We start from the raw sequence: 72,089 nt of genomic DNA, 5'->3' as shown, positions 1-72,089 counted from the left end.
TTAATAAAATATAGATATCTTGAAATAATTATGGGAAAAATATATACCTGCATATTTATTGTTTACTAATCTCAATAAGAACAGCAGTATCCAAGGCAATGCCAGGTAATTCAGCTAGTTAATGAATATATCAGATCTATGATGAATAATTCAAGCCATTTCTTTTTTTTTATAAGTCTAGTCATGTGGGAGAGATTTGTGCCTATAACTTTCTAGTGCCACCTTAAAATATTTGAACATCTGTAGGTGTGTAGGTATGAAAGAAATGTCAAAGAGTTAATGCTGAGAGGAACAGGAGTACAATTTTCATTTTTGTCTTTTTTAAGGTTTGGATTTAGGAAGGGAAGTTGGAGTAGTAATCTATGATTCATTAGTCATTCCTAAATGCTAGTTCAAGCCCTGTTAGCAATCCTGCAGTGACTGTAGGCTGACTTCTCAAAATCCTTTTCTTGCTGCAGCATCAGTCATGAACTGAGGAAGGAAAGAAGCCTGTCATATATATATATACATGACAGGATGACAGGTTTCTTTCAGTTTCTGTCTCCCAAATCCATTCCCAAGGCTTTGGTTAACCTGGGGCTGTAGTAGAGGACTCTTGCTCAAGGTTCCACTCAGTGGGACTAAACCTGAGACCATGTGGTTGGAAAGCAAACTTCTTACCACACAACCACCATGTCTGCATTTATAAAAATGGTAATTTAATATTTTGTAGCATGAGGAGGAAGAGGCTGCATTTTTGATATAAGGGTTGGTGACAGGGAGAGTATCCATCTGAACAGAATCTCTGAACCTTGCAAGTATGGAAAAGTGGATGTTTCATTTATTATGTGGTTGATAATATTTTCAACCAAAATGTTACAACTATATCTGATGGTCAAAGTGCTTCACTTCTGTGTATGTACATATATTTACTCAACAGCTGACAGGTATCAATGGTTTCTCACATAGTTTTAATGTGCCATTTCCTATCATTAGTAATACTAGCAGATATGCTAGTATACTAAAAATCAATTCAAATGACTATACACTTCCTGTTTCCATATAATTAGCAATTATGTTGACAAAACAGAAACTGGTCTTGAATATGACTAAGCATAGACCTTGTACTAAAACTAAATTTAAATTAATGATCTACCTGGATTACACATATAGGTATGTACATAATGAGACTTTGGAAGAATGATTCATTTTAAATCTCTTGATAAGATCTTAGGTAGAAGGCGTAAAATGTTTCTTCCAGGAATATAGTGCAACATCTATAATCTACTTCATTAAGTTGAGCCACTTGATCAGTGAGAGCAGTGTTTCTCAACTATTTTTTACCTATGGATCCCTTTGATTCTTATATTACTTTAAAAAATCATTTTATATTTTTATCATTAAATATTATTAGGAATTGTATCAAAAAATTGTTAGAATATTTTGTGTATTGTAGAAGTTTAAGCAATTTATTGCAGATAAATTTTTAAAATGACATCTTACAGAGATTGTGGTCATTGCCAGCCTCGCCTGGCACCTGTGCTGGTGGCACATAAAAAGCACTCACTACACTCACAGAGTGGTTGGCATTAGGAAGGGCATCCAGCTGTAGAAACACTGCCAGATCAGACTGGAGCCTGGTGCAGCCTCCTGGCTTCCCATACCCCGGTCGAACCGTCCAACCCATGCTAGCATGGAAAACGGACGTTAAACGACGATGATGATGATGATGCTAATTATATGGAAACAGGAAGTGTATAGTCATTTGAATGGATTTTTAGTATACTAGCATCATCATCATCATCATCATCATCTTCTTCTTCTTCTTCTTCTTTTTCTTCTTCTTCTTTTTCTTCTTCTTCTTTTTTTCTTCTTCTTTTTCTTCTTCTTCTTCTTCTTCTTCTTACAGAGACTCCGAAGGGCCATATGGATCCCAATTGAGAACCACTGAGCTAAATTAACAGCCAAAACTCATCCTCAAACCACACCATAGTGAATTTTTTTTTAAAGTAAGGAAGGGAGATCATGTCTAATATTGTAGTCTGAGATACTCTATGTTTAAAAAAAAAATTATCATGGCTAGGATTTCTTTGATCATAGGTCTGCTCATTTAGGGCCAATCTGAGTTGTCATTGAGTCTTTTACAGAAGCAAGTGTTGAACTTAAAAGCTTGAAGAACCATAAAAAGCTAACATAAAGCATCTTATTTGTCAACAACCTCTAGGGATTTTTGTAATGGCTTAGTCATTGGAAGATGGGCAGTACTTATGGTCACTTTCAGAGCACCACACTGGTGAATGGAGAAGACATTATTCTCAGACCAGAGACTGGCCTGAATGCTTGCAACAGAGTGTATACCTGCTAAAGACATACACAAATCAGGTGAAATATTAAACCAGGTGATGGATTATGTCTACCAACCAACCAAGTACAAGAATAGTTCTTCCAGCAAGCTTCTGCTAAGTTACACTCAACAAGCTATGCAGTGGGATTGAGCCTAAAAACCATATGTTTATAAAACTATGAAACAGACTTAGTTAAATAGACTTTCTAATCTACAACCAAACAGATTTTAAGTCATACTATCTCATCCTTGACATATATAAATTTTATTTTTCACTTTTTTTTTTATAAAGGCAGTGCATTTATTGTTGCTTACCCTTGAGTCAACATCGATCAAGCAAACCTATAAGCAAAATGTTCCAGCCATGACCATCTTGTTTTAAGGGTATATCTAGAACTCCATTGTATAATTTCTTTATTTAAAGATGGTAATAGGTAATTTTAGGGAGATTTAGCTGCTATTTTTAGCAGATCTAACGACCATGCTGAGGCTCATCAGTGGGTTTCTTGTTTCTTGATGGTGGTGCTTCAAGATATCACTGACTCAGCTGCTTGAAACAATAAAAGAGTATGTGAGACATAACGGATCAATGCATATATAGTGGAGAGTATAGTCAACTGAATTCACCCTAGTATCATCATCATCATCATCATTATCATCATCATTTAACGTCCGTTTTCCATGCTAGCACGGGTTGGACGGTTCAACTGGGGTCTGGGAAGCCAGGAGGCTGCACCAGGCTCCAGTCTGGTCTGGCAGTGTTTCTACAGCTGGATACCCTTCCTAATGCCAACCACTCTGTGAGTGTAGTGGGTGCTTTTTGTGTGCCACCGGCACAGGTGCCAGGCGAGGCTGGCAGCGGCCACGATTGGTTGGTGTTTTTTACGTGCCAGTGGCACAGAAGCCAGTCAAGGCGGCACTGGCATCAGCGACATTTGGATGGTGCTTTTTACGTGCCACCAGCACAGGTATCACAACTACAATTTCTATATATCTGGTATCTATTTTATCAACTTTGAGGATAAAAGTTGGACTCTAAGAAATTTGAATATGTTATGTAACAGAACAAAACTATATACTGCAAGATATTTAGACCGTTACTTTATTATTTCTGCCAGTTACTCACCCTAGTATATATTACAACTACTCCAGAAAACAAAGATTGTGAACTCAGTTGCCCAACATGTTAGAAATAGCATCCAAATTTCCTCAAATCTTGCTCAGTTCTCTTAAAATAAATGAAGGATGCATCTGCTAATACAGGAAGAAAATGGGATATTAAACAAATGCATGAAAGGCAACTTTAAAGGTATTAGAACTCAGAATAGGGATGTAACGAACAAGATATAGAAAAACTCTAGTACAGCAATCCTCTCTTTCTCTCTCTCTCTCTCTCTCTTTTTCTCATCTCTTCACATACTTTACTTATTGAGATATACTTTTGTTTGTATGCTGATAAACAGATGTGCTAATAGGTCACACATGAAGTGACCTATCATACTAGAATAATAGGTGAGTCATAATTCTACATTTGGCAGTACCTTTCACAATGAAAATAAAACCTATTTTTTTATATTCCAAATAAGATTCATAGCTGTTCTTTTAAACAACACATATAATATGAAAATGATATCTTTAGTATCCATTGCATAACATAACATTGATTTTTAAGAAATTATTTCTATTATATATATATATAAAATTATAAATTAGGGTATCTATGAGATACCACCATGCTGAAAATAGCAGCCATGATCTAACTCTAAAACCACCTTAATTGTCCATGGTGGTTTTAAAGTCAGATCATGGCTGCTATTTTCAGCATGGTGGTATCTCATAGATACCCTAATTTATAATTTTAATAATTATTACCTTCGAAGATTATTTTTTCCATGCTGACCACTTGATAAAATCGTTGTTTTATTTTTAAATTGACGATCTTATCCTTATTTATATATATATATATTGCATTAGTAATTTTATAACAAACTGCTTCATTGCTGTGGACGGTTTTGTTTTCCTCTGCAAGTGAGAGCTATCAACCACTTTCAGTATCAATTCACTTTAAGCAGGAAAAGGGAATTAAATTCAATGATTCAACCAATGATTGGGACCATTTTGGAAACATAGCTTTCCAAACCACCACCACCACTACCACTACTTCTTTTCTTCTTCTTCTTCTGACTACTACTACTACTACTTTTTCTTCTTCTGTAGAAAATTGAGGTTTAAATGAACAGATCTCTGATCAATGGTAATCCAACCAGGATCATCCCATCTTTATTTCAAACATTTTTATGTTATTCCTTCCTTTTTAAAGACAGTATATGTTTATGTGAAATTTAGCTGTTATTTCTAGCAGATCAAGCAACCACGAAGGGGTTTACTTCCATATCAGGCTTATTTTGATATATTGTTGTAATTTTCGTAGAAGAATGAGGAAACAGAAATTATCTGGTGTTCATGCCTGTCTGATACACATTAGCAACAAAGTTAATTGGTTTCTACTGTAAATGGCAAATGGCTTGCTTATTTCTAACCTCAACAACACCAGTCATATTACTCTCCGTAAATTTTTATTTGACTACACACAAAGGCTTCATATTTTATGGGAGGAAATAACCACTCGGTCACAAATTTTGTAGCAGCAGGTATAGCCATGTGAATCAATCAAATATCATCATCATCATCATCATCATTTAGCGTCCATTTTCCATGCTAGCATGGGTTGGACGGTTCAACTGGGGTCTGTGAAGCCGGAAGGCTTCATCAGGCCCAATCAGATCTGGCAGTGTTTCTACAGCTGGATGCCCTTCCTAACGCCAACCACTCCGTGAGTGTAGTGGGTGCTTTTTACGTGCCACCCGCACAGGTGCCAGACAGAGCTGGCAAACGGCCACAAACGGATGGTGCTGGGAGGAAATAATCACTTAGTCACAAATTTTGTAGCAGGAGGTATAGCCATGTGAATCAATCAAATATATATGAATATTTTTATAATTTGTATAATCTTATACGTATTGAATTATAAGGTATATATGTATGCTATTGAGGTTCTCATTTTGTTAAATGAATAAATAATTCAACATTCTAATATCCGAAAGTTGATGAACAAACTAAATTGTTTCTCCATTTTCTTATTTGTATTATAAATTAACTGTAAAATATTTCTTTACCTTCACCCATTTAATATAATAAATAAGTTAATTGCTTTGCAATTAAAAACATTTATGTATTAAGAATTTGGGTACTTTACCAACAGTATATTGGATAAATACTATCTCTTAGTGGGTTGCACCCATAACCCCTAACTTACTTTGTGTTATATATATATATATATATATATATTGGATGGATGGATTTTTGCTTGCTTGCTTACTTGGTGTTTACTTTTATTTATTTTATCAAGCCTGGAAGGATGAAAAACAAGGTTGGCATCTTCCATGCAAGAATAGAAAAGTAGATGTTAGGTGATGGTGATGTTGAAGGAGATTAAGTTATAATATATTTCTTTACTACCCACAAGGGGCTAAACACAGAGGGGACAAACAAGGACAGACAAATGGATTAAGTCGATTATATCGACCCCAGTATGTAACTGGTACTTAATTTATCGACCCCGAAAGGATGAAAGGCAAAGTCGACCTTGGCGGAATTTGAACTCAGAACTTAACGGCAGACGAAATACAGCTACGCATTTCTCCCGGCATGCTAACATTTCTGCCAGCTCGCCGCCTATATGGAGATTAAGTTATTATATCTGAGTTGAAAATGTATTTAAATTCTCTGTTCATAAAGGAACAGTACATCTGGTATAGGGTGTGTAGTATGACACCTTTAGATAGAAGAGGAAGGAAGTGTATAGTGTAGGTGTCATCTTCGCAGGAATGTTGATAATTACATGGGAGTGACAGCAAGAAGGTCATGTACTGTTCCGAAGGAAAAGCGTGGGTGATATAACCAAATCTTGAAGTGCACTAGAATTGGTAGAATGAGGGCCTGATTAGTGCCATAAGTGCCCGAAAGGAAACATCCAATGACAGTAGAATGAATGAAATGGTGGAACTGTGGAATAATATCACCACCACTTCTTTTACCTGAATAGTAGAAGTGAGGTGTTTAATCCTTGCCCACATGAAAGGAAGTACATTCTATCATAATAATAATAAAACATTGTGTACAGTGCTCAGGTGCACTACAACTCATCTAAAGTGTATGTATAGTGTCCCACCATGACTGCCACCACTGTAGTAATGAAATTTTAGTCCATGCCCAAATAAACAATAGTACCTTAATGTGTATATAATTTTATGTATGTATGTATGTATGTATGTATGTATGTATGTGTACATACATGCATACACACACACATGTCTGTAAACCAACATACAAGCTTCTATGAGGTCACTAGATTTGGAAGAAATAGCAACTAAATTTCTTTCAAATCACTTTTGACCTGTTTCACAAAATACACCTTAATTTCCCTTCAATTGTGTCACACGTTTCTGGTTATACTTATGAAATAGCTGTTTACTGTTCTTGGAGATTGGTACATGATAAAATCAGAACCTTTGAGATAGTGTTCATTTAAACAAGTTTAGTAAGATAAAAGTTAAGAACAAAGATTATATCATCTTACAAATATCACAACATTAATTGTTACAAGTAATCTTAAATATTTTGCTTTATTATTTTTCTCTTTTTTCAATTTCCTTTCTTTGTAAATTTTAATATTTTTCTGTTGCAAATCATATATCACTTGTACTTATTCAACAAATGTTTATTTTTAGGCTATTTTTATATAAATACTTTGACTTTGATGTGTGTGTGTGGGTGTGATTATCTTATTGTAGCTTAAGAATGAATAAATATCTATAAATAAAATATTTGAAGCTATATATATATATATGTACAGCCTCAGCCAAAAATATTAGGCCACCCCAATGTTTTGGGGTTCTGCTATTTCAATGTTAATGAAACTCATACACATGGTAGATTATGGTATATTTTGCAATATACATTAGGTTTAATATCTGGTTGACCCTCCTTTAGCATCAATTACAACAAAGAGAGAAGAGCAGAGACTGGTAACAGTTCAAAGAGCCATGGAAAGGTCAATGTTTGGTATCTCATTGAGAGAGCACATCAGTAGCAAGATCATCAGAAAGAAGTCCGGTGTTTGAGGGATGTCATCGCAGAGTATACACGCAGCAAGTTTAGATGGGCTGGACATGTCGCCCGGCTCACCGATAATCGGTGGACCCGCGCAGTTGTCGAGTGGTACCCGCATGAGTGGAAACGACCACCCGGAAGGCCTCCACGACGGTGGAGTTATGATTTCAGGAGGACGATTGGGATTACATGGATGAGAAAGGCGCAATCCAGAGAGGAGTAGACAGCGTGCTGTGACCAGCGGTGTCAAATGGACGCCTGACGGACTAGTTGGTCAAGGTGATCAAGGTGACATAGGCAACCAATTATGAGTAAGACCAAAATTAACTTGTTTCCTTGATTATTTCAGAGTTTTATGCTAAAATACGTTGTAGATACAGTTAATAAACAGTAAAATGCCTAAAACAAAGGAGTTGAGTGAGTGTGAATGAAGCCAAATTGTAGCTCATTATGAAGATGAAATGTCTCAAAGGCAAATTGCTCAGAAGATGAAATGTTTTCGATGTACAGTGCAAACGACTCTCAAGCACTTCAGAGTGACAAAAGATGTGAAGACAATACAAAGAACAGGTACGAAAAGGTTGCAGCACCTCGTGATGACAGATCCATTATCCATCAGTCACTTAGAGACAGGAGATAAACATCATCGGAGCTCTGTGCAGACTTCAATGATGCAAGTACTTCACAAATATCAACCAGAACTGTTAGAAGAAGGCTTGTAGAGTAGGGTCTGAAAGGTTGTAAAGCCAAGAAGAAGCCATGGGTTTCTGAAGCGAATATGGAAAAACATCTTCAGTGGGCCAAAAACAACTCAAATTGGACCCATGAGCAATGGTCGAAAGTCATATGGTCTGATGAAAGTAACTATGAGACAAGATAATACATGTATTCAATCAACATGTAAACTTAATGCAACTAGTTTGTTGCCCAAAACATATAAAAAGGTATCCAACATAAAGCTAATATTATTTTTCATGTTTTTACTCAGGTTTTTGGTACATCTGGTGCAACTTTCGTGCATCGCAGAGTTGGGGAAGCATTTAAGGCTGAATGTCTGGTACCAACCATAAAACATGGAGGTGGTTTTACCATGGCCTACATGGCCACAGAACCCGGAGAAATGTTTTTATGTCAGGGAAGGATGAATTCAGCTAGCTATGTTTTTACATTATCAAATATTTTGGAGCCATCAATTGGTAAATTGCCTCCAGGAGTGTAAAAAAGCAGTGTTATCTTTCAACAGGATAGCGCTCCATGTCATACATCAAAGAATACTCATCAGTGGTTTGAGACTCAGGGTATTGTTCCCAAGGACTGGCCAGCTCAAAGTCCCAATCTAAATCTGATCAAACACCTATGGGGAACTCTTGGTGAAGTTATCAGGAACAAAACAATTAAAAATAAAGAGCATTTGTACCGAAAGTTGAGAGAAGAATGGAGTAAAATTGCACCTATCACCTGCAAGAAACTAGTTGATTCAATGCCTAACCATATAAAAGTGGTAATTAATGCTAAAGGAGGGTCAACCAGATATTCCTAAAGCTCCACGAGGCTCCGGCAGGGATGGTGGTGATCCCTGCTGTACTCTTTCACCACAACTTTCTCTCACTCTTACTTCCTGTTTCTGTTGTACCTGTATTTCAAAGGGCCGGCCTTGTCACTCTCTGTGTCATGCTGAATATTGCCGAGAACTATGTTAAGGGTACACGTGTCTGTGGAGTGCTCAGCCACTTACATGTTAATTTCACGAGCAGGCTGTTCCGTTGATCGGATCAACTGGAACCCTCGTCGTCGTAACCGACGGAGTGCTTCCATCCAACCAGATATTAAAACTAATGTATATTGTGAAATATACCATAATCTACTATGTGCACGAGTTCCATTAACACTGAGATAGCAAAACCCCAAAACATTGGGGTGACCTAATACTTTTGGCCAAGGCTATATATATATGTGAGTGTGTACATACATAAGTACATATACTGACACACCCACCTGTGTATGTGTGTATAGGTGTGTTGTTTATTTAAGTTACTTTCTTTTGAATCATGTTTCATGCCACATTGATTGTCAGATATAAAACATGAGTCATAAGAAAAGAAATGTTTCAATAAGCCGTATATTCTATAACCTGTATTGAGTTCTCTCTTTATCATTCAGTCAACAAAATTCAACATTTGAATACACCATATAAGTAAATAAGCCATTCTGTCTGACTGTCTTTCTTTCTGTACATATGCATGTTTGTACATGCATGTGTATGTATGCATGTATGTATATATGTATGTGTGTATGTTTCTCTTCTCTTTTTAATCATTTATTTTCTATGAAGAAAGGGCTCGTTTCTAACAAAGATATAAATCTCCATCATTGGAATGTGGATAACGAAGACAATGTCACATTTTAAATCTGAGAAAAGTCTAGTATATTTATACTGTTCCGCTTCCTGATTGTATTTGTAATGTGTAAATCAATTGGTTGATTTCTTTTTCTGAAAATCCAGGCTTATCCAGACTGACAGTTAGGCATTTACTTAGAAAACTAAGTGCTCCAATTATTATTGGTATAAATGTGGATTTGTATAAATGTGAATTTGTTATGTATGTATGTGTGTATGTCAGGTCACTTTCGAGTGCTGCTGGTAACATGTAACCCAGTACAACCTGTTGCATGGTTGGGTCGTCGGCGACTAAACCGGCAACCCCACCAAGCTTGCTTGGTGAGGAGGGTGTTTATTGGACACCCTGCGGGATGAAAAACAAAACCTGTCAAAGGGCAGAGGAACTCTTGAGAGTCAATGGCCATCCAATAAATGTCTTAAGGCTGTATCATGCGTGGGGACATAGAAATAATCGGACTGAATACCCGATCGCGGGGTTAAACCATTGGGAGTGAAGGACTCCTAGCCCTTGTTAGGGCATCCTTCTAGGAGAAGGTAACTCAGGTAACTGGGATAACTCCGAGATAAAACCTGCGGCTCAGTGGTTACCGATGATGTTGACTTGTTCTTCTTTTCGGATTATGGCTGCTGTTGCTTAGTGAGTGGGATTGACTCAGTGAACAGCCTTTCCTCACTTTAAAAAAATCTTCTTGCACAGGCATTGCACAATAACAACATTGATTAAGTTTCGTGCAATGGCCATACTCGATAATGAGAGGGCAGCCACCATGTATGTATGTATGTATGTACGTATGCATACATGCATGCATGCATGTATGTATGTATGCATGCATGCATGTATGTGTTGTAGTTGTTGTTGTTCTTTAATCCCAGGTCAACCCTAACTGGGAAAACCTGTAACCATAACATCTTAAAAATGGTGTATAAAATTGCATTATCCAATACACGTTTTCTTTTAAGACAGTAAAGAGTGATGCCAGAGAGATTTCATTACTATTTCTTGCAAATCAAACAGCCACATAGAGGTTCTTTTGTTGGCATAAGAAGCCTGTCTCCCAACCACATGGTTCCGGGTTCAGTCTCACTGTGTAGCACCTTGGGCAAGTGTCTTCTACCATAGCCATGGGCTGACCAAAGCCCTGTAAGTGGATTTGGTAGACAGAAACTTAGAGAAGCCCATCATATAAATATATTTATTTATACGTGTGTGTGTATGTCTTTGTATCTGTGTATGTACCCTACCACCGCTTGACAACTGGTGTTGGTGTGTTTATGTCCATGTAACTTAGCAGTTCATCAAAAGAAACCAATAGAATAAGTACCAGGCTTTGAAAAAATTAGTCATGGGATTGATTCATTCCACTAAAAAAAATCCTTCAAGGTGTTGCCCCAGTATGGCCACAGACTAATTACTGAAACATGTAAAAGATAAAAGATAATATACATACATACATGTGTGGGTGTGTGTGTGTGTGATTATACAGACATTTTTTGTATATTTTAGTTATGATGTATATGATTCATGTCTAACCAAACAAGTTCCTATGTTTGACACAGAGTAAACAGAATTACTTACACATGCTTAAAGCTTCACATTCTTACAAACTTATTTACCTTTCCATTCATTCTGGCCACTCCTCTAAATCACTTATCTTATATTCAACTTCCTGTAACCTCAAGGTATATGTCCTAACACCTCTTCACTACCATCTTCTTTCTTTTCCAACTGGAGTGACCATGTGTCTCCTCTATACCAAGACACCTGTTCCCGTTAACTTTATTATACTTTAATCCCTCATCGCTTGGCTAAAAAGGCCCACTCCTTCAATATTACTGCCACTTCAGTTGAAGGGTCTTACTTCGTGACTTCACTGGTGCCATGCCACATGGTACACTCTATAACGCGTATGTAGGTGTGCATGTGTGTGTGTGTGGGGGGGGTCATCCAGTTGTAGAAACCATAGCAACATGGACAACTAATGGTGTTGGTGATAATACATACATGCACACACACATATATATAAAGGTATATATTTATCTCTGCTGTTTATATCATCATCATCATCATCATCATTTAACGTCCGCTTTCCATGCTAGCATGGGTTGACGGTTCAACTGGGGTCTGGGGAGCCCGACTGGCCTGGTGCAGTCTTCGGGCTCCCCAGACCCCAGTTGAACCGTCCAACCCATGCTAGCATGGAAAGCGGACGTTAAATGATGATGATGATGATGATATAAACAGCAAAATGTCTGTCTGTCTGTGTGTGTGTGTGTATCCTTTATACAAATCCACAATTTTTCAGTTAGAGGGCTCACACTTTTTATAGTCATTCAAAACCGTCCAAGGGTGGTTGTGCACATCTTTACATTTCCCCAGTCACCCCGCAAAGCCATTAAAAAACCAATAGAAGTGACTTTTTTGTGAATTTTCTATCCAAAACCCCAATCAAAATGCCCGAAACTTGATACGCCAATTGAATGCCAGCTAGCTGTATGTGATTGGTTGGAGATTTGGACAGTACTCGCGTGTATGTGCGCACGAACGCAGCTGTATATGCATGCACTAGCACTATGACCCGGCGTTGCAAAGCCATTAAAAAATTAATAGAAGTGACTTTTTTGTGAATTTTCTATCCAAAACCCAATCAAAATGCCTGACACTTGATACGCCAATTGAATGCCAGCTAGCTGTATGTGATTGGTTGGAGATTTGGACAGTACTCGCGTGTATGTGCACACGCACGCAGCTGTATATGCATGCACTAGCACTATGACCCGGCGTTGCAAAGCCATTAAAAAATTAATAGAAGTGACTTTTTTGTGAATTTTCTATCCAAAACCCAATCAAAATGCCTGACACTTGATACGCCAATTGAATGCCAGCTAGCTGTATGTGATTGGTTGGAGATTTGGACAGTACTCGTGTGTATGTGCGCACGCACGCAGCTGTATGTGCATGCACTAGCACTATGACCCGGCATTGCTGGGTCATAATGCTAGTATAATATATGCATTCAGAACACTAAACCTTATGACGACGACAGGGGACTGAGATATATGGTGCATTGCTGTACTTGAGAAGACCCACCCACCACGACAGAATTGAGATCCTAAAATCAAGGTACCACATAAAAAGCAGTGGTGCTGGTGTCACTCAAAAAGCACTGGTGATGGTACTACATAAAAAGCACCGAGCATACTCTGTAGAGTGGTTGGCATTAGAAAGGGCATCCAGCCATAAAAACTAAATCAAAAAAGACTATGGAACCTGGTGCAGCCTCTGGCATTTCCAGCTCCTGTCAAGACATATAACCCACGCCATCATGGAAAATGAATGTTAAATGTTGATGATAATGATATATGTATGAATATATATCCACATTTAGCCCTATCTCTCTCTCTCTCTCTCTCTCTCTCTCTCTCTCTCTCTCTCTCTCTCTCTCTCTCTCTCTCTCTCTCTCTCATCTCTCTCTCTCTCCCTTTGTTGCTTTTCTGTACATGCAGATTGAAAATAAAATTACTCCCACATTTGAAATCAAAAATAGAAGAAAAGCAACTTGAAATCAAAAGGAAAAAGAATAAGAAATCAAGCAATAAATCAGTTCTTTTATAGTTTGTATAACAATTTTTATGCTTATTCATAGGTATATGCTTTTTTTCTATTTTTAGTGTCAAACAAAGAAGGTTTGTTTTATTTATACACTTTATGTGATATATATATTTTATTATGTTCCATTCTATTAAGTAGAGGATTGCCTGTACAATGGGTGCTGAAATATGTGGGCTTTTTGTTACAATATTTATGGTGAAATATACTGAGTACGTTTCAAATAGTTTTGAAAACAAGGAAGAGTTTTATAAAATATGACTTTTTCCGATACTTTCTACAAGGGTAGGCTGAAAAGTTCACCGGCTGACTGAGAAGGAGTCATCATACAGTGATTAAACTTGACATTCATTAAATTCAACCTTTACTGATGCTAACTGCATTTGTTTCTTTCCAGATAAACCCACATTAGATACAGAATTGAAGACTAAAAATTGAAAAGTGATACTAGAGAAATTTCATGAAAATGGATAAAATTTGGCACTGTGGTGTTATCAAATATCTGCAGAAAAAGGGGTTAGCCCCAAGGACATTCATGCTGACATGGTTGCTACATTAGGGGATGATGCTCCAGCTTTATCAACTGTGCAAACATGGGTGAGAATGGACATTGCTCCTAGTCTTCAATATAATAAAGAGTTCAGAGAGTTTTATTAAATAACTTTAACATGGGAAATTGATATATTATATTGACTTTGACTGAAATTGCATCAAGTCATTCAATGTTATAAGCAGATTTTGACTGAGTTTTGGTCTCAGGTGACTTGACTTGATGTTAAAAAGATTAAATGTTTTTCAATATTTCTTTTGCTCCAAATTTTACGAGCTGGCAGAATCATTGGCACACTGGAAAAACTGCTTAGCAGCTTTTTGTCTTTCTTCACGTTCTGAGTTCAAATTCCACCAAGGTCAACTTTGGCTTTCATCCTTTCAGGGTCAATAAAATAAGTGCCAGTTGTAGATTGGAGGGGGTCAATGAATTCAACTTACCCCGTCCCCCGAAATTGTTGGCCTTGAGCCGAAGTTTGAAACCAGTATTTCTTTTGCTCCCTCTTTGTTTCAAGTTCAAATCCTACCAGTGTTAACATTGATACCCACCCCAAATAAAGAAGTACCAGCACTGTACTTCAGTCAATTTACTCAACTATACTCCATCCCCAACAAATTTGTACCCATTGTCATTTTAACTCAATAATGCTTATAATAATAATAATAATAATAATAATTGTGTACAGTGCTCAGGTGCACTACAACTCATCTAAGGTGTATATATAATCAGGTGTAGTTTCGGCGGATTTCGGAAAGCATGAGGGCCTTAAAGGATGCAGTGTCATGGCAGTCAACAACTGGCGCAGGCAGTTTATTCCATGCTTCAGCAACTCTGAGCGTGAAAAAATGTTTCCGAAAGTCATGGGAGCTGTGTTGTTTTCTGACTTTGTAGGCATGTCCACGTGTGTTGGACACATGGAGATCAAAAAGGTGTTCAGTGTTGTTGTTGGTGAGGTGGTTGAAAACTTATAGCTCATGGTTCTTGTTGCTTCAAATACTATGAGCTTAAGGGAAGAAAACTATCAAATTGAAATCTTGGACAAGCTCAAAGGATTCTTCACACATGAACATTAATGTGACTAATTGGAAAAGTCATCAAGGTATCAGATAAAATGCCTTTCAGTGTTTGCTGCATCTGTCTAGGCTCTAAGTTCAAATCCCACCAAAGTCAACGTTGCTTTTTATCCTTTTGTGGTTGTTAAATAAAGTACTACTCCAGAGTAGCTGATTGGTAGAATTGTTAGAATAATAGACAAGATGTCTTGTTAGTATTTGTTCTGGCACTTTGAGTTCTGAGTTCAATTTTACCCAGGGACTCAAATGCCACAAACAGCAAAAACTGCTCACCCAAGCATAGGACCTTGATTGACTATGAAAGCTGCAATAAGTGAGAAGTGTTATGATTGTCTGTCATTGCAGTCAAACAATTATATATATATATATATATATATATATAATGTTCATTGCAACATTTTAGTCATGCTTTTAGTTTCCTCATTAGCTATTTTCTTGCATATTCATAATTTGGGTGTTATGTAGTCTAGTGGTAAGTGTGTCAAGGTTGTGAGTTTGATTTTTGGGTCAGACAGCATGTTTGTGTCCCCAAGCAAGGTAATTCATTCTAAATGGCTTCAGTACACTCAATTAAAAAAGAATAAGAGTTGCCGAAGCATGGAGCAGACTGCCAGCATCAGTTGTTAGTTGTTGGAGCACTGCCTCCTTCAAAACTTCCATGCTTCCTGAGATTCGCCAACACTACACCTGGTTTTCTCCCCTCCATACACACACAAGCATGTACCTGACTCATACACTGTTCACTTTCCAAACATTTGTACATTACTGCATATGCTTTATACGCACTTTTGACAAGTTGTGGTGCACCTGAGCACTGTATACAATAATTTCATTATTATTATATTATTAACCCTGTGGCGGACTATCATCTTGTTCAAGGTGTAGTCTTGTGACAACAGGTTTTTAAATACCTCAGAAACTGACCAAATGAAACAGTTAAATGAATCTTGGCTTGAGATAGACTTGCTTGAGATAAACTATGTTCTTTCAAGTGTTTCAACATTTTATTTGATAACAAAGTATGTTTGTTTCTTCCATAATTAAAACTAAAAATATTTTCTTACTAATCGCTGATAATCTATGGAATTCATTATCAGAAAATGAGCAATATACTTTATATCTATCTCAATACTACCTACATACCCACCATTATATTGATATACATCGAGTAGCAAACACACACACACACACTAACATTAACTCATGTACGTTTTCACCTTGTATTCACACAAACTTGTTTATATATGCACATGGCCACATAAACACACAATGACGTGTATTCAGTTGTCTGATCAACTGAATTAGCATAATAGTGGGTGAGTATTCCAGGCATGCACCCTCTCAATATAATCCATAAGCTGAATCAGTAAGATAGCTGTACCTTTCAATCACAAGAAAGTTTCTGCACAGTTTCCAGTTTACTCAGTTTCACTCACAAGGCTTGAGTTGACCCAAGGAGTTAGTAAAAGATGCCACACAGTGCGATGGAGTCCAAAACTTAAAGACAGAACTTTAACTGGCCATGCTCTATCCACATACACATACATATGTATGTATATTCTGCATACATGCTTAAACACACACACACACACACAAACACATATGGTTACTCACAGACACACATACTTGTTTATGTACTTTATTTAACAACCACAAAAGGATAAAAAGCAATGTTGACTGGTGGGATTTGAACTTAGAGCCTAGACAGATGCAACAAACACTGAAAGGTATTTTATCTGATACCTTGATGACTTTTCTAATTAGTCACATTAATGTTCATGTGTGAAGAATTCTTTGAGCTTGTCCAAGATTTCAATTTGATAGTTTTCTTCCCTTAAGCTCATAGTATTTGAAGCATCAAGAACCATGAACTATAAGCATTACTGAGTTAAAATGACAATGGGTCACAAATTTGTTGGGGATGGAGTATAGTTGAGTAAATTGACTGAAGTACATTGCTGGTACTTCTTTATTTGGGGTGGGTATCATTGTTAACACTGGTAGGATTTGAACTTGAAACAAAGAAGGAGCAAAAGAAATACTGGTTTCAAACTTTGGCCCAAGGCCAGCAATTTTGGGGAAGGGGGTAAGTTGAATTCATTGACCCCAATCTACAACTGGCACTTTATACACACAAACACATGTCCTTATTGTTTCCTAACTCACTTGAAGACACACATATATACAAATACAGTTACACACACTCATGCATGCCAAGAAAATATTATTTAACCTCACTTCCTTAAACAAAATTAACATACAACATTCACAATCACTCAAAAAAATGCTATACCTCATTATCATGTACAATTTCTCCAGGCTAGTGTATCTCAATATAGCAAAAAGTACATCTCAAAGAATGGCACTTCTCTTCCGAGCCTGATAATATTACAGCTCCTAACAACTACTCAACCTCTATAAAGCTCAGGAAAGAACCATACTGAGTACTGCTCCCACATCTTGGATGCTGGGTGCTGCTACACAGACAGGAATCCTTGACAGCATCCACAGAAAGGTCACTCAGCTGAGTAGTATAAAGTCCCTCTCAAACTCAACTCCAACTGCTCACCCACAGACCTGCTATTTCCTCTCTGCTTTTTTCTGCCTGTACTCCAATAGCCTTTGTTCCTCAGAGCTGGTTTGTGTCCCTTTCACACAGGCACTCATGTTTCACTCATCTGTCCTCCTCTCCCCATACATGCTGAGCTCAACCTTTCAAGTTTTCCACACTAACCCCTCTGTCAAGTCCTTCTTTATTTCTGTCTTCTCTAAAATTCCCTCCCTACAGATGTTTTTCTTTCAGTTATTTACTTTAAGTCAAATGTTAATGGCATCAACCTCACTGGTCTGAGAGGGCACTGCCCCTTCCTCCCCCACAAAAACGCATGCACACACACACACACATACAATACATACATACATAATTACTAGATTGTGTATGTGGTTCAAACTGATATTACCTACTCCATATGTTATTCTCCCAGGCAGAAGACGTAAACAAATATTTATCAGAATAGCTGACAACAAATACAAATTTCTGGTACCAGAATCTGACTAATAAGGAAAGCATACTTTGTTTGCACCATTGAAGATTATCAGAAAATTTATGACCACATGACTTCCCCTCCCACACACACACGTCATATTCACTGCCATCTGTGTTACCACCCTGCCGCCCCATAAAACAATAAGCCATTGTGAAAGCTGCAACACGGTTGCATGACCTTCTAGAAATAGCTGTCAAATCTCACTTAAATCACACACTACAGACTTAAATATAGAAAGAATAGTTTGGATAATACAGTATTAGATATCTTGAAAGAGAAGGCTAGAATGTCTTTGAATGTAGATCTGCTCAATCAGGGTTAACCTACACTAAATATCAATAACATCATGGTATGATACAGGTTAACCTTAGTTGACACTATAAGTATTTCGTATTAATCTATATCAGTGGTACTTAACCTGGGGGAGTTGTGAATTCATAAGAGGAAGTAAATATCAAGGCACTATATAAGGTATCAAGAAAGGTCATGATTTTATTTTAGAGATAGGAAGGCGTATGAGTGTGGTAAGTAGCTTGCTTACCAACCACATGGTTCCGGGTTCAGTCCCACTGCGTGGCACCTTGGGCAAGTGTCTTCTACTATAGCCTTGGGCCGACCAAAGCCTTGTGAGTAGATTTGGTAGATAGAAACTATATATATATATATATATAATATATATATATATATATATATATATATATACATATGTATGTGTGTATATGTTTGTGAGTTTGTGTTTGTCCCCCCCCCCCCAAACATCGCTTGACAACCGATGCTGGTGTGTTTACTTCCGATAGAATAAGTACAAAGCTTACAAAGTATAAGTCCTGGGGTCGATTTGCTCGACTAAAGGTGGTGCTCCAGCATGGCCACAGTCAAATGGCTGAAACAAAAAAGGTAAAAGTAAAAGTAAAAAGATATAATATTTAAACCAACTACAATATTTATATTTTTAAAACATTTTCAAAAAAAAAAAAAATAGAAATCTTTGTTGAGATTAAAATGTGAATACTGTGTTATCAGTGAACAGAAATGTGATTGATGATGTGCAAACATCCAAGATAATTTTGTTATAACGGTCTTCAACTTTTTTGGTTATTTTCTTATAAATTCAACAATTTTACTGAAGTGTAAACATAAGATGCCAGTTATTACTGTCTGGGACAGACAAGTAAAAGTATGTACCATCACAGAGGACAACTGCCCTGTTGATGTGAATATCTCTTTGAAAATTAAAGAGAAAGCGGTCGACTATGGACAGTTGCTTCAAAACCTCCAAATTAGGAATTCGTATTTATATCAATAATGGTGCACTTGCTTTTGGGAGTAAATGCTTAAGTGACAATCTGGATAAGATGGCATTTTCAGAAAAAGAAATCACCTTGCAAACTTGCACATTACAAATACAACCTGTAAGTGGAATAGTAAAAATATGCAAAACTTTTCTCAAGTTTAAAAGGTGAATTTGTTTTTGTTACCTACATCCCATCTTTGTTAAAAACGAACTCCCTCAAAGGAATATTTCAAATAATTAGAAACAGAAGAAAAACAGTCATACATATCACAGAGGATTCAAATGTAATAAACACAGGATTTAAATGTGAGTTACTACCAGTCTCATGCACTAATAATGCAGTAAACGGATAAGTTTATATTGTGTGCTGTGTACTGTCCTACAATCTTTCAAGCTCAAAATTAACATTGCTGATCTCTGCAAGAAACGAGTAAAGGGAAGTCTGACGGGGATTATAATAAGAGTTGTGTCCCTTTGCCCTGTTAGACTAAGAACTAATAATGGCTGGTAACGTCTTTTCTTGTCTTTCCATTTCTCCTCTCTCCCTCTGTCACTCCTTTGGGTTCCCTCTTTTACGGTACGTCACCAATTTCTACGGTTGCTGGCAACTGCTTCCCAGTTGCTAATATTGATGCCGCAGGCCTTCATGTCCCTTTTGCAAACATCCTTGTATCGTTAGAACGGTCTTCCCACAGACCTAGTGCCCCTAGCAAGCTCTCCGTACAGTATGTCCTTGGGGATTCTGCCATCTTCCACACGGCTAACATGTTCAAGCCATCTCATACGTCTTTGTGTGAGGAGTGCAAACATGCTTGATGTTCCTGCTTGCTTGAGGACATCTTTGTTGGGGACATGATTCTGCCATTTGATGCCAAGAATTTTCCGGAGGCAGCGCAGGTGAAAGATATTTAGGCGACGCTCTTGGCGTGTGTATGGCGTCCAAGTCTCACTTCCATACAGTAGAGTGCTAAGTACATATGCCTGGTAAATCTTCATTTTTGTGGTTTTGGTCAGCTTATTGTTGTCCCATGCCCGTTTGGAGAGTTGGGCCATCACAGCAGCTGCCTTGCCAATGCGTACATTGAGCTTGGCATCAAGGGATAGATTGTAGGTGACAGTAGAGCCAAGATAGGTAAACTTCACCTTCTGTAGTCTGTGGTCTCTAATATGTATGTGTAGGATGTCCGATGTAGCCTGACCCATGATGTTGGTCTTCTTGAGGCTGATAACTAAGCCAAAGTTGCTACATGCTTGCTCAAAACAAAGGAGTAACAAAGGGAGAGAGGAGAAATGGAAAGACAAGAAAAGACGTCAACAAGAAAGTATGACATTACAACCAGCCAGGCAAAGTCTTCGCTACATTTGCGGCACCTGCCAGAGGGAGTGTTTGTCCAGGATAGGACTACACAGCCACAGCAGGAGATGTATCAGGACATGAAATATAAAACCCGGACTAAATTATTTTATGCGCAACTCCATTGTCTCTCAAGACAAAAAGGATGCCAACAACAATGGCTGGTAAACTGAATTTGATGGGGAAAAGTGAAAGTTTGTAAGACTGTGTGTCTAATCCAGAGAGGCTAGTTTTCTCCAGTTGGGGAGAATTGGTGAACTTGTTGAAATGCTTGAAATTTAAAGAAAATTTCCCATCTCAAGTTCACTATAATTGAAAGAGAAAAAACAAGTGTCTTACTGTAGAAGAGATATGTGGTTACCCCAGTCAGAGGAAAGAAAGATAAAGAGAGCGGGAGAAAGAGAGAGAGAGAGAAGATGGTTGTGAAGATATGCCTGGGTGTACCCTTAAAATACAGGGAGGTGAAGGAAGTTGAGTGGTAGAGAGGACTGGAGAGGGTGAGTGTGGAGGGTGTTCACAAGACTGCTAAAGGTGAGTAGAAAATAAAGAGGAGAGGGGAAGAGAAATGCAATGAGTGGTGAATACAGGTGTATAGGACATATATATACACCATGCTGGTGTGTTTGCGTCCCCCCGTAACTTAGCGGTTCGGCAAAAGCGAGTGATAGAATAAGTACTAGGCTTACAAAGAATAAGTCCTGAGGTCAAATTCCTCGACTAAAGGCGGTGGTCCAGCATGGCCGCAGTCAAATGACTGAGACAAGTAAAAGAGTAAAAAGAGAGAGTATATGTGTGTGTGTGTGTGTGTGTGTGTGTGTAGGTGCATGGCTTATTGGTTAAGGTGTTGCACTCATGATCAGTTTCAGTTCCTGGACCAGGTGACATATGTTCTTGAGCAAAACAATTCATTTTAAATTGACTCCAGTTCACTTGGCCGGTAGACTGGCAAGTGAGGGTAAGCCACAGAATCTAGCAAACCTGGTTTTATGAGCCTATGACTCAGGAAGGATGTTTGATCCTGTTTTTGTTGCAGTATCAGTGTGCATGTACAACAGAGTGTTAGCGTCTTGAGAGAAAAGTTGGGCATAAGAGGCATCAGATGTAGTGTGCAAGGGAGACGACTGTGTCAGTATGATCATGTGGTGTGTATAGACAAGGACAGCTGTGTAAAGAAGTGCCAATCTCTAACTGTGGAGGGAACTTGTGAAAGAGGTAGACCCAGGAAGACATGGGATAAGGTGGTGAAGCATGATTATTGAATGTTGGGCCTTGCAGAGGTGATGACAAGTGGCCAAGACCTCTGGCAAATGTTGTGTATGAGTAGGCTCGTCAGGCCAAGTGAAATCATAGTTGTGACCTTGCTGATGTCATGTAAATGGTACCCATTAAATTGTAGTCATGGTCATTTCTTGAGCCATGCAAATGGCACCTGTGAAATCAGAGTAGGGCCATCACGGTGCCTTATAAATGGCACCCATGAATCGTAGTCATGGTCGTTGTTGGTAAAGGTCACCTGTGGATTGTCATGGATGTTACTAGTGACAGGTAAATGGTATCCATGAGTTGTAGTGATGGTCACTGTTGGCATTATGTAAATAGCACCCATGCTGGGGGCATGTCAAAGCACCCATTACACTCCTGGAGTGAATGGCATCCAGCTGTAGAAACCATGCCAAATCAGGCTGGAACCTGGTACAGCTCTCCAGCTTATCAGCTTCTGTCAAAGTGTCTGACCCTTGCAAGCAAGGAGAGTGGACGTTAAAGATGATGATGATATTGATGATATATATATATATATATAAATATATAAAGTTAATCCAAACATGAAAGCACAAAAAACACAACAACTTGAGGACATGGAACACATATAGTATTATTGGATGCTCAGGAAAGAAAGAAAGAAGGAGGGTTTAACATTTCGAGCAGAAATCTTCGTCAGAAACATAGAAGGAAAGATCCGGAGAAGGGAAGACAGAGGGAAAAAAAATCGCCAACGGTACACACGCGGTCACATTATATATATAATATATATATATATATTAATATATATATATATATATATAATATATATATATATATATAATAAAATATTATTTGAGACAAAACCACTATTTTGCAAAAAAACAAGAAAGACTTAATCAATACATAAATTTAATAAATAGTCAAAAAAACCGCCACTACAATCGTTTCTTGTCTTGATCGACAATCTTCAGGTGGACTTCCAATCTAAAAATCAAAATTTTAAAATATAAAAATAATACTTTAAATAATTAAAGTATAAATGAAAAAATATAAGTATATATCCATATATAACCTATATATAATCCATATCGAAAATATAGACTAATACCACGAATTCCCTAAAAAAAACCATGATAAAACAAAACTCTTAAAAACATATAACGATAAAATCTCCCTTTGCTAAACTCTATAACAAACCTATAAAGTAAACCCCTAACCTAAACATTCACACACAAATACACACACGTAAACCATAGACTCACGACTTATACACATACCTATACTAACTTATAAACCTCAATATACACCAAAAACCACTCCCTCCCCACACAGACAATTAAACATACATCCCAAAACCTAAATAACAAACCCATAACACATTCACACACAAAACACACACTCACACGCAAAACACTCACACCACAAAAGATACATATACTCCCTCACATATACGCCTATACATACTCACTAAATTCGACATATACAACAATACTTACACACCCACAAAAACATTATATACATTTATGAGCTTTAACTCACCTTAGCATCTCTAACAAACAACTTGCAGTAACCCAATCCCATTCTCTATGCCTACCTCACTACTAACTAATCCATTCACATTCCAATCAACGCTAGTCCACCACCCGGTTATTCACGTGGCAAAACGAACACCACTCAAAAATTATGAATGAAATAATGTAAAAAAATAACCAACACCTAAAATAGACAAAATACCACGAATTACCTAAAAAAACCATGATAAACCAAAACTCATAAAAGCATATAACGATAAAATCTCCCTTTGCTAAACCCTATAACAAACTTATATAGCAATCCCCCTAACCTAAACATTCACACACAAAAAACCCACACGTAAACCACAGACCCAGACTTATACACAAACCTATACTAACTTATAAACCTCAATATACACCAAAAACCACTCCCTCCCCACACAGACAAATTAACACATACATCCCAAATCCTAAATAACAAAAACCCAAATACACATTCACACACAAAAACACGCACACACGCAAAACACACACACACAACAGATACATATGCTCCCTCACTATACGCATATACATACTCACTAAAACTCGATATATACAACAATATTTACACCCACACTCATACAGATAAATAAATTAATTATACAATTAAAAACTCACAACCAATCTCATATACATAAACACTCTTATGAAAACAACAATAAATACATCGTATAGTCTCCATGTGTATATTCACGCACGGGTATAAATACAGGGGGTACACGCTCACTTCATTTACGTGTACCCCTCACATGTACATATGCATACTATTTTGGCTCGATATATGCAACAATGTAATCGCGCCCGTATGTGTGAGCATTCACTGGTTGTGCAATTCACCCATCTGGGTGTGATTGTGTGTAAACTTATCACTGTGGAGGTCGAGCTTGATACGTATATATTAGTGTGTATTAGGGGTTGTACGTACTAATTATGTTCATGTGCATATATATATATATATATATAATATATATGTCTGTGTGTATATATATATGTATGTATGTATGTATGTATGTATGTATGTATGGATGGATGTATGTATGGATGTATGTATGGATGTATATGTGTGTGCGTGTATATATATATGTATGTGTACATACATACATACATACATACATACATACATACATCATACATATTGCTTTGGATTGCGATACTAATAACCTGGTGTAAAACTCAATATATATATGCTTCAGAATGAAGCATTAGTCAACTACAGAGCTGTAATAAGAAAATGAGATGGAAAGGGAATAAAACAATTATCTTATGAACTTCAATAGAGCCGTTTCTGCTATATAAGATGCAGTGGGCTCATAGTTGAGTGCCTGGATATCACCTTATAGCTTCACTGGATCCTCAAACATGAAGTGCCCTTACTTCACATTTGAGGCTCCAATGAAGCTATAAGGTAATACTCAGTCACTCAACTATGAGTCCATTGCATTTTATAGCAGAAACAACTCTATTGAAGTCCATAAGATAATTTTTTATACCTTTGTCATCTCAATATTATATATATACCACCAAGTAAGTTAGGGGTTGTGGATCCAACCCACTAAGAGATAATACTTATCCAATATACTGTTGGTATACTACCCAAATTATTAATACACAAGTTTTTTTAATTGCAATGCAATAAACTTACTTATTGTATTAAATGGGTGAAGGTAAAGAAATATTTTACCATTAATTTATATTACAAATAAGAAAAAGGAGAAACACATTAGTTGGTTCATCAGCTTTAGGATATATATATATATATATATATATATAATATAATGAAATTATTGTATACAGTGCTCAGATGCACCACAACTTGTCAGAGTATATGCAGTAATGTACAAATGTCTGGAAAGCGAACAATGCATGAGTCAGATACATGCTTGCGTGTGTATGGAGGGGAGAAAATCAGGTGTAGTGTTGGCGGATCTCAGGAAGCATGGAAGTTTTGAAGGATGCAGTGCTCCGACAACTAACAACTGTTGCCGGCAGTTTGTTCCATGCTTCAGCAACTCTCAGCGTGAAAAAATGTTTCCTGAAAGTCATGGGAGCTGTGCTGTTTTCTGACTTTGTAAATATGTCCACGGGTGTTAAATAAGTCAACATATTAAAATGTTGACTTATTTATTTAACAAAATGACAACCATAATATCATACATACATATAGTATATTATTCAATGCATATAAGATAATAATACAAGTAGTTTTCATGTTTTTTAATAACTACTTGTATTCTTATCTTATATGCATTGAATAATATACTATATGTATGTATAGTATTATGGTTGTCATTTTGTTAAATATATAAGTCAACATTTTAATATCCTAAAGCTGATGAACCAACTAATGTGGTTCTCCATTTTCTTATTTGTACTATATATATGTGTATATATATATACATACATATATATATATATATATATATATATATATATATATTATATATATATATATATATATATATATATATATATTATATATATATATATATTACTCAATAACAGGAACAGTCTCACTGAGAGGTATCCACACAGATTCTGTTGACTAAATTTAACTGAATGACTGTTCTTGTTTGTGTACAGCTGACAGTGTGAGTGTAAGTGTGTGTGTATGTGTGTGTGTGTGTGTGTGTGTGTGTATGTGCGTGTGTGTGTGTGTGTGTGTGTGCGCGCATGTGCATGTGTGTGTGTGCGTGTGTGTGTGTGCATGAACAAATTTGCTTTCATGTTTGTGTAGATATGATTTGATTTGTTTGTTGTTTCAGAGCGGTAACGACATTCCATCTTATCTGTACTCTTACTCCCTCTAGCATACCCCCACTAACAGGAGTGACATTGAAAGTCAATAGAGTCAAGGAGGCGTTTGAATTGCCGCTATGACTCAGGGTAAGATTTTGTCTCACAAAATAAATTAATAGGTAAATAAATATATTCATTTAAACAAATATGTAAATACATATATACAGCCACTTGGGTGTATATTATTCTCATCAACATGACAGTCTTATGAAAGTCACCACTGCCACAACCACCACCACCACCATCATCATCATCATCATCATTATTCAAATGAAATCTCCCTATATATGGAGTAGAAGGTTTCAAATTATTTTTTGGGTTGAAGCAGATTATGCTGCCTGGTTTAACACTACTACTTGGCCTAAGGTGCCTTTAGTGGAGTTATGACTTTTGCAAGCATTTAAAGGCTTATCATGACCTATCCATACATCAGCACCCTCTAAACTTCTCAAAAATAGAACCAAACCTCCAGGCCAACTTTCCCTTCTCTTCCCTCACATCCTATGCATCACCCTTTACACCATCACTTCTTACAGGTCCTATTCCTCTATGAAACAAATTTCTCAACCCCTATCTAGAACTCAGACTACAGTCCCCACTCAAACTTCACTCCAAAAGTGGTGCTTGTCACTCACCTTTCTATTTCAACAATAATGATTCAAAGTTACTCTGACTCCAAGTCTCTGAAATACATTTGCTCCCTCGACCAGTTTCCAAATTCTTCAAACCACCTGCCAATTTTTTTATCATATCTCCTTCATTGTTATCATCCTCGGTGATTTTGACACTCACAACACAATGTGGCACTCACACTTGTCCCAAACTGATGTTGGTAGTGCAGAAGCAGATGGAGTAATGGTCTTATATCTGATAACATCATCATTATCATTTTCATTGAGCTAATGATGGAGCCTTTATGGAGTCAGTCACCTACTAGAAATAGCAACCAAATCTCTCTAAAATCACACTCTACTGAGGAACAACATTGAATAATGTAGTTCAAGATAAACTGTTAAAAAGCAGAGATGGTGATGGTCAGAATGTCTTTGATTACAAGTTTGTTTGATCAGGATGGACCTGAAGCTAAAAAGAATAACATCACATTTATCACTATGTTCCGTTAATTGAACAACTGAATACTCATCATCAAAATCAATGGTGGTTCCATCATAGATGGCTTATTTTGGCTAGCCACAAAATCTCAAGATAACTCAATGTTTGTGTAGTTGTTTAGTCCCAGGCCAGCCTTGAATAAAATGCTGATATATGAACAAATCATTCAAACTGTGTTCATCCCATATTTTTATATCTGTATATGTCCTGGATATGATTTGAAACTGTGTCTGGTAGTGGGGCCCTGATTCAGGAGCTCCAGCATTTTGAGGAGTGTGGAACTAACTTTTAGCCACTGTTGTTTCCAGGTCTTCTCTGGCCCAGAGTAGAGGCACCTGACAGGTTCTGAGCTATGAGATAATCAGCATGTTATGGAAAAGACTCCAAGCACAACCCCCTCATTGCCTTGCGAGTGCCTTGAGAAAGGAAAAGGCTAGGAGAGTCAATCTCTATAGCAAATCAAGGACCAAAATCCCTCAGGTGACCAGGTGCTGTTTTTGATTCCCTTCTAGCAACTGTAGGTTAGGTGGAACTCTTCAGTTCTGTAAACCAATTTAATTAGAAAGTCACTTCAATGTAAAACCTCCAGCTTGCTTGTCACCACCCCAGCCATCTTAGACTACCGAACCACTGTGGTCCAACCTCCAAGTCTAAAGAGTAGGATCGGATTGCACAGACTGACCCTCACTTTAAAACTACTAAACACAAGCAGGAAGAAAAGCCCTGCAATGATGGAGAAAGACAAAAACTACAGGTACTGAACGGTACTGACAGTTACAACCTCAGCTCTGCATGTAGACATGCCATTATTCCTCATGACCTTTTGTCACAAAAAACTGTTATCAACAATCAATCTCATGTATTCTTCTTTTGTCTAGACAGTAGAATGTGATTTGAGGGAAACTTGGTCACTTAGAAGCTCTTTTGTTTGATTGACTACCCTTAATAATAAAAGTACAGGGTGCAGCAAAAATACATCTCACATCTGCCAGATCAAGACTGGAGCCTGGTGCAGCCATCTGGTTCGCCAGCCCACAGTCAAACTGTCCAACCCATACTAGCATGGAAAGCAGACGTTAAACGACGACGATGATGGTGATTAGCTACATGAAGACACAGTTACCATCTGCCTAACTTCGCAAGCAGCACACCAATGACCATCTAAAATAGGAAAGATTTTTGTTATTTTACATAACTGTTGGTGTGGTGATGAAGTTAAGCAGTTGGTGTAGTAATGGTAAAATTAGACGGTTGGTGACACTGTCTTCATATGCAATTGTTACCCATAATTATGACCCTAGTATCGATCTATTGCATTTCAATCTGTTTTAGGGTTAAGGTTAGTTAGGGTTAGGGTTAGGGTTAGTTATTGTTAGGGTTAGGGGTGGGGCAAGGGTATCTTTTTTCTTCACAAATGTAAATAAACCCAATCTGTTTCTTAAACGAGGGACATATTCATACGACACAGAATGTTTTCACCTCAACAGACGTCATTGATTGATTGAAATTGCAGAAATTGAAGAAAAAGAAATCAACAAATATCTTACAAACTATAGAATTTTCTCAATAAAGCCAAGAGAAAAAGATGTTTTATAAACACATTCTACCAGTATACGAAGTTTAAAAGTGTTTAGTTACGTGGAAATTATTTTAAAAAACTGAAAAGATCCTATAAAGAAAGCCCAAGACCGAGAAGGGAGGCGAAGTTTGGTAAAAAAATTTTTTTTAATTTACAAGTTCCAGCAACTCAGCCGAAATTGTACGGGAAAAGTTTTGAAGAGAAAAAGAAAAAAAAAAAAAACATGCGCTGATTGCCTCCCTTTACTTTACCACTCTTTTATATAAATGTCTTCGTACACGTGAGTTTGTTATTCTGTTGCCAAAATGTTTCCTGATCGAAGTACAAATGCTGGAAAATTTCAACATAAAAAGAAATCACGCGACAAAAGACCAAAAGACAAGGAATTTGCTGGCAAAAAAGGAGAAAAAAAACGAAAAGAATTACTCACTTCATCGAAGCCTTTAAAAAATATTGATGCTGAAATCAGAGCTCTAAAAGAGAAACATGTTCAAGTAACGTATTTCATATGGTTTTAATTTGTTTATTTATGATATATCGATTATTTATTGATTTAGAAATTCATAATAGTGAAAGGTAATCAGTACGTTCAGATTTTGTAACTTTATCTTTTCCTATTGCTCTCTTCAACTTTTCAAAGGGATTGAAATATATTCACAACCAGTAGGTATTTTCGTATCCGATGACCCCTCTCCATGGTGTTGTATTATTTTCCATCCCTGTTCCCTCTATATTCTACTATACGTTCTTTGCTTGTCAAGAGCTATGAGCTGTTTATCGACAGCTAAACTCACTCTCTTTCCCAAGATAGAACGAAGGGGCTTCTCTGTGTGGTCGCTCAAGCTTCTAGGGGTAAGTTTTCAGAGTAACACCAGCACGATTTTCACTAAGAAAAAAAACAAAAACTCGGATTTTTTGCGTGGAATCGAGTACCCTGACCTCCTAATATGCTGCAAATCCCTTATTTTGGCTCGGAAAAGGGGGAGAGGGGAAGGACCACCACTCTGTGCCGGAATCATTGGAATTTTTTTTTGCGTTGAATGAATTCCTGTGACATCCCAATATGCTACAAAAACCCTTTTGGGAGTCCGAAAAACGGAGTAGGGTGAAGTAGAAGCCTCGGAAATTTCACCCTACCCATTGATTTTTTCACCAGCACGATTTTCACTAAGGAAAAAAATTTCCAATGAATCCGGGACGGATTTCCCTAACCCTAACCCTAAACATTTTGAACCTACTAATTGTTGATGCAGACCCAACACTACTTTTCTTGGATCCTGCTATTTCAGTTTTCTACACTAGTTTAGGATGGCTAGTCTATTTTACATATGGATATTTACATAATTATTAAAACAAATATTTTCAATAACTGCTGACAAGCTATAGACATGTTATCCTGTTGGTGAGACTGTGGATCCATTTTTGTCTCAGAGTGATGCTTATAATGTCTAATGCCAATTGGATACTCTTTTTGCCTTGTCAGTCAATCTTTCAGCTTAGTAGACTGACAGAATAAAGTGACTTGACCAGGAGCACAGTACTGCAGCTATTACTAAGAATATGATTATCATCATCTATCTTTTTATTATGGTTAGGATTGGATGGATCTGCAATGCAGCATATCCTCATTTAATATGAGTTTGAAAATATTTATCTTTTTATTTCAGATAAACCCAGCAGCTATCAGGAAGTTTACAGACTTCCCATTGTCTGTTAGCACTCAAATTGGTTTGTATGATAGTTTCATATTATAAAGACCTAAGATTGTGATTTTCATCCTAAAGTTCAATTAAAATGAGAAATATAACTAATTTTGATATAGCTACAGTTTACTGGCCACCCATTTAAACTCACTTGATGTCCCCACTTTTCCTCTTGTCATATGTATTGTATCTCCCCTTAACCCTTTCGTTACTGTATTTATTTTGAGATGCTCTGTGTTTCTTTCAATTACTTTAAATATAACAAAGAATTTAGTAAAATAACTTAGTTATCATTAAGCTAGTGTTGGGAACATAAATTGTGACTAAGGTTTGGTGGAAGATTTTAATTCAAAACTTATGAAAACAAGACATTTGTACTCAGAGCCAGAGCTGGTTTCAGCCGGGTTGGTATCAAAAGGGTTAAACTCCATAATGCAATCTTTTCTTCCTACTGCACATATTACCTCTGTAGAAGCTCAAACTGCATTTATTTGACTAGTTTAGAAGGTTGAAGAAACGTTTAGGGCACTGCTTCCTCATCTTCAGAGTAAATATACTACAGAGCCTCTACACTGTTGACTTGCCAAATCTCTTTCAAATTTCACTTTGACATTTAAAAACATGAACAAATATAGGACAAAAGAAAACAAGAATATAGACTTTGTATTCCAGCACTGCATTCTTTGAATGATGAATGCATATTAGTAAGGCAAATTCAATTTACTCTGCCTATTAATAGGTTTTATATAACAAACATTCTGTTAACTTGTACAGATAAGTTTGATTATTCTCATGAATAGGCTCAACCAAGCTGTTTTTCCTCTACTACATGAATGCAGTGTGTTTATATTTGCATATTGCTAGAGCAGGTGTTTTTACAGTTAGCTGCCTCTCCTGTGTGCTGATTTCTTATTTCTTTATTGCCCACAAGGGGCTAAACATAGAAGGGACAAACAAGGACAGACAAAGGGATTAAGTCGATTACATCGACCCCAATGCGTAACTGGTACTTAATTTATCGACCCCAAAAGGATGAAAGGCAAGGTCGACCTCGGTGGAATTTGAACTCAGAACATAGCGGCAGACGAAATACCGCTAAGCATTTCGCCCGGTGTGCTAACGTTTCTGCCAGCTCGCCGCCTTATGTGTAGATTTCTTATCCATCAATTGAGGTGCTACTTCTCAACCATGAATTCTGTGTGAAGCATAATTATGTACCTTGTCTAGATGATTTGATCTCTTTACTATGTGGTTAAGAGCCTGGCATCATAGTTTCTCTAATATTTCACCACACATTTAAACCTAAGTGTAATCTTATCAATATTCTTTGTGCCTGGTTAAAAGAGATCATTATTATTTAATCCAAATTTAATAGATTGGTTGAATCATTAGAGAATCAGGAAAATGTTTTGCATTATGTACTCTGGCTCTTTACATTCTGAGTTCTAATCCCACCAACGTCAACTTTGCCTTACATATCTCCAGGGTCATCATCATCTTCATTTAACATCTGTTTTCCATGCTGGCATGGGTCAGACAATAAAATAATATACCAATCAAGAATAAGTGTCAATGTAATTAATTAACCTTGTCCTCCTAATTTCTGACCTCGGGCTTTTGTTAAAAATAATTATTATTTAATCCTGCTCAAGTCAACTTTGCCTTTCATCCTTCCAGATTTGCTGAAATATGTGTCCATCATTTAATTAAATCAGCAATCTTTCTTCAAAATGCATAGCCTTTTGCCTATGTATGAAATCATTACTATCAATCATGAAGTGGGGTAAAGCATCATATTAAATACTATTAATTAGTTCATTCCTTTCTTTTCCAAGTTCATATCTTACTGAGGTTAACTTTGCATTGCACCCTTTAAGGTCACTAACATGAGAAACTGTCAAATAGTAGAGTTAATCAAATCACTTATCCATTCTCCAAAATTTATAGTCATGTACTTAGGCAAAAAGTTATTATTACCATCCATCATTAGCACCATGTTGTTTATTAAATGTTCTTCATGATTCATATTGAGAGTGTCTCTATTTAATTACTTTCTTTTGTTGTCGCAGGTCTAAAAAATTCTGGATTCATAATGCCAACAGAAATTCAGAAAGAATCCATAGGTATTGGTTTGCAGGGACATGATGTTCTTGCAGCTGCCAAAACTGGATCTGGCAAAACACTAGCTTTTCTTATTCCTGTAAGTTAAATTTTAGTTGTGGGTGGATTGTTTTTGAATTCATTGACTCTTTAACATTCAGATTTCTCTTTCAAATGTAATGCTTTTTATTCACATTGCTTTAAATTGATCAAGCCTTATCTCATAACTTTGAAATTTCAATGATGTGATTGCATATTTTGAGAATGATATTGTCGGAGTGAACATAAAATTGATAGAATATGTGGCCCAGATCGTGGCCATTTGCCAGCCTGCTATGACTCCTATGCCGGTGGCACGTAAAAAACACCCACTACACTCACAGAGTGGTTGGCGTTAGGAAGGGCATCCACTTGTAGAAACACTGCCAAATCAGACTAGAGCTTGGTGCAGCCTCCATGGCTTACCAGACCCTGGTCGAACCGTCCAACCCATGCTAGCATGGAAAACGGACATTAAATGATGATGATGATATGGTTGGTTTAAATGCTGAAGGTTTAAGGACCTGAAAAACAATGAGAACAGCAGATGGTCAAAGCAGTATTGTGATAAGCAACCATGAAGTCAGGAGATCCTGTAGTCAGTGTTATTAAGTATAGCGGTCAGACATCTTTCAATGTCCCAGTTCATCTAGCTTCTCAGTGGAAAGCTGGATTGACACTGTCATCACTTGATTATTGATACACTTTTTCTTCTGCTCTCCAACTCTTCGACTGCTACTACTACATCCTCTCCTACTTTGGACTAGCTAGTTGCATGCCCTCTCTTCTACACAGGTTCACTTGACATATGCCATGGCACAGCTTTCCTTCAGACTAAACTGCAAAAAAGCAGCAACAGCATTGTGAAATTTAAAGTGTTTGATTTACTTGGTAGTAAATCTGAGACCATCAGAATGATGTAGACACTTCTGATGAGAACCCAGTAGGGTTTGAAAACCGGTTAAGGTTGTTCATCATTAGGCGTAGGAGTGGCTGTGTGGTAAGTAGCTTGCTAACCAACCACATGGTTTTGGGTTCGGTCCCACTGTGTGGCACCTTGGGCAAGTGTCTTCTACTATAGCCTCGGGCCGACCAAAGCCCGGTGAGTGGATTTGGAATACGGAAACTGAAAGAAGCCCATCGTAAATATGTATATATATGTGTGTGTATATATCCCTTTCTCTCTTTCAGAGAGGCACTGAGCACCTACACGCACACATACACACACGGCAGTAACTTCCGCCTACCAAATTCAATCACAAAGCTTCGGTAAACTCGGGGCTATAGCAGAAGACACCTGCCCAAAGTGCCACGCAGTGGGACTGAACCCGAAACCATGTAGCTAAGAAGCAAGCTCCCTAACCACACATATATATATGTATGTTTGTGTGTCTGTGTTTGTCCACCCAACATCGCTTGACAACCGATGCTGGTGTGTTTATGTCCCCGTAACTTAGCAGTTCGGCAAAAGAGACCGATAGAATAATTACTAGGCTTACATAGAATAAATCCTGGGGTCGATTTGCTCGACTAAAGGCGGTGCTCCAGCATGGCCACAGTCAAATGACTGAAACAAGTAAAAGAGTACTGAAACTGACTCTTCTGTGACCTTTGAACATTGTAAAGGTGCTAGTGAAGTGGTGTCCTGATTTCAATTCTAACATCTCTATTTCAGAATGGATTTGAAAATAAATACCAAACTTCAATAGTATCACTTGTACCTGGCATCAGGTGTCAGGCCAGATCAAAGATGATCTGCTGCAGTAATCACGTAAATTATAGGTGAATAAACTAATAATACCTCTCATTCTGTTATATCAAGTGTGAAAGAACGTCCTGATAGGACAAAGAAACAATACTTGTCTATAAAAGATGAACTCAACAAGGAGTCCACGTGCACGTGGGCGATACCGCGAGCTTAGGTTCGTTGTTTCGATATCGGGCACAGAACTCGCCACTTCGTGCCTCGTCGATAACACAGGGACGGACACACTCATGGTCTTCGTCGATAACGTTGTATACTACTCAGACTTACTCCCCGGCACATAAAAGATGAACTCAACAAGGAGTCCATGTCCATCCCTCAAGCCTATAATGAGAGTAGAACCCTTTTAAAGCTTTTATATCGAGCATAACTGATACAATGGTAACCCCTACATACAGTTTGCCCTCTCACATACTGGCCTTGCCTTTCCAAGGATGCCAGACAATGTTTTCTGATATTTAGTTAAGTCCCTATACATTGTCTTTCATCTTCCAGAATTGAGGAATTACAAACGTGTTTCGTGGTCTGCTACCACAACAGCTCCTTTATAGGATCCAGTTAGCTCAAGACATCATCAGGAGGAACCATGTCCGGTTTCAGCCCCTACTCCTCCAAAATTGATAAAATAATGTACCAGTCAAGTACTAGGGTTGATAGTTATTAACTATCCCTCTTCCCTAAAAATTACTGGGCTTGTGTCTAAATTAGTAGCTATTATTGGTGGGTAACCTTAACAACATTGAAGTAAATATTTTACTATAAAATATAAACTATGTTTGTTCTTCAGCTTCTTGAATGTCTCTACTGCCAAAAATGGACTAATCTCGATGGATTAGGTGCCTTAGTTATATCTCCAACTAGAGAGCTCGCTTATCAGACCTTTGCAGTTCTTCGACGGATTGGGAAGCAACATGATTTTTCTGCTGGTCTAACTGTTGGTGGGATGGTGAGTAATAAGTTTTCTTTTATTTTTATTTTATCATTATTCCCTATTTTAATCTTACAGCATATTCCTTGCTGGATATTTTTTTTAATGTTTTATTATATATATATATGTGGAGGCACAATGGCCCAGTGGTTAGGGCAGCAGACTCGCGGTTTCGATTCTCAGACCTGGCATTGTGTGTGTTTATTGAGCAAAAACACCTAAAGCTCCACGAGGCTCCAGCAGGGGGTTGTGGTGACCCCTGTTGTACTCTTTCACCCCAACTTTCTCTCTTTCTTACTGTTTCTTGGGTAACGCTGCGATGGACTGGCATACCGTCCAGCTGGGGAGAACACATATGCCACAGAAACTGGGTAACCGGGCCCATAAGCCTGGCTAGGCTTGAAAAGGGCACATGAAATATATATATATATATATATTGTTTAGTTTGATGAGGTTTGAGGTACCTTTACACCAGTGTAGTAGGCCTAATATGCTACCTGATTTAATGTTACTCGGTCCTTGGGTGCCTTTATCACAGGTCTATTCTGAAAATAAATGCCTGATTTCAGTAATATCACTTGCACCTTGTATCAAGTGTCTGGCCAAATCAAAAACGAACATGCAAGCATTTGAACCAAATCTTAGTTCCCTCCCAAACATGTTTCTCTTGCAAATACTTAGACTACCATCAACTACATCGATCTTGCTACTATGACAGGGCCTGCAGAGATCATGGGCACTGTTTCTCTCTTCTCATGACTAATAAAAAAAGGGATTTTGTTATAACAGCTGAGTAGTTGGCCTGTGTAACTTCTGCCTGATTAGAAATTGTTTATCTGAAGACATATGATGTACTATCAATAGTAGGAGTTAAGTTATATCCGTTAAGGTTCAGTACATTTCTATATCAAAGTTACTGTGGGATTAAAATGACCCATGGATCGGATATGGTTATACAGGTGTGCACATCTCAGATGGTTATTGTTGTTTAGTCACAAGTCAATCTTGATTAAACAGAAACAGATATATGATTGAAAATATTCTAGCCATGACTTTCTCATTTTTAATATCCAATGTGCCTTTCTTTGTTCAAAATGGTTGTTTGATTTGAGGAAGATTTGGTTGCTATTTCTACCATGTAGAAGTTCTCATGTCATAATTAAGCAAGTACATGATAATTTTTCTTTGTATTAATAGATCATTTTCAAAAATATTTAATACTTAATTGCAACAGTTAGTGCAAATGGTGCATGTAGGATATTTCATTTTTTCTTGTTGATTTCAAACTCAAAGCATATTATTCCAATACCTCTTTCCATTCAGCTATTTCACCTACTAATAAGTTAAAAAGGAAACCTGATCTATATGAAAGCTTTGCAAGGACAATTCAGACTGTGTATTATGTGACTAAGGGTTAACTTGAAATCCAAGCAATTGCTTATATAAAGTAGTATTAAAAAAATATTTATTGATTTTGATGTGAAAGTTTAAAGCTTGTAATTTATCAATAAAGAAACTAAAATAATTTATATCTTTCTGTGTTTATCTCTTTATATATATATATTTCTACATTTGTTTGTTGATCTATATATTTGAACAGAACCTAAAAGAGGAATCGAAGAAGATCATGTATACCAACATTGTCATCTGTACCCCAGGACGACTCCTACAACACATGGATGAGACCCCTAATTTTAATGCCCATAACCTGCAGATACTCAGTAAGTCACTTTTATAGTTTATTACCCCTAAGAAAAGTGTTAATTGAAAACCTTTTCTCTAAGATATAATAATTATTTGGAGCAATGAGTGAAATTAGTGGGTTTTTATTATGCAGCCAGTAGGGATATATTTTTACCTTTGATCTAAAGAAAAAGACACATTTTAAGAATGAAACTTTTTTTTGTTGGGAGAGAGAGAGGGCATAGCACACTTAATAAAGAGACTCATTTAATTTGAAGATTATTCATCAAAAGTAAGTGTGTGAGATCATCATCATCGTTTAATGTCCGCTTTCCATGCTGGCATGGGTTGGACAGTTCAACTGGGGTCTGGGAAGCCAGAAGGCTGCACCGGGTCCAGTCTGATCTGGCAGTGTTTCTACAGCTGGATGCCCTTCTTAACACTAACCACTCCGTGAGTGTAGTGGGTGCTTTTTACGTGCCACCGGCACAGGTGCCAGACGAGGCTGGCAAACGGCCATGATCGGTTGGTGCTTTTATTGTGCCACCGGCACGGGGACCAGACGAAGCTGGCAATGGCCACGGTCAGATGGTGCTTTTTACATGCCACCGGCACGGAGGCCAGATGTATTGATAAATGTAATATTTATACTTATTAAATATTGCCAGATTATCAAATTCCTACTGGTACATATACATATATCTTCATCAATCTATCCTCCCCAGCTCATGGCTCTTTGCTCATCCACCCTTCAAACCCAACCATTTTGGCAGTCTGCCTCCCCATCTCCTTATTCTCCTTCTCATACAATCTTGCAAATTGTGCACCCACTGTTGATTAGATGACTGAGGTAACAAAAGCTATTAACTTCTTTTACATATGAAATCTACCAGCATGACCGAGAGTCTACTGTACCATTTGTGCCTGCATTGTTTGCCTTGGTTGTAGTGTATGGGGTCCTTTCACACTCTCTTTCCACATATCCTACTTAGTTACATTCCAGTTGATAGTATTTAATTTGTGTGCTCACTAAAACTTATGTCTACTAAATTGACTTGAGTCTCTTGAATCTAAATTCTGTTTCAACATTTGGAACTTGTCCAATAAGTCATCAACTTGTTTGTTGTTGAGACTCTGATCATCAGCATACAGGAGTCCCCCAGCACCGTTCCCACCTCACTCATACAACAGGTTCCTGTCTACCAATTCTATACACTTTGTATTGGTCAGCTTCCGCTAAGCATAGAAAAATTTATGCAAAACCATTCAAGAAAATAATGAATTGTTGTAAATGCATGTCTATATTTGTCCATAATTTTTTAATGTGAAGAAAAAAAATATAATCAATTGAATAAACTCCAAAATGTGGCTAGTATTTATTTAGAACATCAATGGAATTTGTAGTTTTGTGATACCAGTGCCGGTGGCACATAAGAAAACCATCCGAACGTGGCCGTAGCCAGTACCGCATCGACTGGCCTCCGTGCTGGTGGCATGTAACAAACACCATCCGATCGTGGCCGTGCCAGCCTCGCCTAGCCTCTGTGCCAGTGGCACGTAAAAAACACCATCCGAGCGTGGCCGTTCACCAGCCTCGTCTGGCACCTGTGTCGGTGGCACATAAAAAGCACCCACTACACTCACGGAGTGGTTGGCGTTAGGAAGGGCATCCAGCTGTAGAAACACTGCCAGATCTGACTGGCCTGGTGCAGCCTTCGGGCTTCCCAGACCCCAGTTGAACCGTCCAACCCATGCTAGCATGGAAAGTGGACGTTAAACGATGATGATGATGATGATATCTCACTTGAGAATGATTGGTCAAGGCTAAACCTGACAAGAATTTGAACTCGGGAAAGAAAATTTCAAAAAGATATAAAGCATGAGGCGCAGGAGTGGCTGTGTGGTAAGTAGCTTGCTAACCAACCACATGGTTCCAGGTTCAGTCCGGGCAAGTGTCTTCTGCTATAGCCCCGGGCCGACCAATGCCTTGTGAGTGGATTTGGTAGACGGAAACTGAAAGAAGCCTGTCGTATATATATATATATAAGTGTTTGTGTGTCTGTGTTTGTCCCCCTAGCATTGCTTGACAACTGATGCTGGTGTGTTTACGTCCTCGTCACTTAGCGGTTCGGCAAAAGAGACCGATAGAATAAGTACTGGGCTTACAAAAGAATAAGTCCCGGGGTCGATTTGCTTGACTAAAGGCAGTGCTCCAGCATGGCCGCAGTCAAATGACTGAAACAAGTAAAAGAGTAGAGTATGTGACATCTGTACCATTTCCACCACATTCATGTAAAAGTTCTGAACCATTCCATCTGACAGTCTTATGGCAATTCTTTGTTTCCAGTTCTTGATGAAGCTGATCGTATCCTGGACCTTGGATTTGCTGAAACTATGAATGCCATTTTGGAAAATTTACCTCCATCCAGACAGACTTTATTGTTTTCTGCCACACAGACAAAGTAAGTGACTAATTATTCTTTTCGTGTATGTTGCCTTTTGTGAGGTTTTATTTATTTTATTTTTATTTGTTTGAGTTGGAAGATTGGTTGTTCTCAAGTTCTTTGTAAGCCCTTCACAAATGTTGAGGGTTGACATGGTTAACCATTTTGTTACCAACCCAGCCAAAACTGGCTCTGGCTCTGTAGTATAAATGTCTTGTTTTCATAAGTTTTGAATTGAAATCTTCCACCAAACCTTAGTCACAATTTATGTTCCAAACGCTATCTGAATGATAACTAAGTTATTTTACTAAATTCTTTGTTATATTTAAAATAATTGAAAGAAACACAGAGCATCTCAAAATAAATACAGTAACAAAAGGGTTAATGTTTTCCCCAAACAGTTATCTTAAGAATGAGGAATGAACTCCTTGCCCACAATCTATAGTGATGAATTTCACAATTTACATGAATGATGGCTATTGGAAGGTTAAAAGTTTTTAAAGTAAAAATATAACATAAGTATGCCAGTGCCGCCTTGACTGGCTTCCATGTCGGTGGCACGTAAAAAGCACCATCCATATCTGGTCGATGCCAGCGCCACCTTGACTGGCTTCTGTGCCAGTGGCACGTAAAAAGCACCAACCAATCCTGGCCGTTGCCAGCCTCCCCTGGCACCTGTGCTGGTGGCACGTAAAAAGCATTATCCGTACGTTGTCAATGCCAGTGCCACCTTGACTGGCTTCCGTGCCGGTGGCACGTAAAAAGCAGCAACCAATCGTGGCTGTTGCCAGCCTCCCCTGGCACCTGTGCCAATGGCACGTAAAAAGCACTCACTACACTCATGGAGTGGTTGGCGTTAGGAAGGGCATCCAGCTGTAGAAACACTGCCAGATCAGACTGGAGCCCGGTACAGCCTCCTGGTTCCCAGACCCCGGTCGAACCGTCCAACCCATGCTAGCATGGAAAATGGACATTAAACGATGATGATGATGAATTAATTCATCTCCATGGCTAGTTAAATTCAGAACAGTTGGAATATGAGACAGCAGCTCTGTGGAATGTTTGGTCTAGAGTTTAGAATGAACAAAGCAAAATTCAGTATGAAAAGTAGACCTCACCACCTCTCTTTCTCTCGTAAAGGAAGTTTAATATCTATATTTTCAGGGCCTCTAAAGTGGTGAAGGTAAGAGAGGAAGTTACCCTAAGCCTGGAGACACAGTGCCCTGCTAAAGGTACACAAGAGCTAGGTGGTAGTGTTAAAATGGGTAACAGTTAAGTCCAGCACCCAAGGAGAGAACAGTTTTAATGGGCTTATACACAATTTCTATCTACCAGATTCCTCTTACAAGATTTTGGTCAACTTAAGGCCATAGCAGAAGATACTTTACTCAAGGTGACATTGCTGTCAGAAATGCAATGGACTGGTCATTGACTCATTGGGAAGCCTGTAACCAACGAAGCTTATCACAAATTGCAATATAATAGTAATAATGGTTTCCGATTTAGACACAAGGCCAGCAATTTTGAGAGGGGATCAGTCATTTACATCAGTTTCTTTTGCATTTCATCTTTCTGAAGTCAATAACACAAGTAACATGGTTAATATTTCATACCCAATGTGATTTGAACTCAGTACTTAAAGGAAAGCTACTGAACACCATGAGGTATCTGCTCCATTCCTCTGCCATATGCCACTTTTTTGATAGTAGAAACATTTAGTTACTTGTCTTATGAAGTCAACATAATTACACTGATGATATTGCACATACTTCTTCCTATGTCTTCCTTGCTCTACCCAAGCATATTTCTATTTCTTTATTACCCACAAGGGGTTAAACACAGAGGGGACAAACAAGGACAGACATAGGTATTAAGTCGATTACATCGACCCCAGTGCGTAACTGGTACTTCATTTATCGACCCCGAAAGGATGAAAGGCAAAGTTGACCTCGGCAGAATTTGAACTCAGAACGTAACAGCAGACAAAATACCCATTTCTTTACTACCCACAAAGGGCTAAACACAGAGGGGACAACTAAGGACAGACAAAAAGATTAAGCCGATTACATCGACCCCTAGTGCGTAACTGGTACTTAATTTATCAACCCCGAAAGAATGAAAGGCTAAGTTGACCTCGGCAGAATTTGAACTCAGAACGTAACGGCAGACAAAATACCTATTTCTTTATTACCCACAAGGGGTTAAACACAGAGGGGACAAAGAAGGACAGACATAAGTATTAAGTCGATTACATTGCCCCCAGTGCGTAACTGGTACTTAATTTATCAACCCCAAAAGGATGAAAGGCAAAGTTGACCTCGGCAGAATTTGAACTCAGAACGTAACAGCAGACAAAATACCGCAAAGTATTTCGCCCGGCTTGCTAACGTTTCTGCCAGCTCGCCACCTGGCATATTTCATTAACATACAAAACGACTAAATTGCTTTATCACAATAATTGTCATCAGTAAATTTATAATACTCTTATTTATGTTCTTGTCATTTAGGTCAGTGAAGGATCTTGCTCGTCTCAGTTTAAACAAGGACAATCTCTTTTACGTCTCTGTCGATGAATTTGCCGAAGAAAGCACACCTTCACAGCTGGTTCAGGTAAATGCTTATTACTCTTACTCTTTTACTTGTTTCAGTCATTTGACTGCGGCCATGCTGGGGCACCGCCTTTAGTCGAGCAAATCGACCCCAGGACTTATTCTTCGTAAGCTCAGTACTTATTCTATTGGTCTCTTTTGCCCAACCGCTAAGTGACGGGGATGTAAACACACCAGCATCGGTTGTCAAGCAATGCTAGGAGGACAAACACAGACACACAAACATATACACACACATTCATATATATATATATATATATATATATATATGACAGGCTTCTTTCAGTTTCCGTCTACCAAATCCACTCACAAGGCATTGGTCGGCCCGGGGCTATAGCAGAAGATACTTTCCCAGGATTCCACGCAGTCGGACTGAACCCGGAACCATGTGGTTGGTAAGCAAGCTACTTACCACACAGCCACATGAAATTTTTACTTATTGCTCACGTCCCTCTTTTCGTTACACTCTCATCTATCATTCATCTGCTCTCCTATCATTGTGTCTCCTTTGCTCTAGAGCTCTTCTGTCATGCTGCATATGTAATGTGGGATGGCATTGTATCTGTCTGTATTCAATCTCCACTATTATCTCTCTCTCTCTCTTTAGTATTGTATATCACTCTTTCTTACACTTCTCTCTCCTCTGTCACTCATTATTGATATTCATCACTCTCCCATCCATTACTCCTTCCATCCTCCTTTGTCCATCTTAACACTCCTTCATCCTTCACACTACACATGCTGTTCCCTTTTCAATCTCCTTCACCCTCTCACTCTGGATCTCTTTCATTCATCACTCTCTCTTCAATTCCCCACCTTGGTCATGTTATCTCCAATCTTTTTTTTTCTTTTTTCAAATTTATTCTTCCATTTTTAAGATGATGGAGTGTGATATGAAGGAGATTTAGCTGCTATTTTTAGCGAGTTGAGTAACCACACCGAGATTCCTTCATTGGCTTGTTATGAAACATATAATGCTGCATTTCTGTATGATTTCACCCTCATGTGGTGCTGTTGTAATTTTGTGAGTTATATGTATGATATTTACAAATTTTTCAAAACAATTTTTCAGAGTTATATAACCTGTGAACTAGAAGAGAAAATGACAGTACTGTGGTCTTTCCTGAAGAAACATTTGAAACAAAAGATTCTTGTATTTCTGAGCACATGCAGTCAGGTAGGCTAATTTTTCTTTCACTTTAACATTTCATTGATGAAAGATATGCTATGGTGAAATGTTAAATTCTCTGTGAATTAAGTTCAGTTCTAGTTCAAGTAACCTTTTCCAAGACTACTACTTTGTCATATGATTAATTGCTGTGGGAGAGATTGAATAACGAAGCCTCTCATTTCACCTCTCTTGTAATTGTAAGGCATTTAATCTGTTCTAACAATAAATACTCTATTCACAACATAGACTGGAATGTTCTGCAATGAGCATCAAAATTCTAGTTAGATATACTTACATAGTGATGAAAAGATATTAGTTCAATGACTTAATATGATTTTAATTCTAATTACTACTGACCGACACAGCTTGGTGCATGGTTCAGTGGTTAGAGCATCAGGCTAATGATCATGAGGTAGTGAATTCGATTCCTGAACCAGGCTGCAAGACACTTTATTTCATGTTGCTTCAGTTCATTCAGATGTAGAAATGAGTTGCAATGTCACTGGTGCCAAGCTGTATTGGCCTTTGCTTGTGCTCTGGGGAGTGGAGCTGGTATGCATGAGCAACTGATGGTCTTCCATAAACAACCTTCCCCTGACTTGTGTCTTGGTGGGTAACTTTCTAGGTTCAATTCCATGGTCATTCATGACCAAAGATGGTCTTTACCCTTTTACCGAAGACAACTCTGGACATGTTTTTGTCTTATAGGCTTCATATTTGTTTGAAGTAGTGGCAGAGAATTACTATTGTATATGAATAAGTGAAAAATTAGCATATAAAAATTAAAATCACTGAGCTTAATTACTCACTGCATTAAATATGTTAATGCTAACTTAACTGTTGTTTTTTCTTGCAAATGATGCCGTTGAGTAATTAACTTCAGTGGTTTATATTTTTAGAGTATGTTAGGTATGTGTCTGAACTGTGATGCTGTATGGCAGTAAAGCATGTGTAATTAACACTGGAAAGCTGCAGCTATTATTGATTATCAAGGTTAGTATGGTGTATTCATCATCATCATCATCATCGTTTAACGTCCGCTTTCAATGCTAGCATGGGTTGGACGATTGACTGAGGGCTGGCGAACCAGATGGCTGCACCAGGTTCCAATCTTGATCTGGCAGAGTATCTACAGCTGGATGCCCTTCCTAACGCCAATCACTCCAAGAGTGTAGTGGGTGCTTTTACGTGCCACCGGCATGAGGGCCTGTCAGGCGGTACTGGCAACGACCTCGCTCGAATCTTTTACACATGCCACTGGCACAGGTGCCAGTAAGGCGATGTTGGTAACGATCATGCTCGAATGGTGTCTTTTACGTGCCACAGGCATGGAGGCCAGATAGCTGCTCTGGCATTGAATATATATTCTAAGTTTTCTCTCTTTGCCTCACCAATATCAGAAGTCCCAAAAAAGCATAATGGAGATTCCCTTCCTCCTCTGACTAAGCCATAAAAATGTCAGGATAAATCCTTATGTGAGATTAATGGAATGTTTATACGGAAGAGGTAGATTTGAATTAAAATAATCTGATCAAACTTGAGAGTTATTGTTTGACCCCAAGTCATCCCTCATTGGGGCAGATTTATGACATCTATTACATGACCTGGACGTTATCAAAGAAGCTTGAAAGACAGTTGGATGGAACTTACACTCGCCTCCTTATGAGAGCTCAAAATCTCTCGTGGAAGCGTCATCCAACCAAAGTACAAATATATGGGAAATTACCACCTGTGTCATCTCTTGTGAAGGGTAGGAGAGTCCAGTTTGCTGGACATTGTTGTAGAGCTGAAAACGAGGCAATTTCTACTCTTCTCCTCTGGAAGCCATCTGCTCGCAATACCAGAGGGCGCACACTCTCCTACCCTGATGTAATCTCCAAGGATACAGGCATCCAGCAACAGGACCTCCGTAATGCTATGTTGGACCGTGAAGTCTGGCGTAGCATGGTAAATTACATTGTCTCGACCACGGTCGAACTATGATGATGATTACATGACACCATGTATTTGTTTTCCTTCTTTACTCTTTCCAACTATCCTTACTCTCCTTCCTTGTTTTCTATTTGTCAAACTTCAGTGGTTTGTTTGACCCCAAGTCATCCCTCATTGGGGCAGATTTATGACATCATGTATTTGTTTTCCTTCTTTACTCTTTCCAACTATCCTTACTCTCCTTCCTTGTTTTCTATTTGTCAAACTTCTCTCCTTTTCTCTTCCTCATTTACTGACCTTGTCCTGCTTTTATTATTCTTCACACTAATTTTTTCTTTAATCTCCATTATGTCTCTTACTCTCTTTCCTTTTATTTTATTTCAGACTTATGTTGTTTCCTTTTATCAGTCTACTTCTTCTCTCTCCTCACAGTTTCTCTTCTTGCTTTCATCTCTTTCACTTTCACTTCTCATCTTCAACTCTCTTACTTTCTACTCTCTGCTCCTGTATATTTCCACCCAGTAAATTCATGCAACTTCACATACACTCTATCCTCCATCCACCACCATTGACCTATTTTCGTTCTCTTTTATTGGCTGACAGGTTCGCTATATATTCAAGGCGTTGTGTCACATGCGGCCAGGTATCTCACTTCATGCTCTTTATGGCAAGATGAAACAACGTAAAAGAATGGAAGTCTTCCAACAGTTCTGTTTCAAGCAACATGCTGTTCTTTTTGCCACAGACATTGCAGCTCGTGGACTTGGTAAATATAAGAAGAGGAGGAAAACACTCCTTTTGCTATTGTGTATTGTTTTGTATTCATATTTTCATTTGGTCATGAGTTGGATGATTTCTGTTGAAGCAACAGTTGGCTGACTTTCTAATCTGAACAACTCATCTATGAAAAAAAGTAGGGAAATGTGTTAACTGTCAAGTCAACTGATGCAAACTGAGTTATGTACCTTGTGCAGCAAATGACATGGTTATATTAAGGTTTATGTCCATGTAATTCTCTTGTCCAGCATCTATGTTTTAATCTTACATGTGTTATATTGTTTTATTTATGTGTTTTTTAAGTGTTTTAAACTTTTACTACTAATAGTTATATTATGATCATTTGCTTTAAGTATTTCGCATGTTGAAATAAATATGTGACGGACATATTTCAACAAACCTAAATTGTGATTATACATAAACACTGCTGGTACCATTACTTCGATATTCAAGGAGTTTTTGTTTTTATATATAACTAGCAATGCATCCCGGCATTGCCTGAGTCTTATGACCTACAGCCACATTGTACTATATGTTCCTTTCTTATGGGCAGAATCAGCCCAACTTTTTTGTATGTATGTGTGCATGTGTATGAGAGAGAGAAAGTGAGTGACTGTATTTCCTCGTAACATATAGAGAAATGGATGGCTTTTAAGGTACACACTTATATAGAAAAAGTGTTGTCGTCGTGGTATAAAATATTGTTTACAATAGTTGAGTTATAGAAAGATTATAATGTTAAATTTTTGTAATGCAAATCTGTAAATGAAAATAAAATTTATTTAGTAGCCAAAAGATTAATGAATTTTTTGACACCCTAAACATCAAAATCGGCAACTCAGCTTTTGAATGCATTCATTAATTTCCATAAAAACTTTTTATTTCTTTATGCTTTGAAGAGAGCAGAAATTGAAAGAGAAGAGAAAGTGAGAGATGCATGTACGTGTATATGGAATGGACATGTGTGAGAGAGAAAGAGAGAGTAAGTGAATGTGTATATTGTATGTATTTTTTCGTATGTATGTGCAAGTGGCACTCACTTGGTCTCTCTCACACACACATTACCTTTCATATACACATAAGACCCAGCAAGCCAAGTGAGATCATAACCCATGGCCTATGCCAGTGCAGCATAGCCGGCACATTTAAGAGTATCCTTCAATCATTGTGCATTAAACTGCGCTTGCGAAGACCTGTTGAGTCAAGTGAAATCGCTGTTGTGGCCGATGACAGTACCACCTGATTGGCACCCTTGCTGGTGGCATGTGAAAAGCGCCATTCGAGCGCAGTTGATGCCAGTGCCGGCTGACTGGTCCCATGCCAGTGACACGTGAAAAGCACGTAAAAAGTACCATTCAAGTATGGTTGATGCCAGTACCGACTGACTGGCCCTCATGCAGGTGGCACATAAAAAAGCTCCCACTACACTCTCAGAGTGGTTGGCATTGGGAAGGGCATCCAGCTGTAGAAACTTTGCCAGATCAGATTGGAGCCTGGTGCAGCCCCCAGTCAAACCATCCAACCTAATACAACATGGAAAGCGGACATTAAATGACGATGATGATAGATATATATGTATGTAAGTTGGCAGGCATGCACGTACGTACTTCACAACAACAAGCTAATAAACATTAATCAAGAATAATATAGTCTTTTACTTTTACACAGTTTATTAACGCTCTGAAATGACCCTGAGGAATCACTTAAATACTCAATGACCCAGTCCTCTTTCTTACCAGGCAGTACTTGGAGAAGGAAGAAATTACTAATATATGCTGGAGATATTAGTTGCAAACTGATTTGTCTTTTGTTCTGTCTTTATTATTAATCTAGACACTGTAGAGCAAGAGGCATATACTCTTGCAAACTGCATGTATGTAAGAATTTCAGTTCCACTTAAATCTATTTAACTTGACTAACACTGCTAATGCCCTTACTTAAAGATTTGGGTGTTTCAAATTCTCTATTATCTCCTTCACTGAAAATGGGGTAATAATCATCATCATCATTTAACGTTCATTTTCCATGCTAGCACGGGTTGGACAGTTCGACTGGGGTCTCGGAAGCCAGGAGGCTGCACCAGGCTCCAGTCTGATCTAGCAGTGTTTCTACAGCTGGATGCCCTTCCTAACACCAACCACTTTGTGAGTGTAGTGGGTGCTTTTTACATGCCACCGGCACAGAGGCCAGGTAAGGCTGGCAGCAGTCACAATCAGTTGGTGCTTTTTACGTGCCACCAGCAGAGGTATCACAACTACAATTTCCATTTGATAGTCATTTTGATGTTGATGTGCTTGACTCAATAGGTCTCCTGAAGCACAGCAGGTCACGTGCCACCAGCACAGAAGCCAGTCAAGGTAGCGCTGGCATCAGCCACATTCGGATGGTGCTTTTTACATGCCCTGTACCTAAAGTAACAATTGTTAGTATGATATTGTATCATTGTAACCAAATATATTCCTTTCTTATTTTTACTTTACTGTAGAAAAGTTTGGACTCATAACTTCACAATCACTATTAACATTTTGTTAATCTGCAATACTAGCGTTTGAAAATTTAATTTCTTCTATTGTTCAGATATACCTGAAGTGAACTGGGTCGTCCAACTTGACTGTCCTGAAGATGCTAACACTTATATTCACAGAGTTGGGCGTACAGCAAGGTAAGATTCAATTTAAGTTGTCTTTTCTGATCTTAATTTCATTAGCAATTTATGTGGCAGAAGCGGTTTTATGTTTGGAAAAGTAGGACAACTACATTTGGTGTATTGAATTGTTCTTAAGCATTTCAAATTTAGGTCATTTTGGAAATAATGTAATAAAATGTGTGTGTGTGTATCACCATTTTTAGAATAGGTGCACTGGATCGCTGCATGTTAAGAAGCCATCAAAAGAGTTGGTATCAGGAAGGGCATCTGTCTGAAACTTTGCCTTAATAGTTCTGAAGTGTTGGAAAATCACAGTTACTATTACAATGTGTGACATGGGCACATATGCACCGCTGAAGACATTCCATTGTGTAGTTGCTTCAGTTAATCTGCTATGTACCAATTAACTGCTAGTATTTCTTGAAAAGTTTATATATTAACTTCTTATCTGGAGAACGTTTCTTCTCTTGACTATTTAATACACTGGAAATTGCAACATCAATCTCTTCAGAACCCAAGAATTTAACCCTTTTGTTACTGTATTTCTTTGGAAATGCTCTGTGTTTCTTTCAATTACTTTAAATATTACAAAGAATTTAGTAAAATAACTTGGTTATCATTAAGCTAGTGTTAGGAACATAAAATGTGACTAAGGTTTGGTGGAAGATTTTAATTCAAAACTTATGGAAACAAGACATTTGTACTCAGAGCCAGAGCTGGTTTCAGCCGGGTTGGTAATGAAAGGGTTAAGAAAGTAAAACTGAACTACTATAAGAATGAATAATTTGTTTTCTCCTGTGTTTCCTATTTCTGTTTTAGAATGTATTGTGAAGTCTTTGTAATTTGAACTTCAGTGCTTTTTACCTTGAGTGTTGTGATATTGTTCAAGGCCAGAATATTTTATATACTGGATATTTTACATTTACAGATTAAAATCAAGCATTCATTACCTATTTTCTCCATGTAAGCTTGCTCTCACCTGCAGCTCTACAGTATTTAATGTGAAAGAATGTGTATTTATAGTGTCATCTAATTTTTAATGAAACAAAAGTCTGGTCGTTGCCAGCCTCGCCTGGCACCTGTGCCGATGACACGTAAAAAGCACTTGTGGAGTGGTTGGCATTATGAAGGGCATCCAGCTGTAGAAACACTGCCAGGTCAGACTGGAGCCTGGTGCAGCCTTCTGGTTTCCCAGACCCTGGTCGAACCGTCCAACCCATGCTAGCATGGAAAACGGACGTTAAACGATGATGATGATGATGATGAAAAGTATGCCACTATCCTTCAAAAGCACTGAAATAATTGTTTCTGTGACTCACAAGTCACGGTCATTGTTTGTAATAAGCACCATTTCATACCGTTCTGACTTCAATTGTTGTAGAGCAGCTTTCATTTATGATTTCCAGATACAAGAAGAATGGTGAGTCCTTATTATTTTTGTTGCCCAGTGAAGAGAAAGGAATGATGGAGAATTTACAGAAAAAGAAAATCCCAATAAAAAAGATACAGTGAGTTTGAATAAAATTTCATTGAACTTTGTCTCTCGTTACCATCGTAGTCACCATAGAAAATTTTTGTAAATCTTTAGTTATTAAAAGACCTTCATTTTGAATGTGACCCATGCCAGCATAAAAAAGACTGAGTTAAAATATCAAAATAAAGATACGTTCCTAGATTTATGTTCATTCATATTCATTATGGTTTCTGTTTTTCTTATTACAGAGTGAATCCTAAAATGTTGTGGGATATTAAACCTCGTCTGCAATCACAGTGTGCAGAAAATACTGAAATGAAGGATAATGCCAAAAAGGTATTCATGAATTATTGTTCATTCACATATATATCTGTGTTGTCTACAGTTGGATCTCTTGCCCATTATATTTCTATTAAGTCTCTATTTGCCCCTCACCTACTTTTTCCATACCTTGTCATCTCTCTCTCTCTCTCTCTCTCTCTTTCATATTCAATGTTTAATGCCAACCATGTATTAAGAGACATTAAATCTATACTCACTTATCACAAATCTCGGATCTTTTTGGTGTGAACAGCAGTTTTTTAAAATAATTTCCACGTAACTAAACACTTTTAAACTTCGTTGTGTTTATAAAACATCTTATTCTCTTGGCTTTATTGAGAAAATTCTATGGTTTGTAAGATATTTGTTGTTGGTTTTCTTCAATTTCTGCAATTTCAACCAATCAATGACATCTATTGAGATGAAAGCATTCTGTGCCGTATGAATATGTCCCTCGTTTAAGAAACAGATTGTGTTTATTTACATTTCTGATGAAAAAAAAATACCCTTCCCCCTAACCCTAACCAACCCTAACCCTAAAACAGATTGAAATGCAATAGATCGATACTAGGGTCATAATTATGGGTGACAATTTCATATGACACCGCTTGAAAAAACTGCCATTCAAACCAAAAAGATCCCAAATCTCTGTGTTAATGGGTAATGGATCAAACCTGTTTGCAACTGATACACCTCACCATTATCCTTGTGTACTGCTACACATCACTCCTACCACAGGTAACTAATAATTGACATCTATCTTTTCATCACGCATCTTTACTACTGTCTGTCTCTCTCTCTTTCTCTATCCCTGGTAGCAATCACTCAGCTGCCACCACTCTTTCTTTCAATACTATTTCCAACACCTTCTCATTTCAATCATTGTTTTTTTCATTCTCTTGATTTCATTGCTTTGACCCTAGTCTTCTGTGGCATAAGACAAACTCACTAGTTCTGATGCTACAATAAAATGCATGCAAGCCACTGTGTAAAGCAGTACTACATTATCTCTGTTGATGTAGCATCAAGAAGGTCCTTTACTCCTGTTGAGGACATGGCAACCTCTCTAATGCTGGTGCTTGTAAAATGCATCCAGTACAATCTGTAAAGTTTGTTGGTATTTGAAAAGGCCATCAGTCATAAAAACAAAAGAAAATAGAACATACGAGTGAGATATGGTCCTTTAACCCACATAGGAGAGCAGAATCTCTGAATAAGAACTGACTCAGATTGTGACCACACTCCCAGACCATATCAGCATGTAAAAATGGATGTAAATTGATGATGATGACAATGCTAATAATAGTGCATCATTTCAGATAGTAGATAAAAGGCTGCTGACTGCCATATAAAGTCAAGTGTTATACAAACATTTGTCTAGGGCATCAAATAAAGCAATTTATGCTACAGTCACATGGTGTTATGTTGTGAGTTAGTTGTAGCTTGACAAAGAGAGAGAGGCTGGAACAGAGGTTACGATGTAGATATAGCAATGTATACTCCTACCACAGGAATTTGAGGAGTTAAACATACATAGCTTTTTACAGTGAAAAGCTATGATCAATATTATTTAGAAACTAGATATGGCACTGTAGCTGATGAGATAGCAGCATCTAATTCTCAGAGTGTGATGCTGGGCACTTAAAAGGCACCATTCAAGCGTAATCGTTACCAGCGTCGCATTACTGGCACTTGTGCCCGTGCTAGTAGGGTGCCAAGAGCACCATCCAAGGGTGATCGTTGCCAGAGCAGCCAACTGGCTTCCATGTCAGTGGCACGTAAAAGGGCACCATTCAAGCATGATCGTTACCAGCGTCGCCTTACTGGCACTTGTGCCCGTACTAGTAGGGTGCCAAGAGCACCATCCAAGTGTCATCGTTGCCAGATCAGCCAACTGGCTTCCATGTCAGTGGCACGTAAAAGGGCACCATTCAAGCATGATCATTACCAATGTCACCTTACTGGCACCTGTGCTGGTGGAATGTGTAAAAAGATTCGAGCAAAGTCGTTGCCAGTACTGCCTGACTGGCTCCCATGCCTGTGGCATGTAAAAAGCACCCACTACACTCTCGGAGTGGTTGGCATTAGGAAGGGCATCCAGCTGTAGAAACCCTACCAAATCAAGATTGGAGCCTGGTGCAGCCATCTGGTTCGCCAGCCTTCAATCAAAATCATCCAACCTATGCTAGCATGGAAAGCGGACGTTAAACGATGATGATGATGATTACTGCCAGAATTGCTAGCGTGCCAAGCATAATGCTTATTTCGTCCATTTTTACAGTCTGAGTTCAAATTTTGCTGAGGTTGACTTTGCGTTTCATCTTTTCAGGGTCAGTAAATAAGTAGCAGTTGAACACTGGGGTCAACTTAACCTCTCTCCTGAAATTGTGGGCCTTGTGCCAAAATTTGAAACCAATATTACTATAAAATTTCTAAAACTAGTTAAAGTTGATAGCTTTTCACATATCTATAGATCCATAGGCCTGTATTTATTTCAGTTTATATAGCATTGGATAAATGAGGAGTAAATCTTCTTATGGCCCAGATACTAGTCTACTATCATAGGTAACACTCTCAAATTTGATGGCTGTTAATGAAAGCTGAGTAGAATGATGCTGATAAAAAACAACGAGGTTTTTTTTTGTGATTGTATTTTTGAATGTAACTTTGACTTGTATTTTTGCATATCATCATCCTTTAACATCCATTTTCTGTGCTAGCACAAGTTGGACGGTTCAACCGGGGTCTGGGAAGCCAGGAGGCTGCACCAGGCTCCAGTCTGATCTGGCAGTGTTTCTACAGCTGGATGCTCTTCCTAACACCAACCACTCCATGAGTGTAGTGGGTGCTTTTTACGTGCCACCCGCACAGGTATCCAACTACAATTTCCATTTGATATTTATTTTGATGTTGATGTACTTGACTCAATAGGTCTCCTCAAGCACAGCAGGTCGTTCTGCAATCCAAGGTACTTTGGATGGGCTGGGGCTATGCGAAACTGGTGCAGGAAACAGCCATGAACTCACCTTATTTGTCGGGTCTTTGCAGTCACAGCATATCTCCAGAGATCTCGGTCTTTTGTCATTGCCTCTGTGAAGCCCAACATTCGAGGGGTCATGCTTGACCACCTCATCCCATGTCTTCCTGGGTCTACCTCTCCCCCGGATTCCTTCAACTATTTGGGAGTGGCACTTCTTCAGAGAGAGAGAGATTCAGTAAATTTAATATCGATTTTATTTTTATCTTTGAATTTATTTTTTATTTTTTAAAAAATTATGTATTTACACTGAATAAAAGCTTTAATGTTTTGCTTTACAGTGTAGTGCATCACAGTAAATACATCACATGTCATTTCATCACCTGACCATTTTATTACATCAAAATAAACAGTGATGTATTTACTGGACTTAGCTGCTACAGACGCTTTCTTAGTTACCAGCCTTGTATTCAATTTTCTAAAGTCCTTTTCTAATTTTTTTATGATTGCAGGCCTTTATTTCATATATCCGTTCAGTATTTTTGATGTCAAACAAAAGTATTTTTGATGTGAAAAATCTGGATCTTGGAAACTTTTCCTGGTATGTATAATCAACAAAGTCATCAATAAAATATACATAATTTAGTTTTTCTTAATTAGTTGTAATTATTAAGAAATTTATATAATGAACACTGGATTAGTAATATTCTTTTCTACTCTAGGCACAAGGCCTGAAATTTTGGGGGGATGGAGCCAATCGATTAGATTGATCCCCAGTATGCAACTGGTACTTAATTTATCGAATCTGAGAGAATGAAAGGCAAAGTCGACCCCAGCGGAATTTGAACTCAGAGCGTAAAGGCAGACGAAATACCTATTTCTTTACTACCCACAAGGGGCTAAACACAGAGGGGACGAACAAGGACAGACAAACGGATTAAGTCGATTATATCGACCCCAGTGCACAACTGGTACTTATTTAATTGACCCCAAAAGGATGAAAGGCAAAGTTGACCTCGGCGGAATTCGACTTTGCCTTTCATTCTAAGTATTCCGCCCAGCGTGCTAACGTTTCTGCCAGCTCACTGCCTTCTAAAATATTCTTTTCTATTCTAGGCACAAGGCCTGAAATTTTTGGGGAGGGATTGGATTATTAATATTTATAAATCAATGACTCATCTTTCATCCTTGTAATCTCTCATACTGACACTGTTTAGATAAGTATTTTTATAGTCACTTGTCTTACTTTAGTCTCTCACCTATTCATTTATTTTGTAGCTCTCTGGGCTTAGAAGTAATTCCACGTGTACGATTTTTGGAAAAAGAAGAGAAACAACGCTTGAAAAAGGAAGCTGATAATTCTGTGAAGAAAGCTGCTTCCAAAGGTGAGGAGAGTGATGACATGCAGTCTACTGAATCAGATGAATCTGACTCTGAAAGTGAGGAAGAAAAGCACGAAAAACAGGCCAAACCTCAGCCGAAACATCACATATCAACCAGAAGTGGTTCAAGTAGTGATTCTGAGAATGAAGCATCTGGGTCTAGTGATGAAGGCGATTCTGACTGTGATAAGGAGAAATTTTCTGTACAGTTTGGTTGTGGTGATGATGATGATGATGACCTTCTGACCTTTAAACGAAGAATTCCTGCTGAGCCAGTTGAAGATGTAACCAAGGAGGTAGAGGTATTTATTTATCCATTCTTCTAATTTCGATAATAAAAGGCTTTTTGCCATGAGCTGTTTACTCTCTCTTTTACTCTTTCACTTGTTTCAGTCATTTGACTGCGGCCATGCTGGAGCACCACCTTTAATTGAGCAACTCGACCCCGGGACTTATTCTTTGTAAGCCCAGTACTTATTCTATCGGTCTCTTTTGCCGAACTGCTAAGTGACGGGGACATAAACACACCAGCATCGGTTGTCAAGCAATGCTAGGGGGACAAACACAGACACACAAGCACACACGCACATATATATATATATACATATATACGACAGGCTTCTTTCAGTTTCCGTCTACCAAATCCACTCACAGGCTTTGGTCGGCCCGAGGCTATAGTAGAAGACACTTGCCCAAGGTGCCACGCCGTGGGACTGAACCCGGAACCATGTGGTTGGTAAGCAAGCTACTTACCACACAGCCACTCCTGCACCTATATTTCTAAACAATCAGCTTGTAAGGTCATATCTGTAAATCATCAACATAAAGCATGTTTTCATTCAATTCATATATTTTAATTTTATCACAATATTTTCTCTCTCTCCTTCAATCTATCTTAAATATAATTACACTTCAAACATTTTGTATATTCCTTGTTGCCTGTCATCTTTTGCTACTTTATTGTTAATGTTTTAACCCTTTAGTATTTAAACCAGCCATATCCGGCCAAAATAACTAATCAGTTTTATGTTCAAACTGACCAGATCCAGGCTCTCACACCTACCCTACAATGTTATTCTATATTAAGTAATTACACCATTAAGATCTTGAAGATATGAGATAATGCATGATTAATTCAAATCAATGTGAATCAATAGGCATTATGTTTGATTGAATAATCTGAATACTAAAGGGTTAACAACAGTCTTCTAAACAGAAATAACAGACTCCATGCAAGCACACCATACAATCTTAATAAAATACTCATCAACTAATGTAGTCTGGAGTACACAATACCTGAAATAAGATGTAACAGTCAAAGCAGGAATGCCTTTGATCATAGATCTTTTCAATTAGGATTGGTCTGAGGTTAATGACCATTCTGGTATTACTGGATGTGAAGACTCTAACTACAATCATTATCATATTCACCTACGACCCGTTCTTAATTGTTATTGATTACTGAAGTCAATTCACCTCTCTCATATTCACTTTATATGATGCCAGTTTAATTCATAACATTTCTCCAGTTTTGCAGATCAGATATTAGAATGAATTATGTAAAATATTTTATCTCTTCTTTTTCAGGTTGACAACAGTAGTAAAACAGTTACCAAAAGCAAAAAGAAAACTTTGAGTAAAATTTCTATCGCAAAACGTGCTTTAAGGAAAAACATTGAATTAAACACAAAGATTAAGTTTGATGATGATGGAGAGGTTAGTATAAAGTTGAAGCCTTTGTTAATTATGTTTTACCTCTGAATAAATTTCAGTCCAAAGATAGATTGACTGTTAAAATATTTTCAAAAATCTGCAATAAATATATATTCATGTTTGTACACATATACATACCTGTATGCTTAAATATACAAATGCATACCATTGTAGTCAGTATCCATTTTTCTTTGGCAATATATATTACACAGATGTATACTACAGCATTTTTCGACATCTCACTCTTGCATCATCTCCTCCATTGTCCTCTTCTGCCACCACACGACACCTCTTACATTTATCATATGTTCATACTAATGCAGATATCATCATCATCATTTAACGTCTGCTTTCCATGCTAGCATGGGTTGGACGATTTGACTGAGGTCTGGCGAACCAAACTCCAATCTGATCTGGCAGAATTTCTACAGCTGGATGCCCTTCCTAATGCCAACCACTCTGAGAGTGTAGTGGGTGCTTTTACGTGTCACCGGCATGAGGGCCAGTTTGGTGGTACTGGCAATGGCCACACCCAAATGGTGCTTTTTATGTACCACCTGCACAGGAGCCAGTCCTGCAGCACTGGTGATGACCTCGCTCGAATGTTTCACATGCCACCAGCACAAGAGCTAGTAAAGTGATGCGGTAACAATCATGCTCGAATGGTGTGTTTAACATGCCATCGGCACGAAGGCCAGCTTGTTGCTCTGGCAACAATCTAATGCAGATATCTCTTCTACATATATCAACAAACACCCTCATATTCAAATACTTTCCTAATTTACTTGTACTCAGTACCTTATGGTTATACTTTATACCCAATCGACAAAACTAAGCTCCTTTTCTCTAGTTATTGAAGATCTTCAATTTCTCTGCACCATGAAGTATCAACCTTGTAACACAAACCTTGTTTCGTATTCTCTTCACAGAGAGAATCACTATCATCAACAATAATAATAAGCTTCTTCATTTCATGTGATACCTTTGATGTTATACCATCATTAGCTTAACCTCAACAGCCAATTTGTCTTTTTGAGGTCCAAATACATTTTTTTTGTGTATCGTCAGTTAATGATTTTTCTACCTATTTCCAATCCTGCATATTAAATATAACTATTTCTCCTTACATTTCGATTTTACAACTTCCTGTCACTAACTAATATTTTAATTGTTTCTATGTTCCCCTTCTGGTTCATTGATTTGTCTCCACTCTTCCACCATATTTCAAATTTACATCGATAGTAATGAAGATCCCTACTGATAATACAGTAGATGTCCTACCAGAATAGTGGCTAATGAAAAGGCGGCGAGCTGGCAGAAACGTTAGCATGTCGGGCGAAATGCTTAGCGGTATTTCGTCTGCTTCTACGTTCTGAGTTCAAATTCCGCCGAGGTTGACTTTGCCTTTCATCCTTACGGGGTCGATTAAATAAGTACCAGTTATGCACTGGGGTCGATATAATCGACCTGATCCGTTTACCTGTCCTTGTTTGTCCCCTCTGTGTATAGCCCCTTGTGGGTAGTAAAGAAATAAGAATAGTGGTTAATGTTAGCAAGAAATAAGGGTGTCCGAATGAAAGTGGGTTATCATATTTGTGTAGGAATAAATGGTATTAGAGAGGATATTAATGGGGAAAAAAAGTATAAAAGATCTTCAAAATCTTTAGGGAACAACTGAGTTGGTGGAGAGTAAGGTTAATAATGATACCAAAAAAGTTATGAGAAAATCACCAGCAACATTTATCTGTTTCTCCATAGTTTAGACATGCCTAATGTATATTCTTCTCTGTCTCTTATTTCTTTTTATGAGGAATAACAGCTTAAGCTATGATTTTATCACTTCATATTTTCTTTGTTTTTCCTTTATCAGGTGACCTTCATTAACCGTACATTACACTTATTGTCCATTCACATTACATCTCCACACTAACATATTTGTCTCTCCTGCAGACATTGACTGCAGATTTTAGTATTCAGTGACTCTCTCAGTTCTATATGTAATACCTATGTCTCACCAGAGTGAACATTGCATTTCTTACTGCTTCATTCAAGCTGCCTTTAAAATAAAGAAAGAACTGGCTTCCATCCCAGTGGCACATAAAAGGCACCATTCGGGTGTGATCATTGCCAGCTTCGCCTTACTGGCACTTGTGCCCCGTGCAAGTAGGGTGCTAAGAGCACCATCCGAACGTGATCATTGCCAGAGCGGCTAACTAGCTTCTGTGCCGGTGGCATGTAGGAGGCACCATTGGAGCGGGATCATTACCAGCATCGCCTTACTGGCACCTGTGCCATTCGCATGTGTAAAAGATTCGAGCAAGGTCGTTGCCAGTACCACCTGACTGGCCTCGTGCCTGTGGCACGTAAAAGCACCCACTACACTCTCGGAGTGGTTGGCGTTAGGAAGGGCATCCAGCTGCAGAAACTCTGCCAGATCAAGACTGGAGCCTGGTGCAGCCATCAGGTTCGCCAGCCCACAGTCAAACCATCCAACCCATGGAAAGCAGACGTTAAATGATGATGAAACTCTTTGTTGCCAGCACAAACAAATGTGTATTATATGTTATATGTATCACTGTAGTGCTGCCGTTAATTTTAATTGGTTTACACCTCTTCACCAAAAATGTTCATAATTTTGTTATCAAAGTTAGCAGTCATTATCATATATGTTTTTACTATATCACCATAAAAAATCCAACTATTAGTCATCATCTGAAGTTCATTTTACCCTAATGGCATGGGTTGAACAGGTTTGTCAAACAGTATCCCCCTGTATCGATCAAAATCAATGGAAATTGTAGTTGTGATACCAGTGCCGGTTGCGCGTAAGAGAACCGTCCGAACGTGGCTGTTGCCAGCGCCGCCCCGACTGGCCACCGTGCCGGTGGCACGTAAAAACACCATCCAATCATGGCCGTTGCCAGCCTCTTCTGGCACGTAAAAAGCACCCACTACACTCACGGAGTGGTTGGCATTAGGAAGGGCATCCAGCTGTAGAAACACTGCCACATCAGACTGGGCCTGGTGCAGCCTTCTGGCTTCCCAGACCCCATTTGAACCGTCCAACCCATGCTAGCATGGAAAGCAGACGTTAAATGATGATCATTATCATCATCATCATCATCATCATCTCTGTGGGATCCAACATTCTCAAATTTGACTTCACCCTCACTACTATAAATAATTATTTATATGCTTAAATATTTATTTCCGTGTGTTCCCTGTTGTATATATAAAGGAAAGCTCCATTTGTTTGTTCTGTTCATGTAATTTCAGGTTGTTAAAGATATGTATAAACATGCCCAAACTTCAAGTAGAGAAACCAGTCAGTCAGATGTTTGTGGAATAAATATTGAAGAAGCCAAAATGTACATGAAGGCCGAAGATATAGTGGATAAGCAAATTTACCATGACAAAGTAAATGCAAAACACAAAGTAAGTAACAGACATCGTCATCATTTAACATGTCCTCTATGCTGTTGTAAAGGGAACTGGTTGCTTCTTTACACTTTTGGGGTGCAACTTGGGTGCAACACAATTTCCTTTCTTTTTGTTTCTAGAAACTACCAGTCAGGAACGAAACGCAAGTTTAAAAATATATACAATTCTTTATTCTCTTATTCAACAATGAAACACGATGGTATACTGGTATCCACCTAGTTCAACACAGCAAGGCTGAATTCTAATGTTTGTAAGCTTCTTACAACAATTCAGCAGCAATAGAACAGGTTAAATCCTAAGCGTCTGGGAGAGGAGAATAGGCTGATCACACGTTTAAAATACATCCTTTCTCTTCTATGTCTCAAGTCCCCGACGCTATTAAGGAACGCGATAGAATTTGTTCTTCAGTCTCTAGCGCATGTGCATGAGGGAACTTCTTTATGCCTTTCCAGAAGGTTCCAACCCCGCACACGCACACTGAAGAAGGACGTTGCGCACACTGGAATATGACGTCACTACACTGTCATGGGTTGAACAATATTTTCTAAATATTCTTTCAATTTGCAAGAAGTTGTTTTTATATCAAGTCTTGTTGATTAGTATTTTTTTCTCCTTTTTTACAAGTTAGTGATGAGTAGGTAGAGCAGTGGCCATAACCTTTAAACTCTTCCCCAAGTTGAAAAATTGATGTATTGATGATGTCCAGCCTGAATATCTGCAAATCAATATTGGCAAGAAAAATAGGATCTTTTCGGTTTGAACGGCAGTTTTTTTTCTAGCGGTGTCATATATAATTGTCACCCATAATTACGACCCTAGTATCGATCTATTGCATTTCAATCTGTTTTAGGGTTAGGGTGGGGAGGGGTATCTTTTTTTCTTCACAAATGTAAATAAACCCAAACTGTTTCTTAAACGAGGGACATATTCATACGGCACAGAATGTTTTTTTTACCTCAATAAATGTCATTGATTGGTTGAAATTGCAGAAATTGAAGAAAAAAAACAACAAATATCTTACAAACTATAGAATTTTCTCAATAAAGCCAAGAGAAAAAGATGTTTTATAAACACATTCTACCAGTATACGAAGTTTAAAAGTGTTTAGTTACGTGGAAATTATTTTAACCGAAAAGATCCGAAAAATATGTATTTGGAAGGAACTAGTGTGGGTATCTGGTTTAAATACAAGCAACAAATTATTCTCTGCTAAAGACACCCAAGGACCAAATGCTGTGTTCAGTCAGCTATATTTTATGAGCAGAATCTTTCTGATTTAATCTTTTGCATATGAATTTTTGGAATAAATTGTTTGTTTTTACCAATTATTATTGACTTCAAGGAAAAGGAAGCACATAATAGCCATTTGTAGGTTCTCTTGGATTGGTGATATCAATGTGGTTGATGTTCAGCTAGAATGTCTGCATATTGATTAAAAGGGAGAAGGGAGAAAATTCCATTAAGTTAAAGTCCTGGAGAGAAAGAATTGAGCAAAATATTTTGTGCCAGGTCTGATGGGGTGATGCACAGTTAGTATCACAAGAGAAGAGACTGGGGCATTATGTGGGATTTTTTTTTTCAGAACTTGTACACAGTTTACTAGTCTGGAGAAGCAGGAGCCATCATCGTTGTTGTTGTTATTGTTAAGACAAGGGCGGATATAGAGTATCAGAATTTTTTTTTTTTTGCTCCAGGCTGACCCTGTTCCAGCATCCCTATGATCAATAACATTCCAGCTTTGACCATTTCATCATTTTTTTTCAACCACAGTATATCTAGGACTACATTACCCAATATATACCCCTTTTTGTTTTTAGGGTTGTAGGTATGATTTTCGGATGTTTGGCTACTATTTTTAGCGGTTTAAATGACCACATATAATTGGCTTCCATGTTAGCTCATATACTAGGAGCTTTAGGGTGTTATCTAAGGAATATTTATCATTCAGTCAAATGGCCTGTTTTTGAATTAGATGCCGTCTGAAATGTTTGTGTATGTTGTAGATGTACCATCCTATACTTATGAGTAATACTTTGTGGGTACACTTAACTGTGGAGTTAAATAATAATGAACTTATTGTATACAGTGTGCAGGTGAACTGGTGCTGTACTACTGGCCACATGACCGTGAGCTCTATAGTGTTGCCTCTTTAAATTAAGGTACATAACTCTTTGTACCCCAATCTGACCTGACTGCAGATTTTATTCTTATTCCACAGTTAATCTGTCAATAACTATTGCTCTGGTCCTGCAATGGTAGAATTTAGAATACTAGACAAAATGCCTCCTGTAAGGACTGGTATCAAGTTGGTTTACTATACTCCTTCCCTAAAGTTTTAATCTTGTGCCTTTTCGTGGCAAATAGAAGGAATCATCATCATCATCATTATTATTAAGAGAGCAAGCTGGCAGAATCATTAGTGAGTTAGACAAAATGCTTAGCAGCATTTGTAAATTCAAATTCCATCAAGGTCGGCTTTGCCTCTCATCCTTTCAAAATTCATCATCATCATCATCATTTAGCATCTAACCCATGCCATGCTGACATGGGTTAGGTGGTTTGACTGGGACTAGTAAGTCAGAGAGCTGCACCAAGCTCCACTGTGTTTTGGCTTGGTTTCTACTGTTAGATGTCCTTCCTAATGCCAACCACTCCATAGAATGTAGTGGGTGCCTTTTACATGTCACCAGCACTGGCCACAACTACAATTTTACTTGGCTTGACCTGTCTTCTCAAGCACAACAAATCACCAAAGGTCTCAGTCACTTGTTATCACCTCCACTAGATTCAACATCCGAAAATCATACTTGACCACCTCATCCCATGTCCTGAGTGTACCTTTTCCACAGGTTATCTCCACAGAGAACGGCACTTTGTTACACAGCTATTCTTGTCCATCTGCATCACATGACCAAACCTGCACAATCTTCTCTCTTGCACACTACACCTGATGCTTCTTATACCCAATTTTTCTCTCAGGATGCTTACAATCTGTCATATATGTACACTACTTACTTACTTGAGACAGCATTCACCCGGGGTGGGTTGAGCTGGCTTAATTCATCCTCAGTGCTGCATCTCTCACAAACGACGACCAGACCTGGCGATTTGAGGCTAACAACTGTGTGATCTCCAACCACTCCTTATTCCAGTGGCGAACACCGTAGATATGGGGGCCTAGGTTGGGTTCCAGATCAGCCAGGTTTTTCGTTGTCCACCTTCAAATATTCCTCATGCATAAAAAAATATATGTACACTGACATTGATAAAATAAAGTATCAGTGAAGTAATGAAGTCAATGATATTGGCTAAACCCCCTCCTCCAAAATTGCTGGCTTATGTCAAAACTTGAAACCATTATTATTAAATAGTTTCTTGTAGTTTGTTAAATCCTAGACATTTATTTTTTCATCAATGCAATAATAACCACAAATAATGGCACGTAAAAAGCACCCACTACACTCTTGGAGTGGTTGGCATTAGGAAGGGCATCCAGCTGTAGAAACTCTGCCAGATCAAGACTGGAGCCTGGTGCAGCCATCAGGTTCACCAGCCCACAGTCAAAACTGTCCAACCTATGCTAGCATGGAAAACGGACGTTAAATGATGATGATGATGAATAACCACTAATTTCTGTTTTTATACCAAATATATTCTCTTAAAAATCCTTTTAACTCTTTCTAGTTTAGGGCTCAGAATAGTATTTTTTTTAAATGCATGATTTTCAGGTTTTATCTCTTTTCACTTCACTTTCCTCATAAATATATATCTTTTAATACCTGTTTTAATTTTCATTTTACTTTGTGTCTTTTAGGAAATCCGATTTAAAAGGAAAGAAATGCTGCGTGAGAAGAGAATGGTAACTCGTGATTTAACCATTTTGTTTTTGTTTTTTTTATTGCTCTTTGTTTTTGTTTTTAATCTATTTAATTTAGTTTTTAAATTTAATTTTCCCCTATATGTTTACCTAATTAATGGACTAGCAGGATCTGTATCTGCAATTAAGAATTACTCAAATTTTTTGTTATACAAGATGGTTATCAATTCAAGATATTGGAATGTAAAAATTATTATTTTTCAAACAATTAACTTCATCTTTAGAGGTGGAAATAGGTTTGATATTTACACCTACATTACATTCCTCTGTTTGGTCTCTGATCATCATACAGGCACAGGAGTGGCTGTGTGGTAAGTAGCTTGCTTACCAACCACATGGTTCCGGGTTCAGTCCCATTGCATGGCACCTTGGGCAAGTGTCTTCTGCTATAGCCTCAGGCCGACAAAAGCCCTCTGAGTGGATTTGGTAGATGGAAACTGAAAGAAGCCCGTCGTATATATGTATGTATATATATATATGCATGCGTGTGTTTGTATGTCTGTGTTTGTCCCCCGCAACATTGCTTCACAACTGATGCTGGTGTGTTTACGTCCCCGTAACTTAGCGGTTCAGCTAAGTTACGAGACCAATAGAATAAGTCTTGGGGTCGATTTGCTCGACTAAAGGCAGTGCTCCAGCATGGCCGCAGTAAAATGACTGAAACAAAAGAGTAAAGAGAGAGTCTCACTCTGATTCACAATTAAGATTGGTATTATGAAGGGCATCTAACTATAAAATTAATAATCAAAATAAACCATACCCCAATGCAATCATGGAAAAATTTAATGTAAAAATTATTATGATTTTTCAGACTATTAACTACATCTTTAGAGATCAAGATAGGTTTGATATTTACGTCTACATTACATTCCTCTGTTTGGTCTCTGATCATCATTAAATGTTCTTTTTCTGGATGTATACATACTGTTAACATAGATTTAAACCTTTAGTGTTTAAACTGGCCAAATCCGGCCCAATATATTCTACATATTCTATATTCAAACTGGACATATCTAGCCTCTCCACTCCTAACCTACATTGACATTCTAAAAATAAACATTCACATCATTGAAACCTCAAAGCTATAAGATAATGCATGATTAATTCAAAACAATTTGAGTGAAAAAGTATTACATTTAACAGAATAATCTGAACACTAAAGGGTTAAACTAGGTGTCTTTTTCTTTGGTTTCTGAACTAAGGATAATCACTTGTTTCCACTAGGTTGTTGTTCAATTATTATATTATGTTATATTCATCTTTCAGTATCATATTCAGTCGATTTTAACTGAATATGATTGTGTTATATGAAAAAAAAATATAAACCTAAAAATGTAACACAATGGCCTGATGCATATACCATTAGGTAAAAATAGATATAAATAACTTATAAATGGAGTGTTAAATGAATGTGATCTACATTTCATTCTAGTAATATTATATACATCAACAAAAGGGGTCAACATTGCCTGTCATACTTTCAGGTCCAAAAATATAAGTATTAGTCAGTTTGTAGGATCAATATATGATTGACTGTACCTTCCCCTAAAATAGCTTTGTGCTTTAGAAATTAATATTATATTAGACATCAGTAAAAAGGTTTAACCATGTGATGTTATAACGTTTATAGACATTATATTTCTAAATGGTGTACTCCATAACAAGGTGGCAAGCTGGCAGAAACGTTAGCACGCCGGGCGAAATGCTTAGCAGTTTTTCGTCTGCCGCTACGTTCTGAGTTCAAATTCCGCCAAGGTCGACTTTGTCTTTCATCCTTTCGGAGTCGATAAATTAAGTACCAGTTATGCACTGGGGTCGATATAATCGACTTAATCCGTTTGTCTGACCTTGTTTGTCCTCTCTGTGTTTAGCCCCTTGTGGGTAGTAAAGAAATAGGTATTTATCCAATATATTTATCTCCATAACATATCAGATAATTAGATTAAACTTTCAACTTTTATTTCGTTCTGAATCTGACAGAGTTCTGAATTCTGTAAGACATAATTATTGCTTCAGAATCAAAGCTATTTCAAAGAATGGAAAATTCATAAATCAGTCAATTTCAAAATTAAGAAAATAATTTTCCCTATAAAATAATAGCCAGTAATAAAGATCTGTGTCTGAAGGAAAATGATTACACAGTATTAATTACAACTTTAATATAATTAGTACCATGAAAATTTGCCAGTAATTAAATTTTCTCTTTATTTAAGACTAAGATTTGATGTAAATTCTGTGTTTCTATAAGTGTGGGTATAGATGCAAACATATAGAAAAGAATTGAGAGTAGCCGTTTGAGAAATCAAACTGTCCTAGGACACATAGCTTCAGTTTCTACTGATTAATTCACTTTTGCATCTCTTTTGTAAATCAAGAAAAGATCTAGCAGAAAACTGGTAACATCTCTATATATATAAATGGCAAAATGTCTGTCTGTATGTGTGTGTGTCCTTTATACAAATCCACAATTTTTCAGTTAGAGGGCTCGCACTTTCTATGGTCGTTCAAAACCGTCCAAGGGTGGTCATGCACATCTTTACATTTCCCCAGTCACCCTGCAAAGCCATTAAAAAAATCAATTGAAGTGTCTTTTTTGTGAATTTTCTATTCAAATCCCAATCAAAATGCCCAAAACTTGATACGCCGATTGAATGCCAGCTAGCTGTATGTGATTGGTCGGAGATTTGGACAGTACTCGTGTGTATGTGCGCACGCATGCAGATGTATATGCATGCACTATCACTATGACCCGGTGTTGCCTGGTCATAGTGCTAGTAAGATGTTACTTTGTTTACAATATGTATGTATCTTATTTATTGGACTTACATTTATTACAAATTTTAAAACCAGTTTTTTAAAAAAGACTTATGATTTGTTAATTACTGGCATATAAGCATCAGATGTTTGAGGAATTCTTTTTTACTGCATGCACTGATTTCAATGTATTGCCCTGTTACATGCCTAGAACAAAGTGAGACCATAACATTTATTTAAAAAAATATTAGACCTCTAAATTACTATTCTCTAAATTTAATTTATATTTTTGCCTTGAATCTTATCAGAAGAATCAACGTTCAGTTGTTCTGCGGACTGGCAGTGATGAAGAATCTCAAGGTTATTCTGATTATGGTGAACCTGGAAATGACTATGATGAAAATTATTCTGAAGATGAAGTTTCTAATGAATCTGATGACAACAGTATTTGGTATGTAGCACTGCCTCTAATTCTCAATCATAAACCTGCTATGCAAGTCACTATTAAGTTAACTTATGCTATCATTAATGAATTATCTCCTGAAACCCATTTATTTAATTGTTTCAACAAATTTTATAGATTTTTATTATCTAATTAATCTGAAATTTTTTTTTCAATATGATGATTAATTTGCATAATATCCAAGCATCAGCAGATGCCAGATAAAAATCAAATGGAATTGTAGTTAAGACACCCATGCCGGTGACACGTAAATAGCACCGTCCAAACATGACAGATGCCAGCGCCGCCTGACTGGCGTCCGTGTTGGTGACACGTAAAAGCACCAACCGATCGTGGCCTTTTGCCAGCCTGCCGGTGGCACATAAAAAACACCCACTACACTCATGGAGTGGTTGGCGTTAGGAAGGGCATCCAGCTGTAGAAACACTGCCAAATCAGACTAGAGCGTGGTGCAGCCTCTATGGCTAGCATGGAAAACAGATGTTAACTGATGATGGTGATGATGAATTTCTCATGATCCCTGATTCTTAAAGAATCTCCATTACTCTACTGCAATCTCACTTTAGCCCTGTCTGACTTAAATTAGTGTTGCTTTAATATAGAAATGCTATTTTAACTTTACTTAGTCTTACAATAAATAAGACATGATTAGGAATCAAGTGGGGCTTTAGTTCTTTCTTATGCCTTTACAGTTCAGGTTCCAACTTGAATGAAACACTGTACATAGTGAAAAGGAAGTACATTTGATTATTTGCTTTAACTCATGCCATTTGTGCAATAGAAACATTGCATTTTTATTCTGAGAAAATTGAGTAGTCTGGAGGACTAGTGTTTAATTATTCATTAGATATCTTTGAATGATCATGGTTACTCAGGATGCTTGTTAAGACATTGATATTTTCTGTTTTTAGCTTTTTAAATGTTTTAATACTAAAGTTGTTGTTTTTTTTTTGCAGCTCTAGTCCTTCTCCTCCTTTGAAACGCAAACGAAAGAATACAGCACCTTCAAGAGACAGTGATAACTCTGAGAATTATGATCAAGATGGATTAAATATTGAAGACACAGAGGACCTTGTTCTGAAGCTAATGCATCAAAGTTAGCTGTTATAAGTAAATTCAGAATTAAAATATTATCTCTTATTGAACAGTTCAGACTTAATTCTGGGAAAATAAATATGGGTAGGGAGCTTAAATTAATACCAGGGATTTAAAAACTCCTATATGTTTTCCCCACTGTGAACTAAATCCTGAAAGATAATCATTATAAATAAGCCTGAACTGACACACACACACACACCCACACATACATATATTATGTATAGTATGTGTGTATGTATATGGCAAAATATCTGATCTGGAATCATGCTAAAATAAACATTGTATTTTCAGATATTTGGACTATCATTAAAATTGCTATTAATTATTTACTTCTTAGTCTTCATTGCAAGAAATCTAAGTATATTTCATCTCAAAGAAGCAAATCATTAGTTTGTTCTTACATTTACTAGCAGTATCACCTGGCGTTGCTCAGGATTGTTTCGACCCTTTAGAATTGAAATTTTTGAAAAGTAAAAATTTTGCATTATGTAGCTTGTTATTCTCTTTAAGTGAACATTTTTCTGGTTGAAATACACCAAAAAATGGCAACACAGTAGTAAAAAAATCGTAAAAAATAGGGATTTTCATAGAAAAAAAGCACCTTTTTGATGTAAATAATTTTTGGTATTAACATGGTCTGGTTTGAATTTTATCTTCTACGGAATGAAGAGCAAGCCTTCTTCTATCATACTCTCAATTTTGGTCAACTTGCGCTGCAGGGTCTCGGAGAAGATAGTGTTAGTTGAAGGCTACCAAACCTGCCATACACAAACAACTTCAGCTTTATATATAGAGATTTAATTAGTTGAGAAGCAGGGTCAGTACCTTTACATTGGTTGCCTCCCCATATTTGATTGGTGAGATCATTACTGTTAGTGTCCAATTTGCACTTCTATAGGCCAATACTTGGACAGGAATTTTAGGTTACTATTCCAGATGCAAATGATGTGTATATGAAAATTAACATCTTTACCTTTTTTTTTTTTCATGAAACTTTTTGAAAAGATAAATTAACTTCCCAATCTCAATTCTTCTTTATGAAGCAGTTTTTAAAACTGCTTCTTTTACCTTAATCCTTATATCATTGTTAGCGAATCTTTCATTTCCGAGTTTTGTCTGTCATTGCTGAAACATCTAAAACTGATGAAGAAAAAGAATTTGAGTTTAAATTTCTGTCCAGCACATAAATATGGGGATGTGCAAATTCACTTTGCAGTTGAGTGGTTAGTGTTTAGGAGAATGCCCTTTCTCCCACAATTCATACATAAATTCACCAAATACCAATGCTAGTTCTTTTTCCTTTATCTTTAAATTAAAAACTCCTGTTACATTCATCTGGATACGTTGCTTTGTTAATGAAGTGGTTATCTGAGACTGCTTCAGTTAATAGACTGATAAATATGGAAGGAAAGATTTCAGTTGTTCTAGAACAGGTGAGCTTCTTTGATTGAACAACTCATAAAATAATCTTTTCTACTAAAGGCACATGGCCTGAAATTAAGAGATGGGGGCTAGTCGATTATATCAACTCAGAAAGGGTAAAAGGCAAAGTCAACTTCAGCAGAATTTGAACTCAGAACATAGAGGAGTAAAATGCTGCTAAGCATTTTGCTCAGCATGCAAACGATTCTGCCAGCTTGGTGCCTTCAACTCATAAAAATAATAGAAACATAATATCCCCACTCACCCCACAAAATACAAGTGTTATCAAGAAATTCTTTATCAGTGTTTTTATTACATATGTTGGATAGTTCTAGAGTTTGGCAGATTTGCATTGTCTCATCCATGAAGTTACGTTACACGTTCCAAGATTTACGTTCACTTTCCCTATGTTTCCCTTTACCTTCCATTCACGGCATAAATCACTATACAACTTACAAACCTAACATACAATACATGATGGCTTCAATAAGAAAAAAGAACTTTCCACACATACTATTCTAATGTCAATAACAAAGTCATTGTCTTTATCATCATCATTTAACCCTTTAGTGATTGCATTATTCTGCCAAAATGAATGCTTTTTCATCCTCATTGTTTTGAACTAATCATGCATTATCTTGTAGTTATGAGAATTTGATGAGGTAGCTGTTAATTTTTAAAACGATATTGTAGGGTTGGTGTGAGAGACCAGATCTCACCAGTTTGAACATAAAACAGGCAGAATACTTCTGGCCGGATATGGCTGGTTTAAATGCTAAAGGGTTAACGTCTGTTGTCCATGCTGGCATGGGTTGGACAGTTTGACCAGGGCTGGCAAGTTGGAAGGGTGCACTAGACTCCATTCTGATTTGGCACGGTTTTCTATGGCTAGATGCCCTTCCTAACACCAACCACTCTGAATGTGAAATGGGTGTTTTTACATGCCACTGGCATGAGTGCCATTTGCATGATATGAATATCTGCCAGGACTGCAATTTTACTTGGCTTCACAGGTTTTCTTCTCAAGCACGAAATAATGCCAATGATCTCAATTATTCATCATTGCCTCCATGAGGCCCAACACTCAAAAGGAGCTTTTCACGTACCACCAGCATTAACCACTTTGCTTCCGTGAGGCCCAATGCTCGAAAGGTGCTTTTTACGTGCCCCCACTATCCATATATTCAACTGACAGCAGTTTAGACAGAAAGTTATCACCATAAATTTCACTGGTCTGAAAGGGTCTCTGAAGGCCATGAGCCCTTTCTCCAAACCACTAAACCTTTTTAACAGACCAATCTGATAACAAGCCTTCCTGAAACCGTCCATGGTTCTATGATACCAGTTTTCTCTTTTAAAGTAGTCTAAATGAAAATCTACCATAAAAATTTTATGCTATATTCCAAATAACAGCTTAAAAATGACAAAATTATTTTACTAACTACATTATTTTCAAAATTAACTGAAACAAAAGCAGCATATTTCAACGAAAATATAGTAACACATCACCACAGACTGCCTACACAATGAAATAAAAATGAAAGATTACTGGGACATAGGCGCAGGAGTGGCCAAGTCTACCTTGCCTGCTTATAGGACAGCCATCACCAGAATTTGAGGGTATGTACAAGGTGGTGCTGAAAAGTTCCTGGCTTTGGGTAACAGAAAATACAGGCAGATCAATTAATTTATTCAACATATTCCCCTCTCAGATTCACACACTTATTGCAGCAGTCCTTCAGTTTTGCTAAACCTTGTAAAAGAACTTGTAAAGCTGGGCCTCCAACCAGGCCTTTCGCAATACTCTTAAAGTCAGGAATTTTTTAGCACCCCCTCGTATAAATAATCATCATCATCATCATCATCATCGTTTAGCGTCCGCTTTCCATGCTAGCATGGGTTGGACGGTTCAACTGGGGTCTGGGAAGCCAGAAGGCTACACCAGGCCCAGTCTGATCTGGCAATGTTTCTACGGCTGGATGCCCTTCCTAACGCCAACCACTCCGTGAGTGTAGTGGGTGCTTTTTACGTGCCACTGGCACAGGTGCCAGACAAGGCTGGCAAACGGCCACAATCGGATGGTGCTTTTTACGTGCCACCAGCACGGGGGCCAGGCGAGGCTGGCAACGGCCACGAACGGATGGTGCTTTTTACGTGCCACCGGCACGAGGCCAGTTGGGGCGGCGCTGGCAACGGCCACATTCGGATGGTTCTCTTATGTGCCACCGGCACTGGTATCACAGCTGCAGAAAAAAATGTAAC

The 72,089-nt window shown here is 37.8% G+C and overlaps 1 protein-coding gene across 2 annotated transcripts; it reads left to right on the top strand.

Moving 5' to 3' along the window:
- The first annotated feature begins 29,276 nt into the window (after positions 1-29,276).
- On the top strand, positions 29,277-68,730 carry LOC115232445 (probable ATP-dependent RNA helicase DDX10). Of its 2 annotated transcripts, none has more exons than XM_029802323.2 (19): positions 29,277-29,601; positions 30,775-30,835; positions 32,880-33,010; positions 35,502-35,660; positions 37,243-37,363; positions 39,673-39,787; positions 42,277-42,379; positions 43,451-43,555; positions 46,085-46,247; positions 48,836-48,920; positions 50,312-50,413; positions 50,628-50,715; positions 54,190-54,278; positions 54,956-55,355; positions 56,647-56,775; positions 60,049-60,207; positions 64,028-64,072; positions 67,153-67,295; positions 68,264-68,730. In XM_029802323.2, the coding sequence occupies exons 1-19, from the start codon at positions 29,413-29,415 to the stop codon at positions 68,406-68,408; spliced, it is 2,532 nt and encodes an 843-aa protein (XP_029658183.1). In that variant the 5' UTR covers positions 29,277-29,412; the 3' UTR covers positions 68,409-68,730. The 2 variants fall into 2 exon arrangements, with proteins under 2 accessions (XP_029658183.1, XP_029658182.1); XM_029802322.2 differs by having other exon boundaries at positions 54,956-55,361.
- Positions 68,731-72,089: the final 3,359 nt, after the last annotated feature.

Source organism: Octopus sinensis, linkage group LG2, assembly GCF_006345805.1.
Source record: "Octopus sinensis linkage group LG2, ASM634580v1, whole genome shotgun sequence".
In the NCBI taxonomy this organism is placed as follows: Eukaryota; Metazoa; Mollusca; class Cephalopoda; order Octopoda; family Octopodidae; genus Octopus; species Octopus sinensis.
This window is presented reverse-complemented; position numbering and strand designations above follow the sequence as displayed.

What these genes read in the sequence shown, in the direction of transcription:
- LOC115232445 (XM_029802322.2), top strand. Translation starts at nt 29,413, where the DNA reads ATGTTTCCTGATCGAAGTACAAATGCTGGAAAATTTCAACATAAAAAG. An exon ending in CCATAACCTGCAGATACTCA is followed by an intron (nt 37,364 to 39,672) that starts GTAAGTCACTTT and finishes CTTTGTTTCCAG; the next exon opens with TTCTTGATGAAGCTGATCGT. An exon ending in TTTTCTGCCACACAGACAAA is followed by an intron (nt 39,788 to 42,276) that starts GTAAGTGACTAA and finishes CTTGTCATTTAG; the next exon opens with GTCAGTGAAGGATCTTGCTC.